Source organism: Bidens hawaiensis, unplaced genomic scaffold (assembly GCF_021521415.1).
Source record: "Bidens hawaiensis isolate Kalapana, Puna unplaced genomic scaffold, B.hawaiensis_p1.1 tig00002735_1, whole genome shotgun sequence".
NCBI lineage: Eukaryota > Viridiplantae > Streptophyta > Magnoliopsida > Asterales > Asteraceae > Bidens > Bidens hawaiensis.
The window spans coordinates 79,601-142,353 of NW_027491147.1; the positions used below are offsets into that span (position 1 = coordinate 79,601).

The following is a 62,753-nucleotide window of genomic DNA, read 5'->3' on the forward strand; positions in this document are numbered from 1 at the left end:
TATGTAGAGAAACAATGAATATTTGTTTCCATAAAACCACGGCCAATTATGTGATTTTTTTTTATTATTCTGGATTGTTTTCTCTTTCTAAACTTTATGATTAACAAAATGTTTATCACCAAACTAGTGTATATAGGTTAATAAATAACAAATTAACTGTCAAGCTTGAATAAAAAACTCAGGCGTCAAGCTTGAGCTTGAGCTTGATCTCTCTAAAATTAAAATAAGTTGGGCTCAAGATTAATGAATCTCAGGCTTGGATTGTTTACGCCTCTTATTATATCCATGTTAGATATAATGATTGCATTGTGAAGGGTTAACCTAAGGTAGTTTCATTGGTCATTAGTTAAGTTAATTGAGTCCGTTTTAAGTATATTAATATTTGAATTTAAATATAGACAAAATGGCAAAACTGGTCCTTTATGTTTGCACGGTTTTTCAATGGTAGTCCTTTAGCAAACTTAATGACAAAAGACGTACTTTATGTTCCAAATCTCTATCACTTTACGTCCTTTGACACTAACCCCATTAATGTTTCTCGTTAAAACTAGTCATCTGCATAAAAGATAAGGGTAGTTTTGTAATTTTACATATTTATTTAATAATTACAAAAGAAATAAAATAAAACATACTTAAAAACAAATAAAACACACTCTCTCTCTCTCTTTCTCTCTCTCTCTCTCTCATCTTTACCATCCACTATCAACATCCCCTTTGTAGCATCTTCATCTCTCTGTTCAATCCATCACCACAACAACCGGTTTTTCAGCGAAGGATCCCAAATTTTAAAACCCCAGCCACCATGTATTGTTGACATCGCCTTCAAAACCTACCCTGAAGACTACGACTCTAGCCTAAAGCCTTCAACCGTTTTTCGGTGGGATGGTCAAACCCACAAGCAAATATTCAAATTAGATATCGCTTTACCTCTATTTGGAGTTGTTGATTTGAATGAAGTTGAACTAACATGTCTCTCCATGGACATCTGAAACAAGGTTTATTGCTTGTGGTCAAATTCAGATCTCAGGTCGGCCAAACTCTTTGCACGGATCTGAAACGAGCGGTGACGATTTAGACCCAATTCAAAATCAATATCTGAAACAATATTTGGTGTTGCCGTCAGAAGGGGTTGGTGGCGGAGATGGTGGTGGTTGTCGGAGGGGTGTGGGTGTTGGTGGTGGCAGGTGAAGTGCAAAAAAGAAAGAGATTGAGAGAGAGAGGGAGTGGGTCCTTATTTTTCAGTGGTGATGGCGATCGGCAGATGGAGGTGGTGGTGGTGGTGTCGTGATATTAGGCCGGAGAGAGAGAGAGAGTTGATTTTACAAATATTTGTTTATTTTTAATTATTAAATATATATTTATAATTTACAAAACTACCCTCGTGTGGGATGCACATGACCATATTTAACGGGAAAAGTTAACTAGGTTAAGGTCAAAGGATATAATGTGATAGAGTTTTTAAATGTAAAGGATGTTTTCTGTCACTTCTTTCGCTAAAGGAAGTCCAATGAAAAACGATTAAACATAAATGACGTCTTTTGTTATTTAGTCTTAAATATATGTAATTTGAGTTTGAGTCTAGTTACGTTGTGTACATGTTCACCAAGTATTATATAGCTTATAAATAGGGTTATTTGGATTATTTGCAATTTATACCTTTCAATTCAGTGAAACATAAAAAAACCGTCATGGCAATCCACCACAAGATCATGTTTGATTACTCTTTGTTTATTCCAACACTTTGAATCTTTTAATTTTATGTTGAAATACAATGTTTTGAGAAATATGGATTGCATAGTGGAAGTGCAATGATCAAATCACAATTTGGTAGGTTAAGGGCCATTATTGTAATTTATCATTCAAATTTAACCCTTACATCCCCATTTCCCATTTGACATACCTACATTGTTAGTAGTCACAAGTGTCTCCACTACCCCCCTCCCCAATTCCACTCTAAAACAATGTTTAGTCATAATGTCTTACTTCCAGGTATTTTTGTATAGCTCATTTTGTGTTATAAGTCTTTTGTATTTATTAGCTAATTATGTGTTGTATTATGCTTTCATTTTCTTTGTTGAATGTATGTTTGGTCCGAGGCCTTGTAATAAAAGTCCATTTTAAAAGGTGGAGCATACACATGCGTACACAACCTTTTGCAAAATCATTCTCTCTCTCTCTCTCTCTCTCTCTCTCTTCACCTTATGCATAACTACTCTAGCCTTTCCATATATAGAAAATAACTCAAACACACAAGTTCCTAGAACTTGGTTAGTTAATAACAATGTCCGCTAAGTGTACAACCGAGATTGATTCAAGAACAAGTTGTGAGATCCGGTTTAGGGACCTACAATTGGTATCAAAGCTTTCGGCTCTACTAGTTGAGATTCTTGGGTCAGAACCTTGGAGTTTGGTCTTGTTTTGGTGTTTGACAAGTGTGATTTCGTGTACTACGAGTTGCATGTTTTGTTTGAAGCTTCTTTCCTGTAAAAAGGGTTATTTGTGTGAACATATAAGTTAAACAGCGTCATATGCGATTTCGTGATTGAATCACAATCGCATCTGAAAAAATCGCAACCGCATATGTTTGTCGCAATCGTATTTATATCACAATCGCATCGTGATGGAATCGCAATCGCATTTGTTTGTCATTCTCAATCGGATTTATATCACAATCGCATTTGGAACCTAATCGCATTAGTATATCCAATTGCAATCTCACCCCACCCAATCGCATTCGCATTACTTGAACCAATTGCATTCAAATTACTGTTCGTTTGCGATTGCGATTCCCAGATTTAGAGTTTTTTTTGTAGATTTCTGTTTATTTCAAGATTGTTTTAACTTGGTGTTTTCTGATCAACTCTTCAAGATGTCTTCTGATCGAATAACTACATGTTACTTGAAAATGAGGCCAGAACAACAAACAAGCCACCTAGACTTTTGAACTTTGAAAGCAACTTTAAAGAGTGGAATTGGAGGTTCAAAAACTTTATAAGAACAAATGACTTTGAAATGTTAAGATCTATTTAGAATTGACCTCACAAACCTGTAACAATAACTATTGATGGTCCGATTGATGTCCCCCCCCCCCCCTAAAGTCTCACTGATGTTGATAAGCAAATAATGCTTGAAGATGAAAAAGCATATGGCTATCTGAGTATGTGCTTATCCACTGAAATCACTAAAAACCTTAAGAGAATACACTATTGCAAAAGCACTTTGGGATGCTTTAGTGGATAAATTTTAAGGAAACTTGGATATGAAGGAAAGCCGAAGGGAAATGTTATATAAGGAATTCAGTATATTCAATCATGTTCAAAGGGAAATGGTTACATCACTCATTAACATATTTGAAGCCCTTAACTCCAAAATGAGAATTGCATGTATCTTTCATGAGATGTCTGGGATAAATAAGAAGTTGTTAAACTCATTGCCTTATATGTGGAACAACAGTGTAACTATCATCAAAATAACCATGAATTTGAGCACAAAACTCTCATATAGTTAACCTCCACCATCAAATCATTGGAGATGGATAACAAAATCTAAATGAATAACCATGTCAGTTCTCTAAATCATGACGGTGTTTCCACAGGTTCAAGGGTTAGCATAACATTTCTAAGTCAGTCACATCCTACCGATCATGCAATTAATGGGGTAAAAGGGGATCAATCTACATTTCAAGTTGATCAGAACAAAACTTTCATATCATCTGTGGGTGCATCAGGATTGTCAAAATCAAACTCTATTCAGGATTTGGTAAACCAAGCTATTAATCAAGCTCAAAAGGCTCATGGCATCAATCAGTCTTCAAACAGCTCAAGCCACTCCAGACTACAAGTTAATGACTCCCACATCTCACTATTCGATGCCTTTATGGGTAGTCATAAAGTGTTGCTGAAAGGAAAACGTTTGCCTCCATCTTTCAATCAAGGGGACTTACCATAAAATAATGAACAAGACCTTGAGAAGATGGATATCAAGTATTAGATGGCTATGGCAGTTCACAAGGCCACCCTTCTTATGACTTATATATACAAGTTAAAGTGTGTGTTTTATATAACGTGGCCATTGGAAAAAGGAGGCCCAAAAGCCCTTGTTTGGGTTGCTTTACTCTTGAGTCTGCCCCACCTATTTGCATTCGAGTATAGCCGACTTGCCTAAATGATCATGAGATCTAATCTACAGTTTGTGATTTTGACGATTCAACAATCTTAATAGAATCGTTGGACGTAATAAATCAGATTGGAGTACCGGTAGATTTAATGAACATGTAAATATAATTGACATATTAGTAAATATTATACAACAAAGAGAATCGAGAGAAGAAACTTGGATTCTTAGTGTCTATGCATTGCAGTTGTCTAATTTGGAGCTAGAGAGCTTGAACCAATCGGCGTATATTCAGTTTGTCCTCAATAGAGAAAAAGGTAATTATTACATTTTAAGGGAAAATGTATTAAAAAATATTACAATTTATATTATTTTGTTACTTGATGTATTTAATTTAATAATTTTGTGACAATGATATTTTATTTAAGTAGATTTCACAACTAAAATCTCATAAGATCTTTTTCTCTTACACTCTAGGCTCTAGCACATCATGCCATCTATAATTTAATGGTTTCTGACGTTTCTAGAGAGAGAGAAGGGTGAGTTGGAGGAGACAAGAGGCAAAATGAAAGATAGAATGTTTTTTTATGATGTATGAACACCGGGTTGGCTTCTTTTTTTTAAAAAAAAATTGTGTGTGTGTGTTAACTAGTTGAATAAAATATTAATTTATAACCAAGGACTTAAATATCCCTTTTCATATTACCAAAGATTCTTAGAAAATATTGATTTGGTCAGAAGGTCTTATCGTGCATAAAGGAGTTAGCATCCATTCAACATCTACCCTTATATCTCCTTTAGTCTTGATTACCTGAAAATGCTTTCAATGTTAATACATCAACAAATGCGAGTGAATAATACCGATATACACAAAACAATTTATCTTAAGAAAAATAATAAAACTCAGTTGATCGTATTTGTATGACTAGGCTACATATTCAATGTGACTATTTCACCTCAAGGTACAACCACATGGTAAACTAGTACTATAACAAGATTTATGTGGTTTTAATTATGCCTACAACTAAGTCTACTAGCCATGTTATGGTAGGAACTAAGTCTACTAGCCATGTTATGTGGTTTCATCTGTAGTACGTGTATACATGGGATCCAACCACACATGCACTTATACACATGCACTTATGGTAGGAAAGCTTAACTACCTTATGCATCAAACATTTTGAAATCTATTTAATCGATATGAAATCAATTTCAAGTTTGAAATAGCTAAACGTATTCACCTTGTAAATAACATTTCGATAGTAAGTTCCAACCTAAAGATTGATTTATGCTCTATAACCTATAGTTATATTATAGGTCTATTTCAAATCCCTAGTTCATCGTAGGATCTAACTTCAAACTTTCATAGGGTTATGTTTTATAAATTCAAAAATTGTTTAAAACTTTTACATTATTTAAAATATTTAGAACCTTTCAAAGTCAAATGCTTATTCTTTCTTTCTTTCTTTCTTTTTAAATAACAGTTAGACTATATGTAAATTTAACTGATTGATAGTCCTAAACTCCTAATTTTGTTAAAGGATGTTTGTTAATCATGGAAAAAGGTTCATTTGTCAATTTTTAAAACTAGTATTAAGCCCCACCGCGTTGCGGTGGGGGCGAAAACCATTAAAAAAAAGTTTCTTTAAAACATTTATCGAACCCGTGAGTTGATGGGCCGGGGACCTTGGATCCGTGCTTTGTGGTGGGATTGTTAAACCTAAAGAATAGTATACTTAAAAACGTCCAATCACGGCCTTATGTTGTGGCTTGTTAACACATGATAAATAGATAAAAAATATAAAACACAAAAGATAACAACTAAATCGTCAGATGACCGAAAAGTTGAATGGGGAAGATAGACGCAAGAACGTTGAACAACACATGCGTGTTCCAGCGTGTAAATTTGCAAAATTTAGACTAAAACGTTAAATAAAAATTTTGTAAAAGATGAAAAGTATTGGAGAACAAGTTGAAAGTAGAAAATTTTTGGAACTAAAAATAAAACGTACTTGATGACAAACTTGTAAAAAAAACAAAGGTATACGGATTTAAGATAAAATAGAAAAGTATAGAATGAAAAATAAAAGAGAAAATTAAAAATAAATCCTAATGCATATTATACAACTTATTATGCACTAAAACCTTTCCAATTGTTACATATATAATATCTATTTCACTTTTCGAATATACTATCTTAATAGGGAGTTTCGGTCTATTTGTTTGCTAGTCTCATCTTTATTTAAAAAAACAAAAATTCTTCCCCAAATAGAAACGTACGTTTATTAAAACCATTGCATGAACTAATAATTTATTTGTAACTTCTTTTAGATATGCTAGCATAACGGTTATACTATCAGTTTGAATGGTCTACTTTTGTTTACATAATGTTTCTTCAATAAAGTCTATTATTTGGTATTTAAAATATTATATCAAGGTTTGATTATACCCTTATCAATGATCTTAGCTTAGATGTAGTGAACTCACCTAAACTCAACCCTTACCTCAAACAAGCTTACTAATTAGCTATATGGCAAGGCTACGGTTTTCAACGATCCGGCATAACCTTCCCAGTAATTGAGATACCAAGTTCGAGCTCAATTTTCAGCTCTTTAAGAGCTTTTGAGAATTATACGATTAACATCAATTGCTTAACGATTTCACTTAAAAGTGAAAAAACGGCCTACCATGTAAGCAGGAGTGAAACTACTGACCACATTCACAAGTGTGTAACACTTCATATGAAATTTTATTTATTTACATAAAATGTAATCTCTTTTAATAAAGATTTCCTTCACATTTAATAATCACCTTCCCGGACAACAGTATATAAGCCTACTGGTTCAAGCATTCTACCGCCAGATTACACAGTACGGACACGAATACTCCTGGTTTCTTCTCTCGATTCATCTTTCTGTATAACAATTACTACTCTAATCGATTATTATATGTTCAATAATATTACACTCTACTCGTATCTGTTTAATCACGTTCTACCCTTCTTGTTGAGTTGTACTACTATGGTCATCATGCCAATGTTTTCGGTGTTTAAACTTGGATGGCCTATATAGCTTGACGTATACAAAAGGCTTATCACCAAATTAGTCAGGATCACTAAAGTTGCCCTAAAAGCCTAAAATGTCGCCCCTAATACTTTTAGGGGCGACAGGTCGCCTCTAAAGAGTCGCCCCTATTGCCTCGTCACTAATAACCCATTTGTCGTGTCACAGCCACCGACCCCTATACCCCGGGAGGGGAGCAGTGAACATTGATTGGTGGTATCGGTGTTTATTAAATTATTTTGCAGCGGAAAATTTCATCAGAACCGTAGTTAGGAAAAATGATCAGAGTTATAAAAACACCATGATTATTGTTATTATGATAAACCGGGAATTTAATCCCTTTTGATACAAACATAAGTTTAATAGGGTTAAACCCTTATTTACAAAACACGTTTATTTATTCTGGTGACAAGCCACTTATTAAAGCTAGAAGCCCGCATGCATCATTCATTTGTCTCTAACAAGTCACCTGAAACATCAGCAAGAAATACTGGTGAGTACATTCATTTGTAAATGACACATTTTACAGTTATAGCATTAAAATGTTTTTACATCTGCCTTCTTACAAATTACCGAAAGGTACTTGTCACTCGACTGTATCTATGACTGTGGTCATATTACTTATTGGCTAGCACTTGTCCAATAAGTAACGTGTAATAGCCCAGTGGGCAAGCCTTGTATACAAAACCCCACAATACCAGCAGTAACCATCCCGTAAGTCTACAGATACTTAATCACTGTAATGTATTTAAAATACTTTAAAAATATATTTGAAAACATTTAGAACATTTGCCATGAGTTTTATAGTTTTTGAAATTATCATGACAATGTCGGAAAAATAGTGGTCTCACGCAAATGTGAGTTGTACAAAAACTCGAATGTCTCACCTTGCAAATTTATAATTAAAGAACACCTCCTGGTATTAAGCACTTAGGATAAACACAATGTAGTATAACTAGATTAGTATAAAACCAACAATCATAACGAGAGTAGAAACTTTACACGCTGGCACAATGTCATACCTCAACAGGTAGAGCTTTTGGATTCGTGTATATTAGTTTCTTTCGATCAGATAGGATATCGCTACGACAACTCGGTATTATACCCTTAATATATATATAATATGTGTGTGAGAATTTAGAGAGATCAGAAATTTAGGACAAAAAATGAAGTCCCGTTGCCAACCTATTTATAGTTGATTCTGGACCCCGTCGCGGTACGTGACGGCCATGGGCAAAGGGTGTCACGTATCGCGAAGAATCTCGTAGCTATGTCAAGTCAGCCCTAGGCCTGCTACGTGGCACGCCACGTGGCAGGCTACGTGTCTCGTCTGCGTAACCTCCACGTTGCGGTACGCGATGGGTAGTCTAAACCCGTCGCGTATCGCGATGGAAGGATTTTTTTTATTTTTTTAATCTTAATTCCCAACAAAAATACTAGGGCGACCCTTAATGCGGCTCGCGGCGATGCCAGCGTGCGAAGTGCAAAGTGCGCCATCAAAGCGCCACATTGCGCCCATCTCACTTCGCCCAAGCCAGTGCCCGTGCGCGTTCGGGTGCTTCGCACCCTCCGCTAGGACCACTGGGTGTGATATGTCTTATAAGAACATTAACATAGAAATTTCCTTTCTTAGAAAGAGCTCACTAGTTTTATAATCTAGCGATGTGAGACAAGATACTTACACTCCTATTTATACTAAGGTGGAAGCCTCTCATTTCCTTTCCTCCACCAATGTGGGATGGAATTTTCCTTCTTTGATTTCCTTACTTTTTTCCTTTTATTTATTTTGTGGTTTGTTATAGTCTCCCCTCCTTATTTTGAATCTCATCCTCGAGATATGGTTGGAATAAGTGTGGGTACTTCCGTTTCATTTCGGATTCCAATTCCCAAGTATATTAATTCTGGTCCACGTTTTGAATCCCACTTCACTTTGACCAGAACTATTCTTTTATGCTCGAGATTCTTGATCTTTCTATCTTCAATTTGCAAAGGTTTCTCAACGAATTTCAACTTTTCATTTACCTTTATATCTTGAAGGGGTACTTCTAGTGTTTTATCAGCTAAACATTTTCTTAAGTTACTTACATGAAATACATCATGTATACCTGACATTTCCTCTGGTAATTCTAGCTGATAGGCTGCTGGTCCAATTCGTTTGAGAATTTGAAATGGTCCAACAAATCTTGGACTTAACTTTCCTCTCTTACCGAATCGGATTACTCCTTTTCATGGAGATACTTTCAGTAGCACTTTGTCTCCAACTTGAAATTCCAATGGTTTGCGTCGATGATCCGCATAACTTTTCTGACGATCTCGTGCGGTCTTTAATCTTTCCTTAACTTATTTATCTTATTAGTACTTTCTTGTATGATTTCAGGACCTGATAATTGTTTTCCTCCTATTTCTGCCCAACATACCGGAGTTCTGCACCTTCGTCCATTAAGGGCTTCAAATGGGGCAGCGTTAATGCTTGTATGATAACTGTTATTATAGGAGAATTCTATTAGTGGTAAATGGTCATCCCAATTTCCACCAAAATCTATTACATATGCCTTTAGCATGTCTTCCAATGTTTGTATGGTCCTTTCACTTTGACCATCAGTCTGTGGATGGTATGCTATGCTCAAGTTTAATTTTGTTCCCATAGCTATTTGGAAACTTTTCCAAAAATGAGAAGTAAAACGGCTATCCCGATCCGATACAATGGATAATGGAACTCCATGTAATGAGACAACTTTTTCCACATACAGCTTAGCTAATTGTTCCATTTTGAAAGTTTCCTTCATTGGTATAAAATGAGCTGATTTTGTTAATCTGTCCACAATCAACCTGATTGTGTCATTACCTCTTCTTATGGTAGGTAATTTGGTAGCAAAATCCATTGTTATTAATTTCCGTTTCCATTCTGGCATTTCTAATTGTTGAAATAATCCTGATGGCTTTTGATGTTCTGCTTTAACTTGTGAACAAGTTAAGCATTTTGAAACATAACTAGTTATGTCCTTTTTCATTCCTATCCTCCAATAGATTTTCTTCAAATCTTGATACATTTTATCTCTTCCAGGATGCATTGTGTATTTGGAGTAATGGGTGTAACATCCCAAAATTTATAAGAATAAATAATTAATACATTATTTATTTAAGATGGAAAAGTTTACTTAAGTTAGTAGAGAAATAAAATAATAAAGATTGAAGAATAAGTAGGCTAATTAGATGGAATTAATTATGGACCATAAAGGAAAAATGAGCCTAAGGTCCATGGGCTTAAGAGAGTATAAATACCCCTTAAAACCCTAATGCTTTCCATTTTCATACATCTCCACACCATAGCCTACACCATCAAAACACACACTTAACCCAATTCCCGTTTTTGAGAAAAACAGCCACAAAGACACAAAGATTCCCGGAGATCTAGCCGTCGGATCGGTCTCAAATTATAACCGAGTATTCCTGACATATAAATGAAGTTTTCCACCGAAAAGATCTTCGATCAGAGGTCGGGAAGTCCGATTTTTATCAGTAAAATCACAGCAGCTCAAAAGTGAAGATTCCGGAGACTGTTCAACTGTTCCGGCGACTGTAGCGGCGGTTTCCGGCGAAGGTGAGCTGATGGGTTTATATATCAGGACGAGACGGTTCCGTGGCCGATTGAATCACTCAAATCGGAGTTCGTTTGATATGGTTTTGAGCATCTCGAGTGATTTCAAACAAAAAACCTCAAAGGTACGTTTTTGTTAAAAAGGTTTACTTTTCATTAACGGATTTACATGAAAATCGGTAGGATGATAGATCGGGTCTAGATAAACCATAAAGTTGCAAACTTGAAGATTAAAATGGACTTAACGAACTCATGGTTATGAACGACTCGTTTAAATAAACCTTAGATCTAGTTTTGAACGTTTTAGCCATAAAGGTTCAAGCTTTATGCTAGAAAAGGGTTGAGTCTTGATGATGGGTTGATAACGAATGTAAAACGGTGAAAACGGAGCTGGAATACGTTTTGCCGGCCACCGCACGGTTTTCCGGCAATGGCGGCGCCGGAAAGTGTGTACGAGGTAAGGGGAATGTCAGAGAATGTTTATGACATTCTCTGACCTAACCCTAGTTCGCTAACGGGAAGTTAACGAACTAGAGGTGATTCGCCAAGAGGTTCGCTATAGAAAGTCTAACGAACCAGACTTATTTCTTGTTCAATTCGTTAAGGGAACGAGATGACGGATTACTCTTGATTCGTTAAGGGAGGTAACGAATTGGAATGTCCAATTCACTACCTGAACTGGTTCGTTAAATAGCCAATTCGTTAAAGGGTTCAATTCGTTACATGAACCAGTTCGTTTGATAATCCAATTCGTTGAAAGTCAGGTAACGAACTAGAAGATTGGCTGAATGACAGAACAGTCCCTGGACTTAGAAAGAATGAGAGAATTACATAATAGCCCTTGGACTTTGATTAATTATGAAAGATGCCTTTAAAGGTTAACGAGTAAAGGTTAACTAACCGGGTAATGATTCAATGAAGTAAAACCGGCTTAGACATGTAGGATTAATTAAGTAGCAATGAAAATGGCTAGAGTAGTGTTTAACATCTCAACTATTAAACGGTTAGTCGCGCACAACAAAGGAAGGGAATAACCTTAAACGACAGACGCAACCGAGATCAGGTGAGTTTCTAGCCCCATTTCCTTGTTATGATTTCGGGGCTGTGTGCATACTCGATGTGATAGTTAGTACACTTACCTTAAATGGTAAGTGTATGCCATGTATGATTTATATGTTATTTAAGTATCTATATTTTGAATGTGAATGAAAGCTTGTCGGTACGTGAACGATCTTCGGATATTGCACGTATTGACAAGGGAGGTATGTTTATGAGACCTGAATTTGTATGTTAGATATATGTATAACATATGAGTATGTATGAATGATAGAAAGAAAGTATATGTATATTACGGGTATGTAAAGACAGTATGTACGAAGATGAAGAAGTAAGGGATCAGACCCTAATAATATCCGAGATAGATAAGAAAGGGATCAGACCCTAATAATATTTGAGATAGAGAAGTAAAAAGGGACCAGACCCTAATAATATCTGAGATAGACAAGAAAGGGATCAGACCCTAAAATATCTGAGATAGACAAAGGAAAGAGGGACAAGGCCCTAATAATATCTGAGATAGATAAGAAAGGGATCAGACCCTAATAATATCTGAGATAGACAAAGGAAAGAGGGACCAGCCCCTAATAATATCTGAGATAGAATGGATAGTAATTATATCTATGGAAGTAATAAAGTATGCATGTATGTATGAAATTATGTAATGAAAGTAAGTTAGTAAAGTAATTATTATGTATCTTCGGATGCATAATTAAAGGTAAGTGTATGTATTATATGATATGTGATTAACTAGAACTCACTCAGCGTAGCTGACTTTTAGTATGCACGCAGGTGAGTAGAATGAGACAGTTGGCTTGAGCGGGGACACATGGCAGAAGAATGAGAGTCTGGCATCTGATGACGCAAGTTGTTTTATGTTAATGTTTTAATGTTGAAAGACAAGAATGTTTTGAGACAAGTTATGGATTATTATTGTAATGTTATGAAAGCTTTATATTCCGCGTAAAGTTTTAATGAACTCTAATATTTAGAACTGTGTTTATGGGTAAATCCAACACCAAAGTAGGGCTACTGGGAACGGGGCCTTACAATGGGATTCTTCGAGAATCTTTTCTCATAATCCTCCTATGATTGGTATCCAGATCTTGTTCCCTATTCGGAGAATTTCATCGTTTCCTTTGACAAGTAGATCAATGGTACCATTTCTTTTCTCATCAGCAATATTATTTTCTTCTATTGTTTGTTTCTGAGCATTCTTTACTTCATCAATTAAATTGATTTGAAGTTCTAACCTTAGAGCTCGCACTCTTTTAGGTTTCTCATGTTCTTTTCTGCTTAATGCATCGGCTACTATATTTGTCTTACCTTCACAGTATAGGATTTCACAATCATAATCGCTAAGAATTTCCATCCAGCGTCTTTGCCTCATGTTAAGCTCATTTTGCCCAAAGATATATTTTAAACTTTTATGATCTGTGAATACAGTAAACTTACTACCATATAGATAGTGTCTCCAGATCTTTAGGGCAAAAATTATTGCTCCCAATTCTAAGTCATGTGTTGTATAATTCTCTTCATGCTTCTTTAATTGTCTAGATGCGTAAGCAATAACTTTCTCACGTTGCATTAGTACGCATCCCAGTCCTGATTTAGAAGCATCACAACAAACTGTGAAATCCTCAGTTCCATCTGGTAGCGCAAGTATTGGGGCATTTGTTAACTTTTGCTTCAAAGTTATAAAATCTTCTTCTTGCTTAGGTCCCCAATCAAACTTGACATTCTTACACGTTAACTTGGTTAACGGAACTGCTATTCGGAAAAATTTTGAATGAAGCGTCTATAATATCCTGCTAATCCTAAGAAACTTCGAATTTCTATAGGAGTTTTAGGAATTTCCCAATTAGTAATAGCTTCTATTTTGGAAGGGTCCACGTGAATACCTTCATGGTTAATCAAGTGTCCTAGAAACTGTACTTCTTGTAACCAGAATTCACACTTTGAGAATTTAGCGTAAAGCTTCTCTTTCCTCAATAGTGTCAAAAGTGTATGAAGATGTTTAACATGATCTTCACTGGTTTTGGAATAAATAAGTATATCGTCTATAAAAACGATTACAAATTTATCCAAATGTGGTTTACATATTCGGTTCATCATATCCATGAATGCAGCCGGTGCATTGGTGCAATGATCACATCACAATTTAGTAGGTTAAGGGGCATTATTGTAATTTCTCATTCAAATTTAACCCTTGCATCCCTCATTTCCCATTTGACACTCCTACATTTTTAGTAGTCACAATCGTCTCCACAACCCCCCCCCCCCCCTCTTCCCCAATTCCACTCTAAGACCATGTTTAGTTATAATGTCTTACCTCCAGACATTTTTATAGTGCTCATTTTGTGTTATAAGTCTTTTGTATTTGTTAGCTAATTATCGATTGTATTTTATGCTTTTGTTTTCTTTGTTGAATGTATGTTTGGTCTGAGGCCTTGTAATAAAAGTCCATTATAAAAGGTGGAGCATGCCATGCATACACAACCTTTTGCAAAATCATTTTTTCTCTCTCTCTCTCTCTTCACTTTATCCACAACCACTCGATGAATCTCCGGGATGGGTAGAAATAGAAAGCAATTTTCAATGTTTTGCTTATGTACAACTGCAAAGTAAGAAACATTATAATTGGATTAAGTAGACTATTTTTTAGTCATTCATTGAATGATAAATCACTACAAGTGACGGGGATATTGTATCGGCCAAAACCTCGCTAATTGATCTTTACGGTGCTTACTCTATCAATTAGATACTTTACCCATAGACTAAAATAGCTAGGCATATCTATTTCTTCATATTTCAACTTCTATTAAGAAAAGGTAACAAAGATAAAATACGAGCTTGTTTTATAGCAATAGTAATTAATCGTTGTTGTTTCAAGGTCAATCTATTTACTCGTCTAGATAATATTTTTCCCTGTTCACTAATAAATCGACTAAGGTAGCCGTACTGGAAGGTGCGGCTGGATCACCTCCTTTTCAGGGAGAGCTAATGCTTGTTGGGTATTTTGGTTTGACACTGCTTCACACCCAAAAAGAAGGGAGCTACGTCTGAGTGAAACTTGGAGATGACCTTTCCATATATAGAAAATAACTCAAACACACAAGATCCTATATCTTGGTTAGTTGACAACGAGTTCCGCTAAGTGTACAACCGAGATTGATTCAATAACAAGTTGTGAGATCCGTTTTAGGGACCTACAATTGGTATAAAAGTTTTCGGCTCTACTAATTGAGATTCTTGGGTCACAACCTTGAATTTTGGTCTCGTTTTGGTGTTTGACAAGTGTGTTTTAATGTGCTACGGGTTACATGTTTTGTTTCAAAACCCTAGTTCGTCGTAGGATTTAGCTTCAAACTTTATATGGTCTTGTTTTATAAATTCAAAATTTTCTTAAAACGTTTACATAATTTAATATATTTAGAACCTTTCAAAGTCAAATGCTTCTTCTTTCTTTCTTTTTAAACAAGTCAACATAACAATTAGACTATATGTCAATTTAACTGTTTGATAGACCTAAACTCCTAATTTTGTTAATGGATGTTGGTTTATCATGAAAAAAGGTTCATTTTTCAATGTTGTAAAATATCCATTTCACGTTTCTGATATACTATCTTAATAGGGAGTTTCTATCCATTTGTTTGTTACTCTCATATTTATTTAAAAAAAAACAAAATTTCTTCCCCATAAATAAACGTTTGTTTATCAAAACCATTGCATGAACTAATAATTCATGTGTTACTTCTTTTAAATAGGCTAGCATAACATTCTGAATGGTCTACTTTTGGTTACATAATGTTTCTTCAATAAAGTCTGGTATATGGTAGTTTAACATTATATCAAGGTTTGACTATACACCTGCCAATGATCTAAGCTTAGATATAGTGAACTCAACTAAACTCAACCCTTACCTCAAACAAGCTTAATAATTAGCTATATGGCAAGGCTTCGGTTTTCAACGATCGGGGCAGAACCTTCCCGGTAATCGAGATACCAAGTTCGAGCTCAATTTTCAGCTCTTTAAGAGCTTTTGAGTAACGCCAAGCTTACTTGTTTAACATCAAGTCTAAGCTACAGCCGGCTTGACTTGGCCCACTTAACAACTTGGCAACGACTATGTGGATGCTTGTGATTTCACTTAAAAGTAAACCACGTAAGCGGGAGTGAAACTACTAACCACTTTCACAAGTGTGTAACATTTCATATGAAATTTTATTTATTTATTTACATAAAATGTAATCTCTTTTAATAAAGATATCCTTTTATTTATTTATTTACATAAAATGTAATCTCTTTTAATAAAGATATCCTTCACATTTAATAATAACCTTCTCGAACAACAGTATATAAGCCTACTGGTACAAGCATTCTACCGCCAGATAAACAACCGCACTGTACGGACACAAATTCTCCAGGTTTCTTCTCTCGATTCATCTTTCTGTATAACAATTACTACTCTAATCGATTATATGTTAGTAATATTAAACTCTATCGCTACTCGTATCTGTTTAATTACGTTCTGCCCTTCTGTTATTATCGTTGAATCATCAAATGCACAATCTGTAGACTAGATCTCGTAATCATTTAGGCAAATCAGCTATACTTGAACGCTAATAGGTAGATATTTGACAGTTATACGTTTCTAGACCTTATTACGCTTCACGATTAATTAACATCTGCTAAATTTGAAGGCTATACGAAACCCTAGGTGTGTGCGTGTGTGTATATATATAATGCCAAAAACATGCACATAAATGTATGTGGGGTAGCCTCCTCCTAAACGTTTGATGCTTCACTTCCTGGAAGTTTTTTTCAATGGATAACCTTGCAAGCTTCATTTGACCTTGATCGTTTACACCAAGAAAATATATCCACGTTAGATTCTTAATTATATTCTCTATTCAAAGTTCGTTATTGATCATGAGGATTGAGGAAAGCTTTCAGATATAATGATTGATTTGTGAAGAGTTAACCCTAATGACCGATCAAGATGGTGGGTGTGGGTTAATCAAGGGTGGATTTACATGTTATTAGTTACGTTAATTGAGACCAATTTAGTTATGCTAGTATTTGAATTTGAATTTAAAGAGAGTTTGAGTTTGAGTCTAGCTACGTTGGATATTTTATCACCAAGTATAAGATAGCTTATCAATAGGGTTATTTGCAATTCATACCTTTCAGATCAATGAAACATAAAAAGAATTGTCGTGGTAGTCCAAACAAAAAATTTTGTGTACTTGTGTGATTATTGTTTGTTTACTCCAACACTTTCAATCTTTTAATGTTTGGTTGAAATACAATCTTTTGACAAATATGGATTGTGTAGTGGGTGTGCAATGATCACGTTTAATGTTGTGCAAATTCACAATTTGGTTGGTTAAGGAGCTTTATTGTAATTTATCATTCAAATCTTAACCTTTACATCATCATTTCCCATTTTACCATGAAATGAAGTTCTTTCCTAGTGATGGGATTCACAAGCCAAAATTCACGGGTCTCCAGAATGGATAATCACAGTTTTCAACTTTCTTCTTGTGTAGTTCTCCTCTAAGTAGCACTCTTTTTCACGGTTGTTTAGACATCATAATCTGATTTCAGTTGGAGATTGCAACTGATCTCCATGACTTGCAAACACCACTTAAAGCAATAAAATCAAAAAACCCAACTCGGATCTTAAATAACAGAAGCAGACCATGGCTAAGGCTCTTTTTAATTATGATGCTCGTAAAGCTTACTGGCCTGGGGTGTGAGAGAAAAATAAATTAAATGTTTAAAAATAAACAGTTTTAGTTTGTAAACTGACAATTGAGTTATCAAATTTGTAATTAAATAAAACATTTACCTTCTCTAAAAAGTTCCAAATCCCAGGCCGAAGTTTAGTCCACATACCCATGCGAGGAAATCTAATAAGAATTCTCTATGATCAGACTTTAGATATAAAATACAAGGATGTTGCATATTGAATGATATATTAACAAAGGAAAACTCAACTGCCTAAACGATTCTCCCAATTGATACCATTGTATTTGGAATCAAAAATATTATATAATCTAAGTAACATTTTTATGAAACAAACAACTGTTTTATTATTTTCTCAAATAACCAAACCTCAGAAGGCCTTGTTTAATAATTTCAAAAAGAAATGAACAAATTAGTTCTTGGCTTTAAAATTTCGTGTAACGTTCAACAATTTGATTTTACAACAACAAATGCATACGTACGTACCTGACTGGATCTCCAGCCAATGCTATGAACAATCAACATGCTATGTTCCGATTCCATCTGATCCGAATAGGCTGTCATCAAAACACAAATTTACAAAACACTAAATCCTCAAAGAAAATATTAAATCTCTTATATCGTTTGAATTTAAATCTAAATAAGGAAGACGAAAATTGTTTACAAATGGACAGATATCTCATCGATTGATCTTCAGGTAATGAAAATGTGTTACAGCGGCGATATATGAAATGATTCAGAGACGAATAAAGGTAACGTGCGTATATATACTACCGAAACTAGGTTAAAGTTTAAACCATGATTTAAGATTTGCATTATAGCCCCTTGAGTTGCATATGATATACAACTAAACTATTATCGGATAATAAAACAAGACCTGATATGACTATCAAATATATCAATTTGGGTTTACCAACATGACAGCTATGCAATACCATGAGGGTCTAATTAAAAGATAATTAATTTTACTTCAAACTTAAAAATCCTAGCCGGTTAGCCTTGCATATTTTCGGGTATCAAAAAATCTAGCAAAATAGTGGGTGTGTGCGTATTTAGATTTATATATCATATAGATTTATATATCACATACTCATATTTAGAAGAGAATCTATGATAACGGGAACAACGATTCTAAATGAAGGTATATAATCTATATATATTCGATGCGGGCCATACTCGAACATTAATTGGCATATATATATATATATATATATATATATATAAAACCCGTTAAAAGTATATGCTTCTTGTTGAGTTGTACTATGGTCGTCATGCCAATGTATAACCCGTTAAAAGTAAACGAGCCGAGCCCGAGCCGAGCTCGAGCTTCAAAATCCATTAACGAGCCGAGCTCGAGCTCGAGCTCTGTGTAAGTTAAACGAGCCGAGCTCGAGCCTAGTCGGGCTCGGGCTCGGCTCGGCTCATTTGCACCCCTAGTGGTGGTAGGTGAAGTGCAAAAAAGAAAGAGATTGAGAGAGAGAGAGGGAGTGGGTCCTTATTTTATCAGTGGTGATGGCGGTCGGCAGGTAGAGGTGGTGGTGGTGGTGGTGGTCTCGTGATATTAGGCCGGAGAGAGATATATATATATATAGAGAGAGAGAGTTTATTTTACAAATATTTGTTTATTTTTAATTATTAAATATATATTTATAATATACAAAACTACCCTCGTGTGGGATGCACATGACCATATTTAACGGGAAAAGTTAACAAAGGACATAATGTGATAGAGTTTTTAAATGTAAGGATGTTTTCTGTCACTTCTTTCGCTAAAGGACGTCCAATGAAAAACGATTAAACATAAAGGACGTCTTTTGCTATTTTGTCTTAAATATATATAATTTGAGTTTGAGTCTAGCTACGTTGTGTACATGTTCACCAAGTATTATATAGCTTATAAATAGGGTTATTTGGATTATTTGCAATTTATACCTTTCAATTCAATGAAACATAAAAAAATCGTCATGACAATCCACCACAAGATCATGTTTGATTACTCTTTGTTTATTCCAACACTTTGAATCTTTTAATTTTCTGCTGAAATACAATGTTTTGAGAAATATGGATTGCGTAGTGGAAGTGCAATGATCAAATCACAATTTGGTAGGTTAAGGGTCATTATTGTAATTTCTCATTCAAATTTAACCCTTACATCCCCCATTTCCCATTTGACATACCTACATTGTTAGTAGTCACGAGTGTCTCCACTACCCCCTCCCCAATTCCACTCTAAAACCATGTTTAGTCATAATGTCTTACCTCCAGGCATTTTTGTATAGCTTATTTTATGTTATAAGTCTTTTGTATTTATTAGCTAATTATGTGTTGTATTATGCTTTCATTTTCTTTGTTGAATGTATGTTTGGTCCGTTGCCTTGTAATAAAAGCCCATTTTAAAAGGTGGAGCATGCCCATGCATACACAACCTTTTGCAAAATCATTCTCTCTCTCTCTATTCACCTTATGCATAACCACTCTAGCCTTTCCATATATAGAAAATAACTCAAACACACAAGTTCCTAGAACTTGGTTAGTTAATAACGATGTCCGCTAAGTGTACAACCGAGATTGATTCAAGAACAAGTTGTGAGATCGGGTTTAGGGACCTTGATGTGCTAAAAATAGTCAAATAATAAATAACTAAAATTATATTAATCTAGACACTAAGTAATACTCTAGACCCTTAAACTTAACTTAAACTACTAACCGGCAAGTGAACCGATCGACTCTAGTACAGCTAAGTAAGTCCGGATATCGAACCCACGAGACTCTTTAAATTACGAAACTAGCAAATTAGACTCAACTACAAGGCACGACTATTTATTAATAATATTTGAGGGGGAATTTAGAGTGAACGGCGGTTTTCGTCCATGTGGTTTGTCTAAATCTGCTGTTTTAGTCCAATAGATTCAAATTTGCGATTTTCGTCCTTGTGGTTTCATTTCACTTGCAATTAAACCCCAATTCATTAACTTCGTTAAGTCCGGTCGTTAAACCCATCAGTGTGCCTCACGTGAGGGGTAGTTTTGTCCTTTTTACCAAATACACCCCAACCCTCACATGAGGGGGCTTGCGAATTAGGACTAGGGTTTATTTTGGGAGAAAAAAGGCAAAACTGTCCCTCTCGTGAGGGGCACGTTGATGAGTTTAACAACCAGACTTAACGGGGTTGATGAATTCAGGTTTAATTGCAAGTGAAATGAAACCATAAGGACGGAAATCGCAAATTTGAAACTATTGGACTAAAACTGCAGATTTAGACAAACCACAGGGACGGAAACCGCAATTTACTCGGGAATTTAATACTAATAATTAAGGTTAATAATAATTAACTAATGATTACTTTAATTAACTAATAATAAAACAAATAATATAATAATAAAACCAAACCCTAATTATTATAATAATATTAAAACATAATCATTACTTATTAATTAACTAATAAAAACCTTAACCTAATTAATTTAACTAATAAACGAATAAGAAAAAATGGATTAATTCAGATGACAAAGATAACTACCCAGGCTAAAATCCCCAAAGTTACGGTTATTAATTAAATGGAAAACTCACGTTATAGAACTGGGATCATAAAATAGATCCCGAACAGGACCCTTGAGCTTCAAGAAGACGCTTATGGATTTCTAACAAGTTTTAAGACTCACCAATTTTATATTAAATTTCCTTACGGTTATTTAATCGCTTATGTCTAAGTATCTTTTATGACGAAAACCTACCTTACAGCGCGAAATTCAAAAGATAACAAAGCAGACCCAATTAATTTAATAGACTAAGCTGACAATCAAACCTAGACGGACTCCTTACGAAGAACTAAATCTAGCAATCCTGACCAATAAAGATCTATCAACAGCCTATCACCTTACAGCTTTCTAGGCTGGCAGTTCACTTTTATCTATTTACTTGATTTTATTGTTTCTATGATTTTAATGCATATTAATCACAAATTAGCCAAGAACACACAGTAAATGACCTAACAAAACCCTATCATATGAAACAATCAACAAGGGCAATGTGAAACAATAAATTCAAGTAAATAAAACCAAGCAATCATACGCATCAATTAAATCAAACTCAACCGTTTACTTAGAACATAAAATCCATAACGAAACGAAATTCAAATAAAAATCAAACCGAACTAAGGTTCATCACGACCTAGGTAGTTTATGGAATTTAGCCTAACATCATAAAGTCTAAATCAAACAAAGTAATAAAAACTGAAAACATGGTGAAATAATAAAGAACGAAAGATTAAAGGTGATAAAACCCGTATTCTTCGATCTTAAACGTCTAGCTCTTCACCGGATGTTCTCTTGCCTTCAAATCACCACAAGACTCGTATGATAGCTCCAAGAACTCCCAAAATCGGCTGGTGGCTTTCAGGTTATGTCAGATTTAAGTTAAATGTGTTTAAATAACCAAAACAAGGCCCGACAATAAGCGAAAACGAAATTAATTAAGCCCAGGGTTGCCTAGGCACCGCGCGAGGGGCATTTGGCCTCCCCCCTTCGTGCGGCGCGGCGTGCTTTTTCATGGGGGCGGTCAGACCAGCCCGGTCTGACCGGTTCTCTGTTCTGACTCTTCCTGACGCGTTCCGGATCTCCGTTTTGGCTCGTTTTAGCTCGTTTTTCGCCCTTTTTCATCACGCTCGAATCCCGGAACCTACGAAACATAAAAACGTTAGTAGTATTTAGCATTATATCAGACCTACAAATCTCGACTAAAAACGAACAAAAACAATTAAAATATTAAATAAAATATACACGGGAAACATAAATATTTAGCATTATATCAGACCTACAATTGGTATCAAAGCTTTCGGCTCTACTAGTTGAGATTCTTGGGTCACAACCTTGGATTTTGGTCTTGTTTTAGTGTTTGACAAGTGTGTTTTCGTGTACTACGAGTTGCATGTTTTGTTTGAAGCTTCTTTACTGTAAAAAGGGTTATTTGTGTGAACATATAAGTTAAACAGCGTCATATGTGATTTCGTGATTGAATCACAATCGCATCTGAAAAAATCGCAATCGCATATGTTTGTCGCAATCGCATTTATATCACAATCGCATCCTGATTGAATCGCAATCGCATTTGTTTGTCAGTCGCAATCGGATTTATATCACAATCGCATTTCCAGTCAATCGCATTCGCATATCCAATCGCAATCTCACCCCCACCCAATCGCATTCGCATTACTTGAACCAATTGCATTCACATTACTGTTCATTTGCGATTGCGATTCCCAGATTTAGAGTTTTTTTTGTAGATTTCTGTTTATTTCAAGATTGTTTTAACTTGGTGTTTTCTGATCAACTCTTCAAGATGTCTTCTGATCCTGATCTGCTGAATAACTACATGATGCTTGAAAATGAGGCCAGAACAACAAACAAGCCACCTAGACTTTTGAACTTTGAAAGCAACTTTAAAGAGTGGAATTGGAGGTTCAAAAACTTTATAAGAACAAATGACTTTGAAATGTTAAGATCTATTTAGAATTGACCTCACAAACCTTCAACAATAACTATTGATGGTCCGATTGATGTCCCCCCCCCCCCCCCCTAAGTCTCACTGATGTTGTTAAGCAAATAATGCTTGAAGATGAAAAAGCATATGGCTATCTGAGTATGTGCTTATCCATTGAAATCACTCTGAGAATACACTACTGCAAAAGCACTTTGGGATGCTTTAGTGGATAAATTTTAAGGAAACTTGGATATGAAGGAAAGCCGAAGGGAAATGTTATATAGGGAATTCAGTATGTTCAATCATGTTCAAAGGGAAATGGTTACATCACTCATTAACATATTTGAAGCCCTTAAATCCAAAATGAGAAGTGCATGTATCTTTCATGAGATGTCCTGGATAAATAAGAAGTTGTTAAACTCATTGCCTTATACGTGGAACAGCAGTGTAACTACCATCAAAATAACCATGAATTTGAGCACAAAAAACTCTCATATAGTTAACCTCCACCATCAAATCATTGGAGATGGATAACAAAATCTATATGAATAACCATACCAGTTCTCTAAATCATGACGGTGTTTCCACAGGTTCAAGGGTTAGCATAAAATTTCTAAGTCAGTCACATCCTACCGATCATGCAATTAATGGGGTAAAAGGGGATCAATCTACATTTCAAGTTGATCAGAACAAAACTTTCATATCATCTGTGGGTGCATCAGGATTGTCAACATCAACCTATTCAGGATTTGGTAAACCAAGCTATTAATCAAGCTCAAAAGGCTCATAGCATCAATCAGTCTTCAAACAGCTCAAGCCACTCCAGACTACAAGTTAATGACTCCCACATCTCACTATTTGATGCCTTTATGGCCAGTCATGAAGTGTTGTTGAAAGGAAAACGTTTGCCTCCATCTTTCAATCAAGGGGACTTACCATAAATTAATGAACAAGACCTTGAGAAGATGGATATTAAGTATTAGATGGCAATGGCAGTTCACAAGGTCACCCTTCTTATGACTTATATATACAAGTTAAAGTGTGTGTTTTATATAACGTGGCCATTGGAAAAAGGAGGCCCAAAAGCCCTTGTTTGGGTTGCTTTACTCTTGAGTCTGCCCCACCTATTTGCATTCGAGTATAGCCAACTTGCCTAATGATCATGAGATCTAGTCTACAGTTTGTGATTTTGACGATTCAACAATCTTAATAGAATCGTTGGACGTAATAAATCAGATTGGAGTACCGATAGATTTCACACTACAAATAAAAAGTCATTTAATGGCACACAAAAAGTGTCACAAGAAACTAAAGAAGTGCCACTAAAGAACCAAGTTAGAATGAGTGGCACACAAAAAAAGTGTCACTAGAAGTGCTACCACTAAAGCCTTTCAGTGGCACTTTTTTCGTCTGCCACTGCAAACCTTTTGGACTTTTAGTGGCACTTTTTTCCGGTATGCTATTAGAAAGTTTTTGTATTTTTAGTAGCACTTTTTTCCGTCTGCCATTAAAAAGTGTTTGAATTTTTGTGGCACTTTTTTCATCTGTCACTACACACCTTTGGACATTTAGTGACACTTTTTTAGTCTGCCACTACAAACTTGACTTTTAGTGGCAATTTTTTTGTGCTACCACTCCAAACCTTTGGCCTTTTAATGGCAAATTTTTAGTCTACCACTACAAATTTTGAGCTTTTAGTAACATTTCTTGAACTGCCAGCACAAATATAAAAAATAGAAATCATAATATCTTCATCACATTTAAAACTATTCCAAATACATACTAAATGTCTAATAACTCTCAAATCAACTCAAAATATCAAATACATAAAAAGGGAAGTAAAAAATATATATATAAGTAAAATTGAAAACTTCACCACGCTCATTAACGTCTTCACCATCTTCAATCTTCATGTGAGGTACCTGATAAGAAAAATAAAGACTTTTCAGTATGTAAACAATATGGACGCTAACTTATGTAAACTGCTTAATTAATTAACCTAAAACCGATAATAACCTATTGAAATCAACCATATAACACTAGCCTTGTTTATTGATGCAAACAAGTCAAGCCGCTCGCGAGCTACTCGAGATCAATTTGTGAAAAACTTGATCGAGCTGAGCCAAAACGAGCTGGAGCCTAAAAGTAAGCTCGTTTAATAAACGAGCCCAGGCACGAGCTTCACTTGTTGAGCTCGAGCCAGCTCACGAGCCTAAACAGGCATAGCATTTTTATAATGTATAAAAACATATATAAAGAATTATAAATATATAAAAACTAATTAATAAATAGTAAACGAGCTTTAAAAAGCACTCACAAGCCAAGCTCAAGCTTTAGAACAGAGATCGAAATGAGCCGAACTCGAACTCTATGTAAGTTAAATGAGACAGTGTCAGTTCACTAATAATTTTCGGTTAAACGAGCTCTGTGAAATTTTTAATTAACTAGTCGAGCTCGGGCCCGACTTGCTCGTTTTCCCCCCCAATAGATTTAACTGTGTAGTAAGCAACTTCTTTGACAAATCACTTTATTCAGTTAGGGATGGCAATTCCATCCAACTTCTGTCATATTTAAAGTTTTAAAAAGTATATAATCAAACCTTAAATTGCTGGAAAAACCAACATTCTGTAGCTATATAGAACAACACAACTACATAAGACATACCTTGATTTTTGTAACTCTTACCAAAGCAAATGGCCACAACTCCACCCTGTCAGAACAAACCAAATAAATGTTATAAAATCATTATGGATATAATATATATACCTATACACTAAATTTACATTCACGACAAAAGACAGTGGATAATGTATCTGATAATAGTAAAAAAAAAATTATTCACACATAAATATATATACACATTCTATATATATATAACAAGACTATACCAACACAAATGAAAACATATAAGATTTACACAAAGTAATATGCCCTTTTTGCTTCACAGTTTCCTTCAACTCCCACATGAGGAAGCATTTGCCTTTGAAATATCACGGGCGTACCTATGAGTTAAAAACTGTTATAAATACAAATTGTGTCATAATGGTAAAGAACCCCTGATGAAACTAAATATCTACCCGGGCTCGTTTAAGCTCAACTTGATCGAGCCTTTTCACGAGCCAATCTCGAGTAACTCGTGAGCAGCTCGACTCGTTTGCACCCCTAATAGTCAAACAATCCACCTAAAAATAACTTAGATCATCCTTGTTCTATAAGTTATATACCATCTAGCAAAAACAAAGTGTAGCTTGAATATTTAGATAGTGGAGTTAAAATTACAGTTACTGCTGGTAATTGCAGGAGTAATTAATACCTTCCTATTCGAGATGAAAGAGAAGCACAATAACAGAGAATCAACTTGAAGAAGACTGCATATGAAAGGCACAAAGAACGTTATATTCATGAAATTAGATCATACTTCAATATTCCTCATCCAACATCTAATATTCTAATCAATAAATAAGAATACACACACAACAATTTTATCGGTCTGCTACCGATTGAGCACTTCCAGCTATACATTTTAGATCATCCCACTGATAAAAACCTAATCCAATTCCAATTCCAAATTTACATAACCTAATCAGTCACATAAACCAAAACCTAATCAAATTCCAATTCCAAATCAACATAATTTAATCAATCATACAAACCAAAACCTAATTCCAATTCAGATTCGGAGTTTTACATATCAAATTTCTAATCGTGCTACACAAAATTATAAAATTAGCATCAATGTGTTTAAATCAAACTAACAATAAGCATAATCTAGCATTTTAATTAATTAGATTTGTTCATACAACAACTACTGAATTTTGAATAGATCATAATCTAGCATTTAGAATCTCAAATCTCTAATCTCCTTCTTAAAACCAAATTCCTAATGATCTCCGTTAACATTTACAATCGGCAACTCCTATTGATTAGCACTGTTCTCAACAACCGTCATGACTAACACTTATTATTAAGGTGTTCATATAGATCAAAACTTATCAATTATAAGTTCTAATTTGGATTGAAATGAAAACCTAATATATGAATTGATTACCTGTTAGAGGAGAAGAGACGAGTCTAGATATGCTTGCTGATTGAACAGATACATGTCCTACGAATCAATTAAACAACAAATTAGGGTTTCAGTAAAGTATTAAGCAGAACTGAAGAAGAAGAAGAAGAGGTTTACAAGAACAGATCCGAATACATTCTGGTTATCAATCATTGTGTAATTTCTGGACTGTATTAGCTGATTTGAAGATGATTTGTGGTTTATCCCCGTTGACCTAGGGTTGAGAAGGAACCTGAATGCGCTTAAGAGAAAAATGGGAGCTGTGTTGATGCTCGTATGGTAAGTCTTTGATATGGCACAATGTACACGATGAGTATCTATTATTGATATTATATTAGCATTATTGTTATAATTAATTATTTGTTTTTTTTACTTTTTTTTTTGTATGGTAGCACTAGCAGATGCCCCTTCCTCACGGTTAATTAAAGTTTTTTTTTAATATTACAAAAAGTTAACACTGCGTTCTCGAGTTTTTGATTATTAGAAAGGAAAGTATAAGATTGGATAGGATGAGAGAAGAAAAGAAAGTACATGCATATAATGCATTCTCAAATTTAATGAAAATTGAAAGAAAGGGGAAGAAAAGAAAAGGTTAATTACATTCTTTAGCTTAAATGAAAGGAAAGGAAAAGAAAAAAACGTGTAGTTTTACAAATATAGCCATTTTAAAACAATTATTAGATATAGATTGAAGGGTAAAGTGGTAATTTTAAATATTTATCATTTCCTTTCTTTCCAAATCATGCCAAATTGGCAAGAAAACTTTAGGACTTAAAACACTCAAGTTTTCCTATCATTTCCTATCATTTCTTTTATAAAAAAACTCAAGAATGAAGATTCAAACCAAAATCTTATCATTTCCTTTCTTATCCCATGGAAAAAAAACTCAAGAATACAGTATTGGAAAGTTGAAACAATTAGAAACGTGTTAGTGTTATACGCAAAGTGTCGTTGTATTATATATTAGTGGCACTAAAACTTAATACCATTAAATTTGTGTACTAAGCAAAGATTACATACAAAGTGTCATTAAAAATCATAATTAGTGGCACAAAAACTAAACGTCATTAAAAACGTGTGACACTAGTATTTTAGTGGCATACGGAAAGTGCCACTAAAACCATAAATTAGTGGCATTAAAACTATATGCCACTAAACGTGTGATATAAGTAAATATGACATATGCAAAGTGCCATTAAAACCTAAATTGGTAGCAGAAAAGCTAAATGCCATTGAAAACGTGTGACACTAGATTTTTAGTGGCATACGCAAAGTGCCACTAAAATCATAAATTAGTGACACTAAAACTAAGTGTCACTAAAAACGTGTTATAAGCAAAGATGACATACGTAAAGTGCCATTAAAAACCTAAATTAGTGGCACAAAAGCTAAATGCAATTAAAAACGTGTGAAACTAGATTTTAGTGGCATACGCAAAGTGCCACTAACAATCATAAACTAGTGGCACTAATACCAGGTGCCACTAAAAATGTATTGTAAGCAAACAAAGTGCCATCAAATACCTAAATTAGTGACACAAAAGCTAAATGTCACTAAAAACGTGTGCCACTAAATGGCTTTTTATTTGTAGTGTCAATAATGAACATGTAAATATAATTGACATATTGGTAACTATTATACAACAAAGAGAATCGAGAGAAGAAACTTGGATTCTTAGTGTCTATGCATTGCGGTTGTCTAATTTGGAGCTAGAGAGATTGAACCAATCGGCGTATATTCAGTTTGTCCTCAATATAGAAAAAGGTAATTATTAAATTTTAAGGGAAAATGTATTAAAAAATATTACAATTTATATTATTTTGTTACTTGATGTATTTAATTTAATAATTTTGTGACAATGATATTTTATTTAAGTAGATTTCACAACTAAAATCTCATAAGATCTTTTTCTCTTACACTCTAGGCTCTAGCACATCATGCCATCTATAATTTAACGGTGTTTGACGTTTCTAGAGAGAGAGAAGGGTGAGTTAGAGGAGACAAGAGGCAAAATGAAAGATAGAATGTTTTTTTTATGATGTATGAACACCGGGTTGGCTTCTTTTTTTAAAAAAAAAAATTGTGTGTGTGTGTTAACCAGTTGAATAAAATATTAATTTATAACCAAGGACTTAAATATCCCTTTTCATATTACCAAAGATTCTTAGAAAATATTGATTTAGTCAGAAGGTCTTATCGTGCATAAAGAAGTTAGCATCCATTCAACATCTACCCTTGTATCTCCTTTAATCTTGATTACCTAAAAATGCTTTCAATGTTAATACATCAACAAATGCGGGTGAATAATACCGACATACACAAAACAATTATCTTAAGAAAAATAATAAAACTCAGTTGATCGTATTTGTATGACTAGGCTACATATTCAATGACTATTTCACCTCAAGGTACAACCACATGGCAAACTAGTATTATAACAAGATTTATGTGGTTTTAATTATGCCTACAACTAAGTCTACTAGCCATGTTATGGTCTTTCATCTATAGTACGTTTATACATCGGATCCAACCACACATGCAATTATACACATGCACTTATGGTAGGAAAGCTTAACTACCTTATGCATCAAACATTTTGAAATCTATTTAATCGATATGAAATCAATTTCAAGTTTGAAAATAGCTAAACGTATTCACCTTGTAAATAACATTTCGATAGTAAATTCCAACCTAAAGATTGATTTATGCTCTTTAACCTATAGTTATATTATAGGTCTATTTCAAATCCCTAGTTCATCGTAGGAACTAACTTCAAACTTTCATAGGGTTCTGTTTTATAAATTTGTTTAAAACTTTTACATCATTTAATATATTTAGAACCTTTCAAAGTCAAATGCTTATTCTTTCTTTCTTTCTTATTAAATAACAGTTAGACTATATGTAAATTTAACTGATTGATAGTCCTAAACTCCTAATGCATATTTGTTAATCATGAAAAAAGGTTCATTCGTCAATGTTGTAAAACTAGTATTAAGCGCCACCGCGTTGCGGAGGGGGCGAAAACCATTAAAAAAAGTTTCTTTAAAACATTTATCGAACCCGTGAGTTGATGGGCCGGGGACGTTGGATCCGTGCTTTGTGATGAGATTGTTAAATCTAAAGAATAATACTTAAAAACGTCCAATCATGGCCATATGTTGTGGCTTGTTAACACGTGATAAATAGTTAAAAATATAAAAAACAAAAGATAACAACTAAATCGTCAGATGACCGAAAAGTTGAATGGAGAAGATAGACGCAAGAACGTTGAACAACACATGCGTGTTCCAGCGTGTAAATTTGCAAAATTTAGACTAAAACGTTAAATAAAAATTTTGTAAAAGATGAAAAGTATTGGAGAACAAGTTGAAAGTAGAAAATTTTTGGAACTAAAAATAAAACGTACTTGATGACAAACTTGTAAGAAAAACAAAGGTATAAGGATTTAAGATAAAATAGAAAGTATAGAATGAAAAATAAAAGAGAAAATTAAAAACAAATCCTAATGCATAATATACAACTCATTATGCACTAAAACCTTTCCAATTGTTATATATATAATATCGATTTCACTTTTCGAATATACTATCTTAATAGGGAGTTTCGGTCTATTTGTTTGCTAGTCTCATCTTTATTTAAAAAAACAAAATTTCTTCGCCAAATAGAAACGTTCGTTTATTAAAACCATTACATGAACTAATAATTTATTTGTTACTTCTTTTAGATATGCTAGCATAACGGTTATACTATCAGTTTGAATGGTCTACTTTTGTTTACATAATGTTTCTTCAATAAAGTCTATTATTTGGTATTTAAAATATTATATCAAGGTTTGATTATACCCTTATCAATGATCTTAGCTTAGATGTAGTGAACTCACCTAAACTCAACCCTTACCTCAAACAAGCTTACTAATTAGCTATATGGCAAGGCTACGGTTTTCAACGATCCGGCATAACCTTCCCAGTAATTGAGATACCAAGTTCGAGCTCAATTTTCAGCTCTTTAAAAGCTTTTGAGAATTATACAATTAACATCAATTGCTTAACGATTTCACTTAAAAGTGAAAAACGGCCTACCATGTAAGCAGGAGTGAAACTACTAACCACATTCACAAGTGTGTAACACTTCATATGAAATTTTATTTATTTACATAAAATGTAATCTCTTTTAATAAAGATTCCCTTCACATTTAATAATCACCTTCTCGGACAACAGTATATAAGCCTACTGGTTCAAGCATTCTACCGCCAGATTAAATAACCGCACAGTACGGACACGAATACTCCAGGTTTCTTCAATCGATTCATCTTTCTGTATAACAATTACTACTCTAATCGATTATTATATGTTCATTAAAACACTCTATCGCTACTCGTATCTGTTTAATTACGTTCTGCGCTTCTGTTATTATCGTTGAATCATCAAATGCACAAACTGTAGGCTAGATCTCGTAATCATTTGCGCAAATCCGCTATAATCGAACGCTAATAGGTAGATGTTAGACAATTATACGTGTCTAGACCTAATTACGCTTCACGATTAGCATCAATTGCTGAATTTGAAGGCTATACGTAACCCTAGGTGTTTGATGCGTTTGTCCAGCTTGATTCCAGAGTTTCCGGTTTCAATTAATCTGTTATATTTCTTACAGTTTGTGACTGATTTTCTTGTAAGTTAGTTAGGCAATTGATTGTTGCAGTTAAGGCCTGATTGATTTGATATTTGAGAAATAGAGATATGTAGAACTATTTTCGATGTAATATTGTTCATCAAAGTCGCAAACTATAGACTAGATCTCGTTATCATTTAGGCAAATCGGCTATAATTGAATGCAAATAGGTAGATGTTAGACAATTATACATGTCTAGATGTTATTATGCTTTACGATTAACATCAATTGCTGAATTTGAAGATTAAATGAAACCCTAGGTATTTGATGTGTTTATCCAGCTTGTTTTGATAGTTACTGGTAATTGATTTGCAGTTAAGGCCTGATTTCTTTGCATTTTAAGAGATAGAGATATGCAGAACTATTTTAGATGTTAATATTGTTCACCAAAGTCACAAGCTATAGACTAGATCTCTTGTTCAGGCAGATTGCCTATACTTGAATGCAAATAGTAGGGGTTCGACAATTATACGTCTCTAGATATGTATGCTTCATGATTAACATTAATTGCCAAATTTGAAGATTATACGAAACCCTAGGTGTTTTACGCGTTTATCCAGCTTGATTTTGAGAGTTTCTGGTTTCGGTTAATTTGTTATGTTGTTTACCTGATCATGATATACATATGGATTGTTTGTGACTGATTTTCATGTAAAGTTAGTTAGGTCATTGATTGTTGCAATTAAGGCCTGATTGCTTTGGATCTAAGGAAATAGAGATATGCAGAGTTAATCTTGGTAAACCCACGTATTGTATTTGTGATTAATAATAGCAAATTACATGAGAATATATAATAGATACAATTACACATTGATCCCTCTAATATACAAGTATATATATATATATATATATATCTAAACTGTCTAATAGTCCCCCTCAAGCTAAGCCCGGGAAACGAGCTGTAGCTTGTCCCGTAAGAGCATGAATCGTTCCGAGGATAACGGCTTTGTAAAAACATCTGCTATCTGATCATGAGTAGAGATAAATTGAACTGACAATTTCCCTTGAGCAACTCTTTCTCGTACAAAATGGAAATCGACCTCGACATGCTTTGTGCGAGCACGAAAGACTGGATTTGCTGACAAATATGTGGCCCCGAGATTATCACACCATAAGACTGGAGCAGACGTCACTGGTACACTAAGTTCACGGAGGAGTGCTTCAAGCCAAGTTAGCTCAGCCACTGTGTCAGCTAAGGCCTTGTATTCAGATTCAGTTGAGGATTGAGAAACGGTTCGTTGCTTCCGAGCTGACCAAGAGACAAGATTGGAACTAAGATAAATGGCAAAACCCCCGGTGGATCGACGGTCATCGGGACAACCAGCCCAGTCTGCATCTGAATAGGCTGTTAAAGGTCGATCATGTTGATGATGAGCATCTGTGTAAGCATGTAATGTAGAACCAGAGGAGCGTTGGATAAATAAACCATGATCTAAACTGCCCTGAAGATATCTGAGAATACGTTTGACAGCAGACCAATGATTTTGTGTAGGGGAATGCATAAACTGACAAACTTTGTTGACTGCAAAAGCTATATCAGGCCGTGTAAGGGTGAGATATTGTAAGGCGCCAACAATCTGACGATATCTAACCGGGTTGTCAAATGGCTGGCTGTCACCAAGAGCCAAGTTAGCCGAAGTTGAGCACGGAGATGAAACAGGCTTAGATGTGGAAAGGCCTGCTTTGTTTAAGACTTCCAAGATGTATTTTCTCTGAGAAAGCAATATATTTGGCCCTTTGGAGTTAACTTCAATCCCCACGAAATAACCGAGAGCACCCATATCTTGTAAGGCAAAAGTAGTACTCAAATTTTGAACAACTCTATCAATGGCAGTTGGACTATTGCCGGTCAAAATAATATCATCCACATACACAAGCGTGTATAACAGAGTACCCACATAAGAGTAAATAAAAAGTGACGGATCAGTGTTTGATCCCTTAAAGCCCAGTTTTTGAAGAGCCCCAGATAATGATAATCGCTGAAACCATGCGCGAGGGGCCTGCTTCAGACCATATAGTGATTTGCGCAACAAGCACAGATGATGCGGACGTTTAGGATCAGTAAAGCCAGGCGGTTGTCGTAAGTAAACAGTCTCACGCAAATCGCCATTTAAAAATGCGTTCTGAACATCCAACTGTCGAAGAGACCATCCGCGAGTAACCGCCAAAGTAAGAACCACCCGTATCGTTGTGGCTTTGACAACGGGACTAAAGGTTTCATGATAATCAATACCAGCCTGTTGGTTGAAACCTTTAGCAACGAGACGAGCCTTGTATCTTGTAATGACCCCATGTTGATCCCGTTTGATTCTATAAACCCATTTGCAATCAACAACATTAGCATTCTTAACTGGTGGAACTAAAGTCCAAGTACCATTTTTCATTAGTGCATTGTATTCGGCAGTCATGGCATCCCGCCATTGAGGATATTTATGTGCAACGGTGAAGGTGGAGGGTTCATGTTGAATGGGATCAGTGGTGTCGGTATAGGCAGATGGTTGATAATGGTTAGTTTTAGGAGGATTTTGTTTGAGATTTGCAGGTCTTGAACGGTTTAAAGGGGCGGTGGTAGTGGTGGACGGTTGAACGGGTTGTTTGGTACGTCTCTGGTAAGTTTGGACAGGGGAGGAATGGGCCTGAGTGGAATTTTGTGGAGCCAAGACTGGTGGTGAAGAGGCTGCGGTTTCGGTGGGAATGGTGTTAGTGGGTATCGGTGGGGGTGATTGTGGTGCTGTAGGGGTGGATGTGGGCGGTGGATCAGGTGATGTGTCTGGCGAAATAGAAATAGGGACATTTGGAGGCATAGGATAGGAGGAGATATAAGGATCAGGTTGTGGAGAAGATTGTGGGAGAGGATTTGGTTGTGAAAATGGAAAAAGAGATTCATTGAAACGCATATGCCGAGCAATGTAAAGGCGATTAGTTGTGGTATCGAGACAACGATAACCATGATGGGAGGAGCTATAACCAAAGAAGACACATGGCAATGTGCAAAAATCCATTTTATGTTTGTTGTAAGGTCGTAAATGAGGATAACATTGGCAACCAAAAACACGTAGAAAGGAGAGATCCGGTGTTCGTTTGAAGATGTGTTCAAATGGAGAAATTTTGGAAGCAGTAAGTGATGGCATACGATTGATGAGGAACACTGCCGTGTCAAAGGCAAAATGCCAGAAACGTTGAGGGACACCCGACTGAGCGAGAAGGGTGAGTCCGGTTTCAACCACATGTCTATGTCTGCGCTCAACAAACCCATTTTGCTCACTGGTGTGAGGACAAGATAAACGGTGAACGATGCCAAGTGAGGTAAAATAGGGAGAAAGAGATCGAAATTCGCCACCCCAATCAGTTTGGACCGATTTTAATTTAGTGTTAAATTGTCTTTCAATCATAGCATGAAACTGCTTAAAAACCGTGCAAACATCGGATTTTTGTTTTAACGGGTAGAACCACATATAACGAGTAAAATGATCAACACAGAGCAAAAAATAACTATCACCATTGGGGGATTTAACTGGTGCTGGCCCCCAAACATCACAAAAAATTAAATCCAAAACATTATTACTCTGAAAAGTGGAAGATAACAAATGCAGTTTTGAGGATTTTCCCATGTGACACGAATTACAAGATTGTGGATCTTGTAAAAATCATGGATCACGGTTACACCAGTGAGCAAAATGGGTTTGTTAGGATCACGGTAGGGGCAGTGAGATGGTATATGCCCGATGCCACATCTATTGCAAGTGCCATGAATTGTATTTTGAGTTGTGGACCAACTGAATTGACCCCTGTTGCCACCACGATTGTTGTTATTATTGGAGTAACGATAATTACCACGTCCACCACGGTTTTTGTTTGAATATCCACGCCCACGGCCACGAGAAGCATACATGGCTTGCGGCTGGGTGGATGATTGCTAGACCGTAAGACCAAGTTGAGACATAATTTGTTGAAGGGCGGTTAACGTGTCTGCTGGGATGACAGCAGGTGGTGACGGTGTGGTGGTGGTGGTAGTAAAAGCCTGAGCAGTGACTGGTTCAGGTTTCTTAACCATGTAATCATGGTCTGAGATAAGGCCATTCAAGTCAGAAAAAGCGGTCAGAAACCGACGACCCAATATGGTAGACTTCAAAGTATTGTACTCGTCACGAAGTCCTGTCAACACATGCATAACCAGATCCTTTTCTTTGACCGGTTCTCCTATATTTGCCAAAGCATCAGCGTACTCCTGAGCACGAGTGAGATAGGCAATAACAGTTTCATTCTCTGCCATTTGAATCCTTTGTAGCTGCTGTTTCAGAGTGTATTCACGGGAGGAAGTATGAGGGGCAAAAGCACGTTCTAATGCTGCCCATAATTCCCTCGAAGTTGTACCTTGAACATGTTTGAAAAAACCTTCAGATATTGTAGACAGAAGAAGCATACGTACATGCGCATCATTAGAAACCCAGATTTCATGATTGGGATTAACCTGAGTTGTGGGTTCAGTGTTTTTGTCAGCAGCTGGAATGGTGATTGTGGGAGCAGGACATGGAATAGATCCATCAACATAACCGAAAAGTTTGTTGGTTACAAGGAAGGGTTGCATCATAGTCTTCCAATAACCATAATTGGTGGACGACAAGGTGAAACCAAACTTGTGGGAGTTGTGGTTTGTTTTCTCGACAGTAGAAAAAGCAGCAAGTAAAGCCATCAGTGATTGTTGTGGTGTAAGGGAGTGGTAGGATTGCGTCTGTGATGATGGTGGAAGGGGATCTGATCGGAAAAGGTAGAGAGATTGGTGGCGGCTGCTGAATTGAGAATTAGGGTTACAGAACCTAGCTCTGATACCAAGTTAATCTTGGTAAACCCACGTATTGTATTTGTGATTAATAATAGCAGATTACATGAGAATATATAATAGATACAATTACACATTGATCCCTCTAATATACAAGTATATATATATATATATATATATCTAAACTGTCTAATATGCAGAACCTTATTTGGATGTAATATTATTGCCCGCTTACCTGTCTCTCTATGGTAATTGGATCATCTTTTTCCATTTAATAGTTATTACATTGATTGTACAAAGAAAATATATATATATATTCTCATTCATCTGTTTAGTTTTATGTTGAAGTGTTGAACTAAAGTAGCATATCATTAATCTGATATGCAGATGGCTGAATCACAAAAAAAAGATCCTCCTGCCAAATCAAAGGAGAAAAGTTCACTAGGTAGTGTTTAAGTCCTTGACGTTTTCTTATTCAATTAGGTAGATGTTTTAGGAGGATATTTTGATTGTAGACAACATATGAGTTATGTGAAATCATTCACACTTTGATTTCTTGATAAGACTGTTATTGTTGGCGTAAATGAGTTAATAGTATTCTTTGTCCAATAGCAGACATAGACTTTGACAAAGACTTATTTGGATCATGGAAGTCGATGTCCATGGGAGATGATGGAATGGATTTCGACTTCGGACCACCCACCAAAGGCAAGCAAAAGGCTTTTAGGTTTGACCAAATGTAAGCACTACAAAGACTCATAGTTGCATATTTACATATATAGTGGCTTTGTGTTTATTACTTTGTATCTGGATGGAGGACAAATGTATTGCTTATTCAAGAGAGAAAAGATTAGATTCTTAATATTATTATTATGCAGTTGAGTCAATCCAGAATTATGTATAGTTATTCTAAACATTCATTGCTAAACTTCTCTTCCAGGGATATGGATTTTTCTCTTGATGCTGACTTTGGCAAGATATCATCTTTCAATCTGGATATGCCTGGTTTTGATGTATCATCCCCTGCAAAGAAATCTGGAAAATCTAAGGAGGGATCAAAAGAAGAAGCTTCTGGTGGGACCAATCAGTCAAAAAGAGATAGCTTTGGATTCTCATTTGATTTTGATGGGTATGTTTATATAGTCATATCCAAGTTTTTCTGTATCATAGAATAATATCTAAACAATCTAACTGTAAAGTCACTTATTATATGTTTTTTTAGGTTTGGAGGTTTGGATTTTGAGTCAAAAAAGACGAAGACGGATGAAAACTCAAACAAATCTAAAGAGAAAGAAGGACGCTCAAATGCTAGTATCAGTGGAGATTCTGGTGAACTTTTGGCTAAAGATGTTGATGCATTCAAGGATGATGATACATCATTTAAGAATCCAGCATCACGGGGTGTTATTAATTCAAAGGTTGATATTCAAACAGACAGCATTAAGGATCCTGATACCAGAACTGAGGATATCAACTTGAAATCTGTAATAGATGAGAGCTCTCTTCTAAAACCTGCACATTCTGAAGACCAAGAGATACAGAGAATGGTAGAACCTATACAAGAATCTCCCTCATCAGAGAAGAGATATTCTCCAGAACCTCATGCTCAGAAAGTTGTGCAAGATCCATATGTTCATTTTGAAGATACCAATTTTGGTACTGAAGATACATTTTCAGATGTGCAGGAAGAAGAATCTAGAAACTTGGTTAAAATTTTGGTGAGCCCGAGTACAGGGGATGACCAAAATGATGTGAGGCCTGTAGCTGAGTTGGTTCCTACTGGAAATTTCTCAGAACATTTGGAAGCACACAGTGAAAAAGGTGAAATGTGTGAGAGGAGGGATGCTAATGTAATTACTGACCATATTGGTGATGGTGACGTACATAAGGCTGATTCACATCTTGAAATTCATCTGACACCTGGGATAGAGAATTCGGCTCATGAAGAATTGGCTGATAAAAGGAACTTGCTGGGCAGGTTAGAGTACGTATTTTATATATGTTGGACATCTTTGTTAATTTGTGACTAAATGTTTAGACCGAAACTGGAATATGTGCAGATTATAGTTGCACACGAACTTTATGTGTTCTTGATATTATAGGCCTTTAACCTCGTGATAGACAGAAGTGTAACTATCTTTCTCATCTTATGCAGTGGAACCGCAATTAATGAGTCGACGTCAGATAAAGAGAGAGGGAAAGTCCCAATCCGGTCAAAATATTTCAAAAAGCAAAATGGAAGTGAATCTGAGTTGCAGCAGGCATCTGCCTCTTCAACAAAACTCTTCTCCATTGGCAACAAAAGAACAAACACCTTACCAAGTAACCCTGCATTAGAAAAAAGGTGAAACAGTATTTTAATGCAAGTAACTTTATCATATATTATGAACAGAAAATACCTAATTAAGACATTTACAGGGAGTTTGGCTCTAGAAGTTTAGAATCTGGTAGCAAATTTACTGGTTTATCAAGGTCGTTGCCCAAAGTGGTGCGTGAAGACATACCTGTTCAAACTGAAAACACAGAGGCAAGTCATGGAAAGAGCCTTAAAAAAACAAGGTGAGTCTTTTGTATTATTTTGAACAGATAATATAAATCTCATAACTCTTGAGTAAAACAAATTTACTAATTCCATTAAGATATGGTTAATTACAGGGAGGGTTTAAATACCGATGACATAAGACCCAGAAGTGAATCAATGGTAACCACAGTAGCACATGATATTTCACTAATGAAGGAACCTGTGTCAAAGGGAAGTGACCAAAACAATGCACTCAGGTTTGGTATTTGTATTTGGATTATCAGTATATTTTAATCTTTATCGTAGTGGTGACGATTTGGGTGGTCGGGTAATGGGTTCGGATTGAAATCGGTCCCTTTTAGTACTACTCAAATCAGGTTGAGTAATGGGAAGTGACCCCCAAACACTTTATTTATTATTTTTTAGAGGTTTCATAAACAATTACTGCGCTAATTATGATTGAAAATATATCTTAATTATGATAATAATATATTTTACCCAACTGACCCATTTGACTTACAAAACAACCCAATAACTTTTTGGGGATCTTTGCATCAGGTCTGATGTTCAACCATCTAGTTCGACTGAACAACCGAGAAAAAATATCCCACTGAATATCATAAATCCCGGGACATCTACTCATAACATGAGGAAACCTGGTGTGAAAGAACATAAGATATCTCTGACTAAAGCTGAGATTAAGGCATCTGAAGTTTCTACTTTAAGAGTTTCTAGGTAGTTATTTGAATATTCTGTTTTGTCTATTAAACGTCTTAAAATTAATTGTACAAATTACCATTCATCTTTAAATACAGACCTATGGAACTGAAGCTAAAGCCACTCAGTTCCTTGTTACCAAAGGGTTTGACATGCATGAAAAACAAGAATCAAAGTCCAGAGTTGCAAACAAACACGGTGTTCAAGAGAAACCTTTCTGTTGACACTATGAAGCGAACACCACCTACCCCAACGCTGAAACGTAAAGCTTCTGAGGTTTGCTTTTCTCCCTTTTTGACTTGCGAAAGCTCGATTGAGCTTGGCTCATTTTGAGCCCTTTTTATAAAGCTCGAGCTCCGCTTGTGGGTCTTTTTCTCAAGCCCAGGCTTGAGCTCGGCTTGTTTATTAGTTATCTATTAATTTATACACATTTTAATTATTTATATATATATATTTTAATTATAGTTTATATATATAACATGATATATATTATTTAGTTATTTTCATCATAATTTTGTATATGATAAATGTTATTATATAAGATATATATTTAATGCATTAAATAAAAAGTTATGTAAATAATAGGCTCCTTTAGGTTCGTGAGCTAGCTTGAACTCAGGCTCGTTTATCGAGCAAGCTTATTTTAGGGCTCGATATTGGGTCAAGCTTGTTTAAGCTCGGCCCGATTTGAGCTTTTAACAAGCTGATCGCGAGTAGCTCACGAGCCGGCTTGGCTCGTTTACACCTCTAGGTCAAAATGGATTGGTTGAACACTATAGATAGTAGGGTGCCACAAATTGTTTCAGTAATGGTTTTTTGACTTTACATATTAAGGTTTTATGCATTCAAAATGCACTTTTGACTTTTGAGTTTCTTTTAATCAATATTTTCACATTTTTACTGCCCCGTTAGACAAATATATATAACCCGAATCAGCCCATTTATAAAAACTCTTTAAATGATAAATGCTTGGATAAAGAGTTATGAAACATAAATTAGTATCGTTCAAAAGAAAAGAAACATAAATTAGTACATAATAAAGTTTATGATTAATTATGCAGGAATCAACACCACGTTTAACTCCATTAAAACGTCTCTCTGCATCACCCTGCAGGTCCTACAACTTTATGTGTACTTGTCTTATTTAATTTAATTTTGTCTAAAACATATATTTTATCAATAATCAGCAGCAAAATCACTGCATTATCGAAAAAAGCTGTCGAGGAACAGGTAATTCTTCTAGAAACACCCGTGGATCATTCTCAAGACGACATGAATAACTATAACTAACACATATTTCGATTTCCCCATCACAGGGTGGTGGCAATCATTCGAGTCTGATGTATGATAAATCCCCTAGGCTTAATGTTTCTCTAACAGAAATGGACATAGCTTCAACAGAAAATGATGATATTTTTGAAAAGGCTGAAGCATTTTCAAAGGAACTTGAAGATGTGAGTATATAAGCATATTTAATGTAAAACACTATTTGAAACATATGAGCCGAAAGTAATAACTAATAACGGACATGTTTTTCAATGCAGATATGCAACATGCTGAAAAAGAAACACGAGGAGGCAAACGACATACTTGTTCGTGCTATTGTCAACAACAATGAACTCCTGATGCTCAACCATCCCATCCATCAAGACAAGATATCCTTTTATAAATTTAAATATAATTAGTTTTATATATATGTTTGGTGTATGGGATTACGATTGTTTTAATCCTTGATATATTGATTACATCCGCATGGTTCAGGAATTTGCTGTGTTGCTGATTGACAAGTAGCTCGAGATCTAAATGTGTTTAGCGAGTTCAAAACAGAGTTTCAGGTACTTTTATTCATGTGCATATGTCATAACAAGCATAGTTTTATGTTGAGAGAATCATATAATTAGAATATGGTGGAATACTTATCGTTGATAAGACTTATATTTGAAATGGATAAAGATTTTTTAGATAATAATAGCCTACTGATTCATTAGAATTTAATATAGTGGCACAAGAGATTGTTAATACGAATTTGATTCATATGAAAACTCATTTTCTGTCGATATATTGTATTCCAACAGCTTATTATTCAAATATTTCAGTCAAACCATACATTGACTCGAACGATACCCTACACATACTCCATTTTACCAAACTTCTCCATCTCCTCTCGAAAACTAACAACTGCCTTTGCGCGTAAATACAACACCACCTTGAATCCATCTTTCTTCCCCTGGCTAGCCTCTGAATACGGCAAGAAGAAACACGGCTCAACGCTCCCTAACAGGTTCCTTGAGAGGGGTAGAACAGTGACCGGACCACCCCAACCAAAGTCAACTGTTGAGTGGCCCAAGTGTCTCCAGTCAGTAAACGCGCTAACCCTTGGCCCAGCATTGATCCCCTTCTTGTAGTTTAGCTCTTGGTAATCGATAAATGAGTGAACATACTAGTCGCTCACGTTTCTCTTGCTCTTTTTAATCAGTTCAGCAGTTTCCCAAATGGGTTTTTCTATTAGATCTCCTGCTGTGGTCTTTACATACATTGGAACGCAGCCGTTGCCCCAGTAGCCTGCTGGTAGAGGTGGCTTTACTACCCTCCTTATGTTGACCGCATATGCAAATTTCACCTCCTCGTCTTTTGGAATTTTCGAGGCCTTCACCCTGCCAAAATAAAAGTAAAATATATGTCAATGTATTAAATATGATTATAAAGTATAAACATTATTAGATAAATATATTAATTTTTTTAGTACATTCATAGATGTTACAGGATTTAAAAATGCATGTTAGGACTTTGTGAATGTTAGTTTTACCAGCAGTTCCACTAGTTTTATATTGTTTTCACTTTTCACAACTAGAGCAGCTGGCTGGACTGAGAACATGCCATACCAATAAACAACTGGTATGGTCAGATTCGTTTGAATTGTCTTCGTTTGGACTGGCTGGTTATCTGTTGAACCGGCAAAATGGACCGGTGGCCAACTAGTCAAAATTCCATTCAACCAGTGACAACCGATTTAACAAAATTGACAAATTTATATTTTAAAATCTCACTATAAAGTCACATGAAAAGAATATATAGTTCTACATTGATATTTTTAACATATGTATAATGTTACTTTGTTTTTGGATTCGGTCCGAATAGTTATAAACCGATTCTACTAGTGAACCGATAAAAAGACTCATTCAACAATCCATATAACTAACTATATAAGTAGACTGGGTCAAACTTGGTTACCTTGCTTGCCATAGGAAAGCACCCAAAGCTTCAAAAGTGGTGAAACTCAAATCGGACTTTTCTTGTAAAAAAGTCTTGAACCGGTCCAACCACTCATCTTTCACATGAAAGCACTCTCTGACCACTTTTTCATTCAATTCTGCATACGGTACAAAGTCCTTATCCAAGGACAAAAACTCCTCAATAGGAAACTCCGCCCTGGCTGGTTCTCTAGGGCCCAACAACTTAGACCGCTCCCAAACCGGTTCAACCTTAACCTCAACCGCCCCTCGAGCAAGCTCAGCCATAGCATTAAAAAACAATGTCGCCCCAAGCCCATCACACAGCGCATGGTGCACCGATGCACCAAGTGTATACCCCCCACAACTAAACCGTGTCACCTAGCAAAGATAATCAAAGACGTGATTCTTAACTATTTGTATTTATGGTTTTCTAATAGTAATTGTTTTCTTTTTATTTTTTTAATTTATTTAATTTAAAATTATTTTAATTGATGTGGTTAGTGAAATTATTACAACGTGGTTAGTGAAGCTACTCTTGCACTGACGTAGCATTACTTTCACTTTTCACTTGTGAAAATAGAAAAAATTGTCAATACAGTTTTCAATTTGATTGTGAACTATTTTAATTTAGGAAAAATCAGCAATCTAACTACTTGGCCAAGCATTTTAATAAAAATGAACATTGACTCCATTTTATAAGTTTATTTGACCAATAGTATATTGCCAAATATCCAATTATCGCCAACGTGGAAAGAAAAAAATTAAAATTCTCGTCTTTAAGAACCAAAATAATACTAATAATAATATTTTATTACATTCTTGTCGAGTCAGCGAGCTAATATGGCAAATTCTCGCTATGTGCCACATCGAAGGAGAAATTATAGACTATTCTCGCCCAAGCCAGAATTTGAAAAGAAATTAAAATAAAAAAAGTCAATGTTCATTTTCGTGAAAATTGGTGATCAACTAGGCATATCCGTAATTTTCCTTTAATTTGTGGTCTTATAATTATAGTTTTATATAAAAAAACGGTATTAAATTTCATTTACATCAAAATAAAAGGCAAACGGACAACAAGTTGTGCCGGCGCTAGTCCTACTTAATAGGAAAACAAAGCTATTTAAAAATAATATTAATTTATTTAATTAATGTTTAATGTGGTTGGTGAAATAATTACACAATGTGGTTAGCGGAACCAGTCTGGTCAAAGCAAATAGAATGACGTGTTTTTCACTTATTAGTTAAACAGATAGACCTTATAACCTAAAATTCAGGCGTTAAATAAAGAAGGGTCACCTGTAAGATTGGTCAAAAACGTCTCCGGATCCGGATTCGGAACCAACGATTCAACAAATTCATCATCAAGGTAACTAACCTAGCTCAACGGGTAATCAACATGAGCCGGAATAAGTTGAACTCCATCACCCGCCACGCAGTGGAGTTCAAACCGCCCATCACTGGTGAAGCGACCCAGTGAAGGCGTAGTATTTGACAAGAGCAGTGGATAAGGCGTTGGTGATGACATCAAATGGATGGGCAGTGAGTTGGTGGTTGGTGGCAGCGTAGACTCGGACGTATCGAAATGGGACGTTCATGTTGCGGTCGGTGTCGAGGTGGGATAGAGGGAGGATGTGGTCGTCGGAGATGGGTGGACGGTGGTTGGTTGGTGGTGAGAGTTTAACGGCCATGACTGATGGTGGTTGTGATGAAACTTGAAAGTGACTGAAGTAATTAAAAGACTTTATATAATGAGGGGGTCATGGACTTGGATATTTATGCATCATTCGGACACAAATTCATTTTTAGAGTAAAATATGTTTTTTTCTATGTAAGTAAACAAAACACAAAGATTTCTCGTTTGTTTTTCTTTCCGACACTTTATTTATTTTCCAAATGTACAATTTTATTAATTTATAACTGCAAACTGTTATGTATTGCATACACTTATTTTCTGCCTTAAATGTATTAATACTACGACCGTTCTCTATGGGTGTTAATGGGGCTCCATTGGGGCTTCGATGCCGCTGCACACCACAGAGGGGTGTCGAAGAGGGGCAACCTTAGAACGCCGGGCGCCTTTGGGTAATTTTCGTGAGCCCTCTCTCTCTCTCTCTCCATCCCTCACACACAGATATATACATATGTATATATGTATAACGGGACGCCCAAGGGGCTTTAAACCACGGCGGGGCATTATAGGTTGATCTTCGAGACCCCCAGTGCTCACACGGCACTAGTGCTCACACGGCACTGACGTGTTACTGTGAAGAGGCATTGATGTCCCTCATCATAAAGGATAGTTTAATAATGGATTGAATTAGTTATGTAATTGATCTTTTAGTATTATATACTTCAATGAATTTTCATTGAAATAAATTTTTGATGTAAAAGTTTATGACCCTTATAAGTTTTATAACTTTTAATTAAATATTACTAAAGTAAATTTTCCAATGATGAGGGATGGATCATACTGAACATGATGGATATGTAGAGTCGTAGAGAGGATGAATCATGCTTCTTTGTCACATGACATGTATAAGAAATTAACCAATTTTTATATATGGTTAACACATTTATTATGCTAGGGTTGAAAAAAGTTAGATGTTTTTTTTTTTTTTGATAAGGTTAGGATGAATGAATGTTTTACTTGTTAGGTGGCGGCGTAGGCTCGGACGTACTACTATACATACATTAAAATTATGACCTACCTTCATAAAATTTTGATATTGACTTTCATGAAAAACTTTCTAAGTCTGTCACTGCGTACACAAAAAAATGTGACGTTCATGTTCCGATCGGTGTCCGGGTGGAATAGAGGGAGAAAGTGGTTGCGATTTGTTTTATGATTTAGGTTTACAATCGGTCAAAAATTTATTTAGTATACATTTTAATTCTTAAACATTTGAATTATACAAATAAAATTTTAAAAAGTAAGTTGGATTATTCTAAGGATAGGGATGGATCATGCCTATGATGGATCATGAATTATGTTAATGGGTAGAGATTTAGAGGATGAATCACGCTTCTTTCTCTCTTAACTGTTATATGAACTGAATTTTATATATGATTAAAACATTGATTAAAATAGAAAAAAGTTAGATGGGTTTTTAAGAAATTAAATGTTAAAATATGCTTAGGTGGAGTGGTAAGAAAGAGACTTGGTATGACCCAGGTTTGAATCCTACCCACAACATTTATATTCATCAGTGTGGTGACGAGAGACTAGGCGAGTATGTGACTTTCACTAATTGGATCCTTGAACTGAACGAGTTTTATCTCACCGTACTGTCTTGCCTTCGGGTGAGTGTTCACGGGGGTTGGCCTTAGGTGAGGGTTTTTTCCGGATCGAAAGACGAGTGTATCACGATGCGGTAAATTAAATCAGTAGCTTATTTGAAGGATTCGTTAACCGTTTAAAAAAAGGACAATGATGTGATTTTAATCGGTATATTTAGTTTTTCTTAATAAATTTTGCCGGTTGGTATATTTGATCGGCTCCACTTTTTATAAAATCTATTAATATTTAGATAAAAATAAACATATTGTATTGAAAGTAATAAAAGAAAAACTATAATATATATCAACTAAAATCTCATCCTTTGATTTGAATAAGTAAAAAAACTTAGTGAACATGAGGTTTTCTATGAAATAAGGCGTGAAGTGAAGCCACTACGAAGCAATTTCGGGAGTTATGAAGGAAGCTTCGAGCTCATATTGGTCATGAGTTGAGAACGAGAATGGAACTATATGAGATCAAATCTCTTTGTTGTTCCTCAATTTCCTCTAATGTATTATCATTTATTTAATAAGTATTTCATATAGTTTTGGTTAAAATATGTGAAAAGCATTTTCAATGGAGCGTATGTACGTAGATTGCTCCAGAGGCCTACTGGGCGTCTTGGTATAGATTGTTTTTGGTTTTCTTTAAAAAGGTCACAGATTGTATTTTAAACAAAACAATATAGCCCGTTCAAACCCAATTTAGGATGTGAAAAACATATGCATTTAACAGGTTACATTAATATAACAAATATGTCGTTCGCCCATTTCTTTTCTTTACACATTATTAAACTTTTTAATTTTTTTATTCACTTTTAATATGTAAATATAATTTAGAAAGATACATGCGAAATTGTAAGAATCACTAGGGTATGTTTGGTTGGAAGCAATGGAATGAGGAGGGAATGAATGGAATGAACAAGGAAATGAAATAGATCATTACCATTCATTTGTCTGGTTTGGTTAACCTATAAGAATGAAATGAATAATTACTTTATGTTGTTTGGTATCCAAAAAAAATTGTAGAAATAAAATAGAAATAATACAAATATTCATATCCCAAAAACTATTTAAAAAAAAAACTGAAATGGCGACAATGGTAGTAGCTCCGGCGACGAAAATGGTGGTGGTAGTGGCGGTGGTAGCATTGGTAGTGATGGAGATGGTAGGGTGGCGGCGACGGTGGTGGTGGTCAGGAAATGAAAGTGGTGGTGGCAGTTATTGTCAGGTGGCGGTGGTAGCGTCGGTGGTGGGGACGGCGGTGGTGGCGGCGATGGTAGCGGTGGTTGTTGTTGTTAGGTGGTGGTGATGTTGAGAAAGTAAAGTGATGGAGGAATGGAATGAAAAAAAAGAATGGGGGTGGGAATGAATGGTTTTGATGGAATGAGATTTCATGTATAATGGATGATTCCATTCCATTTAACAACCAAACACTACTTTTTTTCATTTCCATGTAATGAATCATTTCCATTCCATCTGTCATTCTTGCATATCAAATTACGTTCTTTATATTGTAGTATATTCTTCACAAGTATCAGAAACTTGTCATATAGTTGCAACCATAGAGAAAATTTATTTTGCAATAACAAATATGTCATTCTTCCCAGCCAACTCTCCTTGGTCCTGACCCAACTAAAAATTCTAGCATCGAGTTAGAAATTTGGTCGCTAAAAAAACCGACTCAATTGGAAACAGTTCATGTGTCCGTCACTGTACATGAAACCCGAGTACCCGGCAATTGATGGGTAATGAGTAACCAGATACTTGGAGAGATGAGAGCATGTAAGAGGCAAAAATTTACAATCGTGCATAACACTACACTTAAAAATAGAAATCCCGTAGTCGACTCGTTACCATCCATAGATTCAAGTTCTCCGTTCTAGGGTAGCGTTTGGTATGCAGGAATGACAAGGGGAATGGGTGATTCATTACATGAAAATGAAGAAAGTGGTGTTTGGTTACTCAATGGAATGGAATCATCTATTACACATGGAATCACATTCCATCAAAACTATTCCTTCTTACCCCCTCCCTTCTTTTTTTTCATTCTATTCCTCCCACACCCTACTTTCTCAACACCACCACCACCACCACCTAACAACAACCGTCACCACCACCACCACCACCTGACCGTCATCGTCACCATCACCTCCGCCACCACCACCTTACCGCCAGCGCTACCACCACCACCTGACCATAACCGCCACCACCATTGTCGCTGCCTGACCAACACTACCGTCGTTGCCACCCTACCATCGCCATCACCACCAATGCTACCACCTCACCCCCACCACCACAACCACCCCGCTAACCGCCGGTGGGCCACCACCACCGTTTTCGTCGACGGAGCTACTACCACCACCGTCGCCATTTCAGTTTATTTATTATTTTTTTTGTAAAAAAATATAATTTGGGATATGACTATTTTTATTATTTCTATTTCATTCCTACAATTTTTTTTGTATACCAAACAACATAAAGTAATTATTCATTTTATTCCTATATATTAACCAAACAAGACAAAGGAATGGTAATGATCCATTTCACTCCCTTGATCATTCCATTCCTTCTCTCATTTCATTCCCTTTTCATTCCATTACGTCCAACACAAAATTCAAAACAATATGAAAAAACGATATTAACCAAACACAAAATTCATAAGTTTGAGTTTGGTATAAATTCTTTCAGGTTAGTTTCGGTTCGAACCCATGAACCTATTTAACTGAACATGTTGGGTTCAGTCAACCCATTGGGTTCGTGGGTTACCCGATTAAGCCATTTAATTATTTTTTAAAATCTCTTTATAGACACTTTTAATCAACAACTAATAGAAGCTTGCCGCGATGCGGTGACGCACTGACGTGAATGCGGTCGATATTGGTTAAACTCGTTACGGCCTAGACACTAAATTCAAAAAATAAATCTGTAAAAACCCAAAATAGTATCGAAACACATACAACTTATGATTTGCATGAAGTCCGTCAATATTGAATAGGTTCATGACGATATCGGCATTAAAGCAAAAAAAAAAAGAGTTTTTTCAAAACGAAAAGCTAAAAAAGTATATTATAAAAAATTAGTAGAACCCGAGCATTGTGGTGTCTAGTCGATATGAATTCGTTCGGCATTGGTTAATTCATAAAATGAAAATATCTAAAACAACAAAAATCAGTAAAACCTCAAACGTTAATTTAATCGGTGTTGTATAGGTTCGTCATGGTACTAGAACTAAACCTAAAAAGTAAATTCATAAACCGATCATATTTAAAACAAAAAACTAACAAAATTTAGTAAAACGTTGTGTCGCCTAGATAGACGACGTGAACTTGATCGATATAAGTCAAGTCGTTATGATAGTGAAACTAAACAAAGAAAAATAGATTCTTGACATAAACATATTTAAAACTAACAAAAAGCAAAAGAAAAAAAACTAAACAAAAATAGAATTCAAATAAAACATTTTTAAAGAATATTTGCGACACCAAAATCCAAATTTTATCTATATATTTAATCAATAATTATAGAAGAACCTTGGTCGCATAAGACACGAACACACATACTGTACACACTATCTTGTAACTATAGTAGTGATCATAGCACTTCCAAACTTGTATTCACCGATTTATACTTCATAGTATTGAGGCAGTGGGATAGTTTTCCCCTCCGGTTGTGGGTAGAAATTTCAAGGATCCTTGTAAGCAGAATCCTCTGGAGAATCCTCGTAATGCATCAGGTTCACAGACAGATAGGATCCTCAATAAGTTTCGTTATTAACTATCATTATCATATCACTCTTGACTTGGTCTTGCAGGTAACGATTGAAAATAAATGTCCAGCTGGAGACATTGCCTAAGCATCGAAGATTATGGACGTTGAAGGGAGTTATAACTCGATTATGATGAAGATATGCAAACCGTAACCGCTCCAAGATCCCCAGTCGAGCAATTAATGTTCATTACTGCTTGTTATTACTTGTTATCACCATTGTAACTATAAATAGAAACTGTCTTGATCGTAATAGGACAGACACACCCACCCACCCGTAGACACTCTTTTGTACTCATAGCAGCGATCAGGCACTTCCAACACTTGTATTCACTTATTTTTATTTAATATAATTAAGGTATGGGATACTTTTCCCTTCCCGATGTTTTTTGTCAGAGTTCTTCTAAGGATCACAGGCTTTTTCCTCACTAAATCACTGTGTCACTTGCAACATTTACTTTTATTACGTTTACCTCTTCAAGCATCATACATCACATACAAAGTTTGGTTACTTGATTATCCTTGTGTAATTTTTTACCAAAACACCTCCCGATGTTTTTTGCCGGAGATCCTTGTGGATCAATGGTTTTTCCTCGCTACGTCGTTGTGTCACTTGAATTGTTTATTTAATATTTCGTTTACACCATCAAGAATCATACCTCATAATAAAAGTTGGTTACTTGATTATCCTTGTGTAATTTTTGACAAAAATAGTTTGGCTCCCACCGTGGGGCAAGTGGTACTTTACACATTTTATTCTTTATCTTTGTGATCATGCACTACCTTTTAGCCATTACCAATGGCATCTCAATCAAAGCCATCATCACCTCAAAATAAATTAACTCGCCCTACAACTCAGTCTTCAAGCTCGGGTTTGAGCCATTCCCTTCCATTGAAGCTACCACCCTAGAGAAGGTCGGATAACTCCATAAAGAATATATCTACTAGCTTGCCTTACCTACCATTTAATTGAGTTGATGATCATGTCATGCTTTCAAATAATGATATCCTTTCTTGGTCTACTCAAGTCCGGAATCAAAAGGCAGAGAAACAACAAACCAACAAAACATTCTTGGAGGAAAAACATAAACTAAAAATGGAAAGGACTAAAGCAGCAGAGCCAATAGCTACCCCACAGCCTAGGATGCTGAACTTTGAAGCCTCTGGATCCATGGGTAAAAGCAATGAAAGATCATTAGGATCCCGAGGGAAAACCGTTGAGGATTTCATTCTTATTAATCCTCTGCCTGAAGTTCAGAATCATGAATATCAGTCAGGATCACAGCAACAAGGATCCCTAAAAGGATCCGAGGATCATCACACCGGGATCCTAACATCGGTATCATCCATCAGGATCCGTTTTTAATTCCTAAAAAGCAGGGTCTGTGCAGGATACATGGATAAATCCTACGATGACTAAGGAACTACAAAAGTTGAAGAACAAGATTTTCAGCATACCCGGCATACTTCAACCTATACCGCAGGTGACCGCTACATATACGAAGTTTTCGAGGTTTGCCTCACCAATATAGGATGCTGAAATCAAAAAAGCTTCCAAACTACCAACATGAAGCTCTATGATGAAACAACGAATCCTGAAGAACATGTGGCTCAATATAATGAAAGGATGGAGATCGTACTCATCTCAGCTGATTTAAAAGACGCACGGTTATGCAAGGGCTTTGGATCCACTCTTATAGGATCAACCTTAAAATGGTTGTTTAGTGTCCCTCATGATTCTATCACTTCTTTTGCACGTTTAGTTAATTTATATAATAACAAGCTCTCTTGTAGCTGGTCATTTGAGAAATTAACTAATGATTTATACAGGATCACTCAAAAGCATGAAGAATATCTTAGAGATTTTGTTAGCAGGTATAATAGGGAAGCATTGGACATCCTAATTATTGACATGGCTACAAGTGTCTAAGCCTTCAATATGGGATTGAAGAATAGTTCTCCGTTTTATGAGGATCTTGTGATGAATCCTTGTAGGAACCTGGATGAAGTGAGAAACCAAGCTCTACGATTCATTGGGCTGGAGGAAGATCAAATGATCCAAGATAAGATCAATGCACCAGCATCAAACTACGATCGCCCCAACCAAAAATCATAATCCCCACCCAACCATCATGCAAATCCAAGCCTTACAATAAACCTAACAACCATAAAATTAACTTTGTGCAAGATGAACATGATGAAGAAAAAGAATATCACATTATTAGTTATTATTGTTTTTCTTTGATATGTCTGGACTAATGGTTGCTATGCAGGATCTTGGAGACAAGGCTTGGTGGCCAAGGAAAAATGATTAAACCACATCTTAGAAGGATCAATCCAAATGGTGTGCTTAGCACGAAGACTTTAGCCACACAAATGAAAATTGCATCGCTCCGAGAAAAGAATAAGTCACCTTTTGAGAAAAGGATACTTGAAGGATCTCTTAGGAAGGAAAGGGAACAAAATGCAAGAAAATAGCAAGTCCATCAAAAGGGCACCATCTCCTCCTCCAAAATGTTGCACCTCCTACTCCGTAGAAAAAACCATAACCTTTTGGGAAGAGGATAAAGAAAATGCTCTAGATCCTCACGATTGTAATATTCGTTATTTTTCAACCCGAAACTGGACCCAGTTGTATTCAAATAATTTTCAATAATAAAATTTCGCATTTATCATTATATTTTATTTCAATATGTTCCTTAGATTATTTATTAATCAAGTATTATATGATAAATTTGTAAACAACTATGAGTTATGTGTATAATAGCCCCATAACTAAACTTTTACCCACTTAAGTACCCACTACCAAATCCTAGGTACCATATTGAAATTAAATTTATTTTTTCCCTCAAAACCTCTTCCCCGTCACGACGCCGTAACACACTCCCCCCTCCCCTCCTTTCTTGTTTCTCAAAACATGGCATAATCAACAGATTTGACCTTACCAAGTCGTTTATTTACCTTATGCGAATTACACTGACAATCTATATATATATATATATATATATATAGAGAGAGAGAGAGAGAGAGCAAGGTTAAAATAAGAAGTAATACTATCCTAAGAAGTGTCTTTACCCTTAAAAAAATAAAACACACCGAACAAAAAACACACTAACAATATCCACCATCAGATGATCACATCCAACGCCCGATATTACTTCTCACACTTCTTACAAATAACTCACTTCTTATTCTTATTCTAACCCCACCCTATATATATATATATATAAACATTTAAAAGCTCTCGGGTTGCTTCCTATAATCTCTCAACCCACCAGATTACATTATTTGTAAATAGAGGCTTCTCATACATTTGACCAAAACTCACGGGTTGGGTCTCACCGAACCCAGATATTTCTTAAATGGGTTATAACATCTCATCAAATTAAAAATTAATTTCACCAAATATTTGATATTAAAATCCTATAACATAGAGATATACTAAAAACTAATATCTGAAATCTTAAAAAAAGAAATAGATTATTTATAATTAAAAAATAATTTTAAAAAACCAATTTTATAAGCGGGTCATTCGTCTCACCAAACACATATAAGTTTTAAACAGGGCTATAACATCTTATTTATATGTGAAACCCTTTCATCAAAAATACTTAGTATATTATTAACTTCTATACAATAATAAAATTAAATTCCAAAAAATATATAAATAATATAAACGAATAATGTAAAACAACCCTAATAATATGGGGGATAAAACCTAGTGTATAAATATATATATATATATATATATATATAGAGAGAGAGAGAGAGAGAGAGAGAGAGAGACTTTGATCAAATAATAACTAGTTTTAAAGTAAAATTGAGGAGATACAATTCTGAAAAAAACTAGTGCAACAAGTAGTATTGTATTATTAAGTTCATATCACATATATTGAAAACTGTATGAATACATAGAACCCAAAAAGATGCTTCAACTTGTGTATAAAATACTAGTATATGTTACATAATAGTATAAAAAATCATAAAAATAAGTGAAATCAGTAATGATGTATGATTTATATTTTTATTTATATTTATACATAAAAAGTATGAACAAACTTAATACAAAAACCAAGATGCTTCAACTATGTATAAATTATTGATATTTGAAATCAATAGTGATGTATGATTTCTATTTTTTCATAATATGAACAAATAGATAAAAATAGCCAAGATGCTTCAACTTGTAAATAAGACAACAAAGTTAGTTTCCTCGGTAAGCAATCTTTTAATAAAATGTGGTGTTCATTTTACGTACTTCTAAAATAGTAACTTGCTAATGATGCCGGCAATAAAAGGGTTTTTCTTATAATCGGATTAGACCAGCTCGGCTAGTAGGGGCAGATTCAATATGGGTTTACGGAAACCCACTGATCTTAAAATGTCACATTAAAACGATATATAAAAATTTTAGTGAATCATAAGACCTTTAGAAGTAAACCAATAACAAAAAGTTTAAGATAGTGCATCGGTAAACTTCATCTTCCTAAACCCTTCTAATCTTGAGGGTATCAACTTCAAGTCTTTATAAGACGGATTTTGGTAACACTTTTAATTTTATTATTTTTGGTAAGTCATCACTAGATAATTAGTTGGTTTTAAAGAGCTTAAAAAAAGAACGCTTTCGCTTCAGGCTATTTCCAAACCTATTCGCACATCACTCCTCCACAATCCATTGTTTGTAATTTCTTTAATTTTTTTTCATTTTTAATGACATTGTTGTTTTATTAAGTTTTTTTATTTAAAATATTGTTTTATGATATCATATTAATTATATAATAATCTCTAACCTGAAAATTAACGTTTGTGTGAAACTTGAATACGGGAAATGTAAGGCCCCGAACCCGGTGGCCCTACTTTCATGTCGGATTTACTCATAAACACAGTTCTTCAAATCAGAGTTTATTAAAACTTTTCGCGGAAAATAAAACATCAATCATTTGTTACAAAACATTAAATCTTTTCTTCGATACCATAACACAAAACTTTATATTTAAAACATCTTACTTCTTTCTTCAGATGCCAGCCGTTCAATCCATGCCGTGTGTCATCCTCATGCTAACTCTATAATCAGCTCACCTGCGTGCATACTAAAAGTCAGCTACGCTGAGTGAGTTCTAGTTAATCGAACGCCATACAATTCATACACATACATACATATCTGTAGATACATATCCATACTTCACTAGTTATCCTTCTGTTCTACATACATACTTGCTACCATACATACATACATACATATCTACAATCACTAACCTCAGTCTACCGAGAGTACGTTCATAGTTCACCGTCTATACCTGTACTCAAGGTTGTGAACACGTACAAGGTTCGCAGTCCTTACCTATGTTCACCATTTATGGTACGTACAAGGATCGCGGTCCTTCCCTATACCATAGTACATCCATAACACGTACAAGGTTCGCAGTCCTTCCCTATGTTGCAACCTAATTCATAGCACGTACGAGGTTCGCAGTCCTCCCCTATGCTACAAAATCAGCACGTATAAGGTTCACAGTCCTTTCCTATGCTGAACTACATCCACAACACGTACAAGGTTCGCAGTCCTTCCCTATGTTGCAACCTAATTCATAGCACGTACGAGGTTCGCAGTCCTCCCCTATGCTACAAATACAGCACGTATAAGGTTCACAGTCCTTTCCTATGCTGACGCCTATCTACATTACGTATAAGGTTCGCAGTCCTTATCTACGTTTACATATATCATCTACTTCACGTATAAGGCTCGCAGTCCTTAACTACGCCATTACCAGCCGAGTCTATGTCCGACAGAAGCTAGAGGGATTTGCCATCCTAACTTACTATGTCGAACGTAGAACTCACATGCCATTCGTGTACCTATATACACATACTTACATTATAACATAAGAACACTCTTGGCATTCTTTACCTCATTCATTTAATAACCATACCCCTTGTCGTTATGTGCAATATCCGAAGATCGTTCACGCCCCGACAAGTATTCATTTGAAATATTCATACATCTACGATATATAATATTCGTACCTTTATTTTTAACCTGACAGTACGCGCAATATCCGAAGATCGTTCGCGTACCGACAAACAATCATTCATATCTATCACACATATCACATATGACATACACTTATCACTTAGGATAAATGTATTAACAACACATCGAGTATGCACACAGCCCCGAAAACATAACAAGGAATGGGGCTAGAAACTCACCTGAACACGGTTACGTTCACCGTTAATCGTAATCCCTTTCTTCAGCTGTGCACGGCTGACTGTATAACAAGTATACATATCAATTTAACTATCACTACTTATAACATCTTCCTAGTCTTAATTACTACCCACAACGAACGGGGGTCCGGGGGCAGCGCCCCTGGCAGCGGGGTCTAGGGGCGGCAGCCCCTAGCAGGGTCCAAGGGGCAGAGCCCCTGGCTGGGGTCAAGCTGCCAGGTCAGCTTGGAAAAATTTTATTTTCGATAACTGCCTTAACACATTTTCCATTAGGTTTTTAATTTATTTTCTAAACGAACTTCACTTCAGGCGAAGTTAAACCTTAGGCGAACTTGGCTTCAGGCGAAGTTAAACCTTAGGCGAACTTGGCTTCAGGCGAAGTTATCCTTAGGCGAACTTGGCTTCAGGCGAAGTTATCCTTAGGCGAACTTGGCTTCAGGCGAAGTTATCCTTAGGCGAACTTGGCTTCAGGCGAAGTTATCCTTAGGCGAAGTTACGCTTGAAGGCGAAGTTACGCTTGAAGGCGAAGTTCATCAGGCGAACTTAATCTTGCAGGCGAAGTTATCGCGCTGCAGATCTGTTTGCCCATAAATCCTTCGTTTCTTAGCCAAATAACTCGATTTTGGTACCCACGGAATCGTATGATCGGCGCCTACAAATCCCAACCATCAAATCAGCCTAAAATCGACGTTTTAGGGGTCCGATTTGGGCAGTTTGGGTTTCGGGTCCGGTTAACCCATCCAATCCTAACCATTTTCAGTAATATTAGCTTTGTTGGATTTGTTCTTACCTTACCAACTCAGATCTATCAACAAAATCTCGGGTCTCGGCTTCGAATCTTGATCGGTTAGAATGTGTGTGTTTTGAGTGTGTGAAGAAATAGATGTAAATGAAGATATTTTTGGGACTTTGGGGGTATTTATATCCCTGAATCCCATTCTCATTTAACCCATCTCAATTAATCCAACACTAGCCCGACTCATAGCAACTCCTACTCTATTATTTATTTCCTGATAACCCGAGTAAACTTTCCCTCTATTATTAAGTAATATAATTAATATTATCTTGAAATTTCGGGATGTTACAGGAAAAAGATGACCTACAGAAAAAAAAAATCCTTATACCACCATTGCCGGTTAGCAGGGCTGGCTGCAGGGTAGTGCCGGTTGGACCATCAGCCAGCGCCGGGGCACGTAATTTTTGAGGGTCAAAATTTTTTATATCTATATTTTCTATATATACATTTAAATATATAAAACTTGTAAAATATGATTTGATCTTTACCATCTTATAATTATTGGCCCAAAATTCTTTTTTATTCATAATCCATTTAATCAAATTTAAATTATTGGGCCCAAACTAAAACTAAAAACCTAGGTTTGAGAATTGGTTTAAAAGAAGTTCACTTTTCAAAATAAAAAAACTAAAAATATTAAATAAACTCTCAATACAAAATAAAAGAAATAAATGTCGATTGAAATTCCTTTTTTTGCTTCCTTCATTCTTTGCGAATGTCGAACAAAACCTGAACAATGACTAACCCAGCTGAACACCACTATTGGTTCATTGTTGACCATCAGGCTCGTGTGCGGTTGACCATGCCAGCCACCAAGGACCAAGCTATTTTTTATCCAATGTTAATAGAAGTTTCACGAATCATTGGTTAATCGTTAGTTATTACGGTATTTGATTTTAATAATATAGTTTTTTATATTTATTGTTAAAACATTAATCGTCATTTAAAAAAATTGGTTTATATATTTCGTTACTTGTTAAGCCTATGGGCCTTTTTATTTTGGCTCGGCCGAGGTATCTAAATTCTCGGAGACGGCCCTGCCGGTTAGATCTGGAAATGACTACACAACTTGTCCGATTGAATCTATTTGAATTGCTTCTTTGGAACTGGTTGCCGGTGGATAATGTGTGATGTTTCAAGCGAACAAGTAACCAGTTTGGTTATGCATGAAAGCATTATTGCGTGATAAATTGGGTACGGTGTAAGATTACAATGAGGTTCAAGATGAACATGTAAATTGGAAAAAGAAAACTCAGGATTAATAAAACTTATGTATTGTTATTTTGATATATATTAAGTTTGCACTACTATTTTTACATAAAGTTCGTTTTAATTTATACTTTCTTGTGTACAATCTTTATGTTCGATCAGTGGCGGAACCAGAGCATTTAAGTTGGAGGTCACAACATAAACATTATTTTTTATACCATAACTAAACCTCTAAAGCCATGTAGCTAATAATCTTTGATCTATTTTTAACAAAAGTTTAGCTTGGATTGGTTATATTGTAATATCCCAATATTATGTCTCTAAAGTCTAAACAACAAAACAATGTTTCTAGTTATATATACTTTGTTAAAACGTTAGAAAACCAAACTAGGAAAAATCAAATAACTTCAATACATCTAAACATGTAAATAGTAAAATAAATTCATTAATTATATATTTTATTAAAAGTATTGGAAAACTTAGAAAAAATCCAATAAAGTTAATAATATTAAACGATAACTAAATTAATAATGTAGCTAATAAAGAAAGTGATAACTAAATTAATAATGTCTAATAAATAAAGTAACAGTTTAGTTAAGGAAAAATAAGTAGCTAACAAATAACTTTTAGTAAATTATTTAATTAATAAAATAAGAATTCTGATATAGTTATTATGGATATAAAATAACATAGGGGTTATAGCTAACGTGTGGCTAAAAACCAACCTCACAATAATAAATAATAAGTGATAAAAAGCATTTATTGTTTCTTCATCATCCATAGGAAGAGACATAACCAGCGATTCAACGTTCACTTCGTCTACTAACATCGGAAAATTTTTTCAGATTGTTTTATTCCCTTTCTTTTCTCAGTTCTATTACTCTACAAGGAATACTTAAAGGGTCAAACTATTAAAAGCATATCGATCTTAATTACCCTGTAAAAATAAATTCCGGTCGGCCGGAGGGTCAACGCCCCTCCTGACCCCCTTGTGGTTCCGCCTCTGTGTTCGATGTAATAATTTTTGTTTCAGTTAATAAAATAACAAAGGTTATGTAATGTACACTTAGGTAGTGTTTGGTATAAAGTAATAATAGAGGAATGGAATAAAACATGTTTGGCTGTCATTCATCAATGGAATGAATCATTTCTGAGAAATGTAATTTATTCCATATATGATATTTTTCATTCCTTAGTAAAATGTGATTTTTTTTTCATTTCTTCTAGGAATGAAATGGAAAATGATAAATAAAAATAATAATAACAATTATATTTAATAATTATTAAATATAATATATAATTATAATAATTATTACTGCTACTGTTATTATTGTTATTTTATCATCACATTATTATTTTATTATAGTATAACTTTTATATCGCATTATTTTATTACCGTTTTATTAATAGACAAAAATATTATGATTGAATAGTTTACTATTTAATAAAAAAATAATAATAAAGTGACGATTCATTTCATTTCTATGTAGTAACCAAACAAAACAGTGGAATAGTAATGATTGATTTTATTCCTTTGTTCATTTTATTTCTTTACCCATTTCATTCTCTCGTTCATTCCATTACCCATACCAAACAGAGCATTAGTTCCGTCTTTAACGTTATCTTAAATATCTTATTAGAGTTGTTATTAAAGTTGAGTTTAGATAAAAAGTTGATTTTCCTAGGAATGTTAGAAGGAGTTTGCGCACTACTTTAATCGAAAAACGCCACCTAGTCTTCACCCACCGCCCCGCCTAGCTAGAAAATAATGGCGCAGAATTTGCCGGAAAAGTTGCCGGAAAATTTTTCCAGGAAAGTTGTCGGAAATAGTCTCCGAAAATACTCACCGGAAAAAAAAAACAAAAAAAAAACAAAATGAGACAACATGAAAAACACAATATATAACACAATTTTTATAAAACACGATATATAAAAAATCCACTAATTTTTTGAATTTTTATATAGCAATATGTACTACAAGAAATCTGACTTTTAGACGACATAAGTCGCCACTAATGCCACCGATTGTCACCCTATCGTGTCATCGTTGTTTTCTCGCCCATGAAGCTCAATTCGTCGTCGCTCATGTGTAACGTGTAGCTGCTATTGGGTGACCAGAGTCTTTGCTGAAAAATCTGTCGGGGACAAGTTTACTCAATTTAAACGCAAAAAACATGATTATTCATCAAATTAAACTTGAATTATTTTCTTCTTAAATCAGTTAATTTACATGAATTCTACATAATTCACATAAAATTTCAGGGGTGGTTAACGATTGTTGTTGTTTGCAGATCTTGACGGAGCTTGTATCTTGAAGGTCTTGTTTGTCTTGAGGGTCTTGGAGCTTCAAGAAGGTTGTTGATGGTGACGGTGACGGAGCAGATCCAAGATGGGGTTGACGATGACGGTCTCAGATCTTCAACAAGGTGGTTGACGGGACCGACGGTGGTGGAGCTTCATCGGTTTTCGGCTTCCATGGTGGCAGAGTTTCAGCGGATGTTCATGACGCTTGTTGCGGATGAAGGTGGTGGTGGAAGAAGACGATGGTTGATGTGGTGGAAGATTTCAAATGGGGTTGAAGGTGTAAACACAGGAACATGAAAGCCGCAAGGCTGGCAATTCGTGTCTTAACAGGTTTAACAGGTAAGAGGCGATGCACGTGACACAAATATAAAACTTGAATATGACTCGTGTAACTACTTTATATGCCACGAATATAGGACAGTTTTAAGTTTTGTGTACCAATAAGGGATAGTGAGGGAGTCTAGCGTAATAATTTCAGTTATTTAAGAAAATAAAAAAAAATCATATATCGTACTTTTTTGATTAATAGGTCTTATCGTGTCTTTAACAGGTACCCAATTGCCAGCCCATTGAAAGGTGAAGGTGATAAAGTTGTAAAGATGGGTTGTGAAATGGTGGGTCTTCAACCGTTGGGTTTTTATCTTATCAAGAGCCATAAACTGACTTCTTATTTTCACACGGATAGTGAGTTTTAGCGACAACAGCTTTAGCAGCGACGCCTAACGATGTCATCGCTAATGCTCCAAGTCGCCGCTAAAACTCAAATTTCTTGTAGCTATAATATTCATATTACAGATAAAAGACACTTTGTTATTATGGTAATTTTTTTTATTAAAAAACGTCATAAAAAAGTTAAAGGTATTTTATAATAATATGAGAATTGACATATGTTTTGCATACATAGAAAGAAAGTCAACAAATATATTATTTCTTTTATATATATCTCATTATTTCACATTTAATTTATCTCTTAAACTAATTTCAACCATCATGTCCAAAATCAATAAACCAGATTACCTTTTATCCTTGCTAAAAAATATTATTTCCTATTATAACATAACCCTATCTTATATTAGTTTTACTTTTTTAAGTTGAAACTATACACTGATTACTTTTTATCCTTGCTAAAAAATATTATTTCCTATTATAACATAACCCTATCTTATATTAGTTTTACTTTTTTAAGTTGAAACTATACACTGAAGTGGGTGATTTAGTTAATGTACAAAGGTTAACGGAACGGTAGAAGGATATATCTTTTGGCTCTAGGAAAATGACTAGTGATAAAATGATGGAGGAAAACATGGGTCTATAAAAGGATGCCGAAGATGTGGAAATAAACGGATTGCGTCTCTGCATGTGATCATGTGTATATATATATATATACTAGTTTGGTGCCCGCAATGTTGCGGCGTCAGCAATTTGCAACGCTATTCTCGTTTATGTTGATTTATCAATCATCTCGTGATATATTGTATAGTACTTTTGTTAGTTTTGTTATTCGTGCAATATTTTACCAAAGTTCATAATATTATTTGTTTTTATTAGTTATTAAAGTTTTCAAGTTAATAGCATGAATGTGGTATACCTATTTTATAAACATTACACGGCCGTCATATAAAAAGTTTTAAGTTGTCCCCCACTATTGCATTATATATATAGTATAGATATGTAAATTTGCAAATACTTAAAAAGAAGTTGTCCTATTTAAAAATCAAAGATCATCGAGCATAAATATTTCAAATTAAATAAGTTATTCCCACTGTAAGGCCCCGTTCCCGGTAGCCTTACTTTAGCGTCGGATTTACTTATAAACACAGTTCTAAATATCAGAGTTAATTAAACCTTTCACGGAAACGTTAACTTCAATCATTCGTTACAAAACGTTTAAACTTGTCCTTAAAAACATAACATAAAACATCGTTTTTAAAACATCATGACAATTCTTATTCAGATGCCGGCCTCTTCAGTTCATACCATGTGTCTCCCTTAAGCCAGCTGCAAAAATCTATTTACCTGCGTGCATACTAAAAGTCAGCTACGCTGAGTGAGTTCTAGTTAATCAAGCAACAAACAATACATTCACGTATCATACATATATACGTATATGAAGATACATATTCAT

At 35.2% G+C, this 62,753-nt stretch overlaps 1 protein-coding gene and 1 pseudogene across 2 annotated transcripts; one reads left to right on the forward strand and one right to left on the reverse strand.

The window, feature by feature from the left end:
- The first annotated feature begins 31,314 nt into the window (after positions 1–31,314).
- Positions 31,315–41,786, forward strand: LOC143620934 (uncharacterized protein At4g18490-like). The gene is made up of 15 exons (XM_077092501.1): positions 31,315–31,415; positions 36,964–37,021; positions 37,189–37,315; positions 37,517–37,705; positions 37,799–38,554; positions 38,732–38,920; positions 38,995–39,135; positions 39,232–39,354; positions 39,656–39,832; positions 39,913–40,090; positions 40,876–40,928; positions 41,002–41,044; positions 41,131–41,268; positions 41,359–41,469; positions 41,561–41,786. The coding sequence occupies exons 2-15, from the start codon at positions 36,964–36,966 to the stop codon at positions 41,603–41,605; spliced, it is 2,328 nt and encodes a 775-aa protein (XP_076948616.1). The 5' UTR covers positions 31,315–31,415; the 3' UTR covers positions 41,606–41,786.
- Positions 41,787–41,796: 10 nt separating this feature from the next.
- On the reverse strand, positions 41,797–43,489 carry LOC143620935 (inactive tetrahydroanabasine acetyltransferase pauper allele-like; annotated as a pseudogene). Its single transcript, XR_013151421.1, has 2 exons — positions 43,046–43,489; positions 41,797–42,468 (listed from the first exon to the last, which is right to left on the reverse strand). The product of XR_013151421.1 is annotated as an inactive tetrahydroanabasine acetyltransferase pauper allele-like (transcript).
- Positions 43,490–62,753: the final 19,264 nt, after the last annotated feature.

Excerpts from the sequence above, each read along its gene's own strand:
- LOC143620934 (XM_077092501.1), top strand. The coding sequence starts at position 36,964 with ATGGCTGAATCACAAAAAAAAGATCCTCCTGCCAAATCAAAGGAGAAA. Across the intron at positions 39,355-39,655 it reads GACCAAAACAATGCACTCAG|GTCTGATGTTCAACCATCTA; the intron begins GTTTGGTATTTG and ends TCTTTGCATCAG. Across the intron at positions 41,045-41,130 it reads AAAAAGCTGTCGAGGAACAG|GGTGGTGGCAATCATTCGAG; the intron begins GTAATTCTTCTA and ends TCCCCATCACAG.